The sequence below is a fragment of the Acomys minous genome (assembly GCF_964271855.1).
Source record: "Acomys minous genome assembly, chromosome: 7".
Taxonomy (NCBI): Eukaryota; Metazoa; Chordata; class Mammalia; order Rodentia; family Muridae; genus Acomys; species Acomys minous.
The window spans coordinates 103,341,474-103,413,562 of record NC_140488.1 but is presented as its reverse complement, the minus strand read 5'-3'; the positions used below and the strand labels follow the sequence as shown (position 1 = coordinate 103,413,562).

Sequence of the window (72,089 nt, the reverse complement as noted above, 5' to 3'; positions counted from 1 at the left end):
CTTCCAGAGGTCCTGAGTTCAATTCCCAGCAACCACATGGTAGCTCACAACCATCTATGATATAATCTGATGCCCCCTTCTGTGCAGGTGAACATGCAAGCAGAGCACTATATACACAATAAATAAATATATCTTCAAAATACTTATTAATAAGATTTTGTGAGGTATAATTTGCATGCTATAAATTAACCTGCTCAAGAGTGTAATTAAGTGAATTTTATTAAGTTTACAGAATAGTCCAGTTGTTCATTTTAGGACATTTATTTTATCCTTCTTATCCCAAGCTAAAGCTGTCTATCATTAATAATATATTTATTTGTCTCTATGAATTTGCTTTTTCTGTACATTTTATATTAATGGAATCACAAATAAGGTCCTTTTATTTCTTCTTTTTATTTATTCTCTCATAGTTACATCCTGACCACAGTTTCCCCATCTTTCCTCTCCTCCCATTAATTTTCTGCCCCTACCTCCTCTCTCCTCCAGACCCAGTACTCCTCTTTCCTCCCAAGCCTCCCAGGGATATCAACCACACATGGCATATCAAGTTGCAATAAGACTAGGCACCTCCCCTCATATTAAGGCTGGACAAGGCAACCCAGTAGGAGACAAGGGTCCCAAAAGAAGGCAAAAGAGTCAGAGGGCCTAGGTCAGACCCGTACAGGTGCCCTGATTGTTGGTTCAGTCTCTGTGAGCCCCTATGAGCCCTGATTAGTTGATTCTGTGGGCCATTTTCTTGTGGTGTCCCCCTCTGGTTCCTCCGATCCTTCTTTCTCCTGCCTCTTCTGCAGGATTCCCTGAGCTCTACCTAATATTTAGCTGTATCTGCTCCCAACAGTTACTGGATGAAGCTTCTCTGGTGATTATAATAGGCTCCAGTCTACAAATATAATAGAGTGTCAATAGGAATCATTTTAAGTTTTTTTGTTTCGGTTTGGTTTGGTTTTTTGTTTGTTTGTTTGTTTGTTTTGGGTTTGTTTTTTTTTTCTGGTCGTGTTTGATTTTATCCCAGGTCTCTGGGCTATCCAGCCTCTGGTTCCTGACCATCCAGGCAGTGTCAAGTATGGGCTTTCTTCCTTATGGCATGGGTCTCAAGCTGGCCACTCCCACAAGTCCTGTACCATCTTTACCCCAGCACATCTTGCAGGCAGGACAAATTGCAGTTCAAAGGTTTTGTGGCTTCGTTGGTGTCTCAATCCCTGCACTGGAAGCCTTGCCCAATTACAAAAAGTGGCCAGTTCAGGATCCTTATCCCTCATTACTAGGAGACCCCACTAGGGTCACCCCCGTAGATTCCTAGGAATTTTCATTGTACTAGGTTTCTACCTCACTCCTAAAACCACCACCCCCAATTTCAGCCATCCCTCCCAGTACAGTCTCCCTCCCCTCCCATGGAGTCACATATATGGTCTTTTATGTCTGACTTAGAATATTGCTTTGATATTCATTTATAATATAGCAAAGAACTGATATTAGTTGGTTCGTTTTATTATTGAATAGTATTACTTTTTCTGGATATAGCACGTTTTGATTATTCACTATTTCATCATTCACTATTTGGATTGCTTCCACTTTGAGCTATTCTAAATAATGATGCTTTGAGCATTCATGTTCAAATGTTTTGTTTTGCATAAGTATATCTGTGGTATGTGTGCATTTGTATGTTTGTGCACACTTGCACATGGAAACTTGAGAATGGCATCAGGTAGTTTCTTCAGTGACCCCACATTTTATACTTATCCAAGGCACTCGTTTTTAGCTGGTCTTTCTAGCCAGCTTCTCTGGAAATTCCCTATTTGTGCTTCCTACATCTGGGAGTTACAGGTTGGCCACCACAGGCCCACCTGGTGTTTCTGTGTGTTCTGAGAATCTGAATTTCTACTGAATCATTTCCCCAGCCCCATGTTAAATTTTTATATGAATGTATATTTTGGTTTCAAAAAATGGCTAAAATTTATTCCAAAGTGTGTGTGTTTCGTTTTACACTTTGGCCAGCAATCATAAAGTAGTATCTTCTCTGTATTTTGTATGATTCACTTGAGACCTGGTTTGTTCAAACTAGCATGCACTTCATTATTTACTAGTTATGTGTGGTTTTAGCATTGTTTCTCTTTTTAAAATTTTTTTTGAGATAGAGTCTCTTGTAATTCAAGCTGGCCACAAAATTGCACTATAGGTGAAACTGCCCTTAAACTCCTGATTCTTCTGCATTCCAAGTACTAGGAGTACAGAAGTGTACCACCATGCAGGGCTCGCTATCTGTTTCTTTTTAAATGCTGTGTACATGTGCGTGTGTGCAGGTATCTGTGGAAGCCAGAAGAGGACATCTGATCCCCTTGGAGCTAGAGTTACAAGCTGTTGTGAGTCACCTGGTATGCGTGCTGGGATTCACACTTAGATCCTCTGCAAGAGCGGTAGTAGCTCTTAACTGCTGGGCCATATGTCCAGCCCTGTATGATGTTGTTTTTAAATAAAGATTATGGGGGTGTTTATTTTTGGCTCTTGTAGATGGAACACAGAGCCTCATGCATACTAGAGAAAGTGCTGTAACATTGAGCTATATCCCTAACCCCCAAATATTTTATAATTAAGGGATACAGTATAGTGTTATATAATACAGCTATATTGTGAAATGATTACCAACCTCAAAATAATTGACGTATCTATAGAGTTAGAAAGTTTCAAGTGTACAGGGCAATATTGTTGACCTCTAGAACTTACTCCTCCTAAATATCTGCAACTTTGTACTTCCTAACCAGTATCTCTCCCACCTCACCTTATCCTTCATAATCACCATTGTACCCTTTACTTAAACTAATTTCTGGTTTTTAAAAAAATCATATATAGCCAGGCAGTGGTGGCACACACCTTTAATCCCAGCACTCACGAGGCCAGCCTGGTCTACAAAGCAAGTCCAGGACAGCCAAGGCTACACAGAGAGACCCTCTCTCCAAAAACAAAAAACATAAAAAAAGGTCAGGTTGTGCATTTTCCTTTTCTGTATGCCATGATTCACTTGGCATAATATGCTGCTGCAGATGTATCCATATTATCAAAACTAATCAGATTTTTTTTAACATAGAGTCTTTTTTTGTAGCCCAGGCTAACCTCAAATTCACCATCCTCCTGCCTTAGCCTCTGGTGTACAGGGATGATAATGTGCCCCACTGTATCTGACTCGGTATGGTTTAGGTTTGGATTTGCCTGGTGACTAATGGTATGGAATATATTTCTGTGTGATTGTAGTCATTTGCGTATTACCTTTGGAGAAATGTATATTTGGATCTTTTGCTTGCTTTCAAATTATCTTAATTACTGGCATCTAAGAGTTCTTTAAATATTCTGGGTATAAATCTTTACTAGATAAATGGTTTGCAAATGTTTTTCAGTCTTTTGGCATAATTTCCTTCCTATTTTTTTCTTTTTCTTTTTTTTGGGGGCGGGGGCTGGAGACAGGGTTTCTCTGTGGAGCCTTGACTATCCTGGACTCACTTTATAGATCAGGCTGGCTTCGAACTCACAGTGATCCACCTGGCTTCGAACTCACAGCGATCCGCCTGCCTCTGCCTCCCAAGTGGTGGGATTAAAGGCGTGCACCTCCACGCCTGGCTACCTTCCTATTTTCTTTACTTCCTTTGATATTGAGACAGAGTCTTGCTTTGTATCCTAGGCTGGCCATGAACTCATCCTCCTTCTCTCAGTCTGCTGAGTACTGAAATTATAAACTTGTGCTACTATGTCTACCCTGACTTTCATTTTCTTTTTCTTTTTTTAAGTTATTTATTATTATGTATACAGTGCTCTGCCTGCATGCACACTTGCAGATCAAAAGAGAGCATCAGATCACTTTATAGATGGGTGTGAGCCACCATGTGGTTGCTGGGAATTGAACTCAAGACTTCTGGAAGAGCAGTCAGTTCAGTGCCCTTAACTGCTGAGCCATCTCTCCAGCCCCTGACTTTCATTTTCTTAATTTTTTTAAGATGAAAAATTTTAAAGTTTGCTCAATCCTAGGTCACAAAGACATTTTCCTGTGCTTCCTTCTAGTAATTTTATAGGTTTAGCTTTTATATCTTCATCTCTGACAGATTTTGTATTACTGTTGTATGTAAAGTGAGGGTAATGGTCCATCTTATTTATTTATATATATATAATAGATAATCAGTTAGCTCAGCATCTTTTTTTGTTAAAAGGACTATCCTTTTCTCCTACCAAATTGCCTTGGTGCCTTTGTCAAAAATGAATTGACCATAATTTAATTATGTATTCTAAATTCTTAATTTTGTTCCATTCATCTACCTCCTACATCCATTCTTTTTTTTTCCAAGACAGAATTTCCCTGTGTAGCCTTGGCTGTCCTGGACTCACTTTGTAAACCAAGCTGGTCTCGAACTCATAGAGATTCACCTACCTCTGCCTGCCTGAGTGCTGAAATTTCTGGCATGTACCACCAGGCCCTGCTGTACATCCATTTTTTATTTAAATATAACTTTTAAAAAAATTTTTTAGAGACAGTGTCTTTTTTGTTTGTTTGTTTTGAGACAAGGTTTCTCTGTGTATCCTTGGCTGTCCTGGAATCTGCTCTGTAGACAAGACTGTCCTCAAATGCAGATCTGCTTGTCTCTGCCTCCTGAGTGCTGGGATTAAAGGTGTGTGTCACTACAGCCCAGCGGACAGTGTCTTACCGTATAACTCTGGCTGCGCTGTATCTTGCTACATAGATCAGGCAGGCCTCAAACTCACAGAGATCTGTTTATCTATCATATACTACATCTATTATTATGCTAATCTCGTAGTTCATCAATTACTTTATCATAAGTTTTGAAAGTGAGTGAGTGTCTTATTTAGAAGTGTTATCTACTTTAGGTCCTTCCTTTACCTATAAAGTTTTTAAAAATCATTTATTCTTTGATAGTACCACACATATACAATGCATTTGGTGGTTTTTGTTTGGGGCTTGTTTGTTGTTTTTTGTTGTTGGGTGGGTCGGTGGGTAGTTGGTTGGTTGGTTGGTTTTTTGAGACAGGGTTTCTCTGTGTGTAACCTTGGCTGTCTTAGACTGTCTTTATAGACCAAGCTGGCTATAAACTCACAGAGATCCATCTGTCTCTGCCTTCCAGAGTGCTGGGATTAAAGGTGTGAACAGTCCATTTGCTGGTTTAAAGAAAAGTTGATCCTTTATTTTTGTAGTAACTTTTGAGAAGTTAATCTTAATATGATCACTTATTATTGTATACACCTTCAATCCTACCACTCAGGAGGCAGAGGCAAGCAGATCTGCATTTGAGAACTTCTTGTCTACAGAGTGGGTTCCAGGACAGCCAGGGATACACAGAGAAACAAAAACAAAACAAAAGCACACTGTCTCTAAATAAGACCTGCACAATGACCACAGCAGTTTTCATCCTAACATGAATAGAGGCAATTGTACATGGTTTCAATCCTAGATGAAGAGCTGCAGGCAAGAGAGAATCTTCTCCAGGAACAAGGCCTTTAATAGGTTATCCGATCTCATGTGATCAACCCTCAACACATAAACATACAAGCAGCACTAAATGGACTCAGTAGGCTGTATTTATGTGTATATATGTGTATGTGTTATTATTATAACATATAAGCAACAATAAAAGGTTATGAATTTGAGACAGGAATAGGCAGATGTGAGGGGAGAGGGTTAGTGGAAACTATGTAAATATAGTACTGTGTACATGTCAGTTTTTACAAAAATGATGGATTTTGATGAAGATTACACTGCATAGTCACTTAAGGGAGAATTGCCTTTTGGGGAGAGTAATGAGTAGGCATTGAGACCAAAGATTTGCATATGTTAAGCATGTGTTCTACCATTGGTTCATATTCTTAGCCCTACCATGACTCATTTTGTGGTCTTGTTCTCATTCTTCTAGTACCAAGAGGGTAAAGAGCTTATCCAAGTCTCGAAGAGCCAAAATTGCAAAGAAGATAGACAGTGCAAGGCTGGTAGCAGAGCAGGTCATGGGAGAGGAATTTGACTTGGATACAGATGATGAGCTACAGATTGATGAGAGATTGGGAAAGGAGAAGGCGAGCCTGTTAATACGATCAAGTATGTTTCTGTTTTATGTCTTCGCTGCCCTGCCATTTTACATTTGTTTTAGGTTTGATGAGCTTGTTGACATTCTGATTTACCAGGCTCTATATAGCTACATTATTATTGTTATTATTATTATTATTATTATTATTATTATTATTATTATTATTATTATTATTACTATTACTACTACTACTACTACTACTACTACTACTACTACTACTACTACTACTACTACTTCTTTGGCTTTTCAAGACAGGGTTTCTCTGTGTAGCCTTGCCTGTCCTGGACTTGCTTTGTAGACCAGGCTAGCCTCAAACTCACAGAGATCCACCTGCCTCTGCCTCCCAGAATGCTGGGATTACAGGCATGCACCACCATGCTTGGCTATATCTACATTATTAAGTTTATTTTTTCAGTTAATTGCTCACCTCTTAAAATTATTTGGTGGTGGTCATTACTTCAGATAAAATTGCATTTCGTTGTGGTTCTTCAAGACAGAGTTTCTCAGTGTACCCCTGACTGCACTGGAACTCTGTAGACCAGGCTGCTTTGAACTCACAGAGATCTGCCTGCTCTGCCTCCCAAGTACTGGGATTAAAGGTGTGCACCACCACTACCTGTTAAAAATGTGTTCTTATTTTGTTTCCTTTGAGTGTTTGGCTCAGATGCATCATGATCTTAGCCTCACACTAATATATTGCATTGTATTTTAGAATTTCCCCGGAAGTTGCCCCGGGCAAAGCCTTGCTCTGACCCTAACAGAATTCGTGAACCTGGAGAAGTTGAGTTTGACATTGAGGTAGGAGCATACCCTGGATCTGGGGTAAAGACAAAGATATTGTGCATTTAATTTATAAAATATTTACAATATAAAAGACTGCATGCTAGGCTTGGGATATTCTTCACTGAGGAACACTTGCTTATCACAAACAAAGCCCTGGATTCAGTTTCTGTCCTACAAAGAATCAAATTGCATGCTAAGTTGTGACTAGCCTATAAGTGGAAAATATAATTTAGTTAAAATATCTTTAAATCCTTTAATAAAGAACAAAACAGCCGGACGTGGTGGCGCATGCCTTTAATCCCAGCACTTGGGAGGCAGAGGCAGGTGGATCTCTGAGTTCAAGGCTAGCCTGGTCTACAGAGTGAGTCCAGGACAGCCAAGACTACACAGAGAAACCCTGTCTTGAAAAACCAAAACAAAACAAAAAAGGCAGTATCACCTAGCACAAAAAAGTATCTCATTTGAAGTTTATCATGTATCCTGTCACAAAATCTTTTACTTCATTGTTCCCTAGATTTCTCGTCTGTCAAATAGGAGTCATAGTGCTTTACAAAGATGCTATAAAGATTAAGATGAAAGGATAAATATGCTGCGTAATAAATGATCTTCATTTAGCATGTTAGGACTCACACTGTCAACCCTGTATTGGAAACTTATCAGACCTGCCCTGTACAATTGAGGCAGTATGCTTTTTCTTTAACAGGAGGACTATACAACAGATGAGGACATGGTGGAAGGGGTTGAAAGCAAGCTTGGGAATGGGAGTGGAGCTGGTGGAATTCTTGATCTACTTAAGGCCAGCAGGCAGGTGGGGGGACCTGACTATGCTGCTCTCACGTGAGTAATTTCCATTTTCTAGGCTACCAAAAGTCTACCACTCAAAGAACTAGGCCAACTAAGTATTTATTGAGCATTTTTATTTGTTTTGGGATTTTGAGACAGGGTCTCATTTTTTTAGCCCAGGCTGGTCTGGAACTCCTACTACTTTTCCCTTGCCTCCAAATGAGTGTTGGTATTACAGGCATGTACCACCATGCCTAACTTACTGAACCAAGTAAACAGACAATTAACAAGGATATTTATGCTGAAAGAATAATGTGAATGTAAAAACTGTCCTTAGAATCTTCAGATCTGACATGACAAGATATGTAGACTCAAGGAAGAATCAAATTTAACTACATTGCCCAGGGAGGGTCATAGAAAGAGAACTGTTAATAAAAAGGAAATAATGAGCCAGGCAGTGGTGGTGCACCCCTTTAATCCCAGCACTTGGGAGGTAGAGGCAGGCGGATCTCTGTGAGTTCGAGGGCTAGCCTGGTCTACAAAGCAAGTCCAGGACAGTGATTGCTACACAAAGAAACCCTGTCTCGGAAAAAAAAAAAGGAAATAATGCATAGATGGGAAAAAAGAGGATTCTGTCTCTTCTCATTGCTTGTTTTTAGAGATTTGAGGCAAAACTAGTTTTTCATGAAAACAATTCTTATTATAGTCACTCTTAGCTATGGATGGTTCTCTCCTTTGTAACACCTTGATTGCCATAACTGAGTGTTCTGACAACTGGTTTCTTCTGACTAGAGTAACTTCCCCAGGGTTTCTCTGACATTTACAGTGAGGCCCCAGCCTCCCCCAGCACTCAAGAGGCCATCCAGGGCATGTTGTGTATGGCCAACCTGCAGTCCTCATCATCTTCACCAGCTACCTCCAGCCTGCAGGCTTGGTGGACCGGAGGGCAAGACCGAAGCAGTAGTAGCTCCAGCAGTGGACTGGGCACTGTGTCTAGCAGTCCTGCTTCCCAGCGCACCCCAGGGAAACGACCCATCAAGAGACCAGCATACTGGAAAAATGAGAGTGAGGAAGAGGAGAATGCCAGTCTTGATGAGCAAGACAGCTTGGGAGCATGCTTCAAGGATGCTGAATATAGTAAGAATGTGCTAGAATATGACATTAGCCCAATGTCAGTCATAACTTTAAGAGAAGACGGTCTGTAGTGAACATAGGCCTCACCCTTAAGCTAGATACTTATTTTTCTCCTGAACCATGTTTTCTTGTTCTGTAAAATGGGGGATATCTGTTGTAAGAATTAGAGATTATGCTTACACCTAGTACTAGGCCCTTATGGCTTACTTACAGGAAGTTCTCCAATGCAGTATAGTTCTCCTACACTTAGCTACTGTTTGGTTTTGGTACTATTCATCTTTTACTTCAGCCAGACTCTCTTCCTCTCTTGTTTATTTGACTGTCACCATCCGTATTGTTAATGGTCTGGGTTAACCAGTTCATTTCTTACAAAGATATAGACCATCAGCTCTCCAGAGCTGAGCATTCCACATCCATAGTTTTATCCATAGATCAAAAGTATGTGGGGAAAAACTTATATCTGTATTGACTATGTACAGATTCTTCTATGCACTTTCCTCTAACTTGTATATTATAGCTATTTACATCCAAAGTATGCATGATGAAAGACATGGTGTGTATGCAAATATGATAACATTTTATTTAAGCACACATGGGTTTTGGTTGGTGGAGAACATTCTGCAATCAGTTCCCATCAAGTATTGATGGAAAACTGAAAACGACCTTCATTGAACTTTGCATATTTAAGAAACAAGTCCTAAAAAATTAGTCCTTAAAAGCGTGATTTTTTTTGAAATAATATAATGAGTAAAGCACTGGTTTATATAATATAGGTAACAATAATGTTGGTTTTTCTTTTACTGTTTTCAAAGTTATATAATTTTCATTGACTGAGACTAAAAATCTAGAGAAAACCAAAATTCCTTAGACCTGAGACTCTTCTTTCTGATCCCAGTTTCTTGTTGTGTTCATACAGTTCACATGTAGACATAGGTAGACAGTATAGTTTTGTTTAATGTGTGTGTCTCTGCAATTTGCTTGGGCATTTTTCAACATCAGTACATGGAGATCTGCGTCAGTGCATAGAGGTTTTCTGGCTGCAAAGTATTCTGTAGCATCATAATGTTTAATCATGTCCCTATTTGACATTAAGTTGTTCTTAAGGTTTTCAATGTCATTGAAAATCCTTGCAATAATCTTTTATGTCTGTTTGTCAGTAAATGTCCCTCTAGAATAGAAAAACTTATTGGGTTGAAGATTGTATACAAGATACATATTGATAGTGTCAAACTATGTTTTAAAAGGACCAGTTTGTTAATAGTATACAAGAAACACATTCTCCCTTACATTCTTACCAGCGGTGGATATTATGGACCATTTAAATTCCATAGTTAAAGGTGGCGTTTGTTTGCTTCTTTGTTTCTCCCCCTACCCCACCCCTGCTCCCAAGAGACTAGGTTTCTCTGTGTAGCCCTGGCTGTCTTGGAACTCTCTTTGTAGGCCAGGCTGGCCTTGAACTCACAGCAATCCGCCTGCCTCTGCCTCTGCCTTTGCCTCCTGAGTGCTGGGATTACAAAAGTGTGCCACCATGTCCGGCGCTTCTTTGTTTTATATATTTGTTGACCCTTCTTTGTTCGTTTTCTATGAGCTACCTGTTATTTCTTTCAACTATTTTCCTTTTCGAAACTGTTTCTTACTGATTTTTAGAGGTTCTTTTCGCATTATTTTCTTATTGTTTTGTTTTGTTTGTGGTACTGAGGATTGAACCCAGTGCTTTCTTTTGTGTACTAGGCAAGTAAGTATTCTACTACTGAACTATATCCCAGTCTTTTTGGAAACAAGGTTTCTCTGTGTAGCCCTGGCTGTCCTGGAACTCACTCTGCAGATTGGCCTGGCCTTGAACTCACAGAGATCCGTCTGCCTCTGCCTCCCTGAGTGCTGGGATTAAAGGCGTATGCTACCACCACCTACCTTCCTTGTAAGATTTCTTATTCTGTTTATTAGGTTAATTTTCATATATTCTGGAGATGCTAATTTTTCTTCCCTTTCTTTTGTTAGAGAGGAGCATTTTTTTTCTCATGTCTGTGCAGGCCTCATAGAATTAAGATCTAGTGGAAAGAAGACAGAGAGTAGATGTAAGAAGTGGAGAGTCTTTTTCTAGTCCTTGCTACTGTAATTCCAGACTCCTGGCTGTCTCCTTGTCTCATTTTCTTTCTTGTTTGCTCTTTTCTGTGCATCATAGTATCATAGTCGAGTGGCTACCCTTCAGGAAGATTACAGTATTACTCTTTTTTACTTTTTCACTAAATAGCCCAAGGTAGCCTCAGGCTTGTGATTGTCTTGACACAGAGCCTGCATCTAAACTGCAAGCAAGAGGCAAAGAGTGCACTGGGCATGGCACAAATCTGTTAAAACCTCAAAGCCTACCCTCAGTGACCTAACAAGGCCACACTTCTTAATCCTTCCCAACAGTTCCAGCAATTGATTCCAACATATGTATATGCAGGACATTCTCATTCAAACCGTCACAGAAGTCTGATAAGATTTCTTCCTGTTCTGCAGGCTACTTCTTTACTCAATTGATGGTGTCCTTTACTGTATAAAAACTGTTCAGTCCCATTCATGAGGTCCTATTTATTAATTGTTGCTCTTAATGCTTATATTATCATGTCCTGCTCAGAAAGTCTTTTACTGTACCAGTGAATTCAAACATACTCCCCACATCTACTCTATCAGAGTCAGGTTTATCAGGGCTTATGGTAGGTAAGGTCCTAAATCCATTTGGAGTTAACTTATGCAGGGTGAAAGATGAAGATCAAGTTCTATTCTTCTACATGTAACTATCTAGTTTGACCAGCTGCCTTTTCTCTAATGAGTGTTATTGGTTTCTTTGTCACAACTCAGGTGTGTTTATTTGTGAATCTGCAATTTAATCTGTTGATCAGTGAGTAGTTTTTATGTCAGTACCATGCTGTTTTCAGTATAGCCCTGTAGTGTGATTTGAAATCTGGCATGGTGATATCTCTAGAAATTTGTTGTAGTAAGGATTTTTTGGCTATCCAGGAACTTCTGTGTTTCCCTTATGAAATTTAAGATTGTTTTTGAATTTTTGTGAAGAATTATATTGGAAATTTGATGAGGATGGGATTGTATTGAACCTGTAGCTTGATTTTTTGGGAGAATGGCTGTTTTCACAATATTAATTCTGCCTATCTATGAACATGGGAAGTTTTTCATCTTCTGGGGTCTTTTTTAGTTTTTATTTTCAGTGTCTTAAAGTTTTCATTGTACAAAATTTTCACTTCTTTAGTTAGAGTTATTCCAAGATAATTTTGAAGCAATTATGAAGGATACTCTTTCTCTGAATTCTTTTTCAGTATGTTTGTTATTTGTATATAGGAAGACTACCAATTTTTATACATTAATTTTGTATCTTGCTACTTTGCTGAATGTGTTTATCAGCTGTAGGAGGTTTCTGGTGACATCTTTAGGGTCTTTGATGTATAGAACTATATCATCTGAAAATACAGATACCTTGACTTCTTCCTTTCTTATTTTGTGTTCCCTTTATCTCCTTCACTAATCTCATTGCTCTAGCTAAGACTTCAAGTAGTAACTCTGTTGATCAGGAGACAGGAGAGTGGACAACCTTGTTTTTTCCTGATTTTAGTGGAAGTACTTTGAGTTTCTTACCATTTAGGTTGATGTTGGCTATGGTCTTCTTGTATATTGCTTTTATGATTGATGATCCTCTGGATCCTTACATTTTTCCATGACTTTTGTCATGGAGGGATGTTGGATTTTGTCACAGGCTCTTTCTGCACCTAATGAGATGATTCTGTGGTTTATGTCCTTTGGTTTATTTATGTTGTAGATTATGTTTATTGAATTTTGTATCTTCAATCATTTCTTTATCTCTGGAGTAAAGCCAACTTGCACATGTAGGATAGTCTTTTTGATGTGTTCTTGAATTCTATTTGCAATTGTTTGGGGTATTAAGGCTCAATTGCATTCCATTCAAATTTATAACCAACTTTTCTACTTCTGCAAAATTGTTTTGAAAGGGATTGCATTGAATATGTAGGTCACTTTGGGGACTATTATTGTCTTAACAATATTAAGACATCCAATCTTAGATGTCTTAGTACTAAGATTGCATGTATTTCCATTTTTTAATGCCTTTGTGGTTTCTCAACTCTTATACTTCCTTTGTTAGATTTATTCCTTCTTATGTTTTGATACTACTATAAAAGCAATTTTCTTAATTTCTTTTATGGGTTATTTATTGCTAATGTATAAAAAACACCTAATTCTTGTATGTTGATCATACATTTTCAACTTTGTAGAATTCTATATTAGCTGTAATGCTCCCCCCAACCCAACTATGGTAGATTCTTTAGAATTTTGTATACATAGGGATGATCTCCTTTTCCAATTGGTTTTCCCTTTTTAAATTTTACACAGATTTTTATTTAGTTCTGTTTATAAGCAGGAATTTATAAATTTCTAATAGTGTTTATATAATTTCATTAGATAAGGATGTCAGTTTAAAAGAAATTTATACAGAATCCTAAAAAGTAGTAGATGTTAGTACTCTGTAAAATGACGCTAACTTGACTATTAGCAGCTCTCTGTGCCTTTAACTCAGAAGCTGTTCTATTTTGGTCTCCATATCCTATGATTTTTAAAACAAGGGCTTTATTACTGCATTCCTATTAAAGCCTTAGCTCAAAGATTTTCTTTCTTTCTTTCTTTGCTTCTTTCTTTGTTTCTTTCTCTTTCTTGTGGTGTATTCTGGCCTGGAAATTTGTGATCTGCCACAGACATGTACCCAAAGTCAAGGTGTTTATTGTATCATTTCAGTGTTTTGGTTTTATTAATTTGATACTACTGCATCCTGTGGATCATCCTTTTCTGCCACTGCCAGTAGCACTTTAATAACAATAATACTATAAGGAAAATTATTACTGACACTGTTGATCTTTCAAGATATCCAAGCAAATAGCCCTTATGACATAACTAATTATTAGAGTGCAATAATTTGTCTGTAAGTAAGAAACACAGAGCAGACCAGAAGTGGGGTCAGGCCATAAACCTTCAATACCCTCCTCCGTCAACCCACTTCTCTAGTAAGAATCCTTCAACTAAAGGTTCCACAACCTTCCAGAACATTGCCACTAGCTAGGGAACTAAGTATTCAGACATGTGAACTTAAATAGAACATTTCACTTTCTTCTCTTTTTTTCTTTTTTCTTTTTGTTTGTTTGTTTGTTCAAGACAAGGTTTCTCTGTGTAGCCTTGGCTGTTCTGGACTTACTTTGTAGACCAGGCTGGCCTTGAACTCACAGTGATCTGCCTGCATCTGCGTCCCGAGTCCTGGGATTAAAGGCGTGCGCCACCACGGCCGGGCTGGACATTTCGCTTTCAAATCACAACATTCTGCCCCTGCCCCCCAGTTTTTCATGGTCACCTCATAATGTAAAGCATATTCATTACAACCTCAGAAGTCCCCATAGTCTTTAATAATTCTAACACTATTCAAAAGTTCTAAGACTCAAGTCAGAGTTTCTGTAAAATAAAAAGGAAGCTACATACTTTCAATATCTAGGGATATACAGTAAACATTTCCATTCCAAAAGGGAGAAATGGGAGCATAGCAAGAATGATCAGACCAATGCAAGGTGGAGCCCTAGCAGAGCGAGCACCAAATGCTATATGTGAGGTATCTGGGACTTGTAATGGAATCACCTGAGTTCCAAGGGTCTAAGTAGCCCCACCCCTCCAACATTGCTCCCTGCTACACTCCTTGCCTGAAGCTTTTCTTGGCAGTTAGACCTTATGGTTCTGGCTTCTCCAGGTCCCTAGGGTCTCTAATGTAATTTGGATTTCTTCACCTTTATAGCTTCACATGGTGGCCTATCATGTCTCCAACCCTGCCACAGGTTGCCTGGATTCAGCAACTCTGTGGAATCATGGTAAAAAAACTTGATCACTTCCTCAATCCTGAGGTTTTCATGCCTGCAAACCCAGTACCATGTGATGATCCTGCCATGTTCGTCTGCCAGCTCAAGATATATATTGTCCATCTAAGATCAAAGACATAATGGCCTATGTATGCTTTGGTGACTGAATCTGGGAAAACACCTTTTTATGAAGTTTCTTTTAAACCAGGAATCCCTTCGGATATATTGTCAGTTCTATCCCTGTCTTAAAATGAATTTGCATGTTCACGAGTTGGAGACTTGATGGATGAGGTTCACTGTTAGGATATTTCCTATCATTCCAGTACTCTTTAATAGTGTTAATCTCTTTAACAATTATACCTACTTATATACCTTCTGTGGCTACATTTTTTGTTTGGTTGGTTTTTTGTTTTTCGAAACGGGATTTCTCTATGTAGCTTTGGCTGTTCTCGAACTCACAGAGATCCACCTGCCTCTGCCTCCCCAGTGCTGGGATTAAAGGCATGTGCCACCACCGCTTGGCCAAACCTGTGGCTACATTTTTAAACTCAGACAGGCTACTTTCTTCATCACACCACACACTTTTCATATCTTATGCACTACCTGGATGAGAAGAGTAAGGAGTAACCAAGACACATCCTAACCTGAATATTCTACTGTGTTGAGATTTCTTCAAAAAAAAAAAATCCTGCTCTATTGAATTTTTCAGGACACTGTCAGAATATAACCATATCTGTTGCTAGAGTGTGAATAGCCTCTAGGTTAGGCCCTGATAGAGACTTTGTTCCTTTAAGAAGCTTCAAGAACTGGACCTCCATGGTCCACATTTCTTTTGGCATACTGGTTTTCTGTATCCCATTAGAATGTTTCATTTTGCTTTCCTTACAGTAGTTAAAGGCTTTTCTAGCCTGTATCTCCAAAATCTTTTACATTACTTCTAAGAGTGCTGGCTACTTTTCCAGAGGAGACCTGGGTCCAATTCCCAGCACCCACATGGTGGCTCACAACTGCAACTCCAGTTCCAGGGAGTTTGACATGATCTTCTGGTCTCTGGACTGCTTGAACACATTGGAAAGATGTACAAGTAGGCAAAACACTTATATACAAAATAAGTAAAAAAAAATTTTAAACATCCTATTAATGCATGGGCCTCTTGTTTTCTTTTTAGTATCCTTTTGTTTTTTTGGCTTTTAGATGAGGATAATGCACACTTTATAGAATGATCATATTTTTCTGTGTTTTGGAACAGTTTGAGAATAATTGCTATTAATTTTTTTAAAGTATTTAACTAAAGTCACCTGGGTGGGCCCAGGTTTGTTTAACATAAACTATCATATCATCTGCAAATAGTGATACTTTGACTTCTTCCTTTGCAATTTGAATCCCCTTGACCTCCGTTAGTTGTTCTATTGCTCTAGCTAGAACTTCAAGTACTTATTGAATACATATGGAGAGAGTGGACAGACTTGTCTTGTTTTAGGGGAATTGCTTTGAGTTTCTCTCCACTTAATTTGATGTTGGCTATAAGCTTGCTGTATATTTCCTTTATTGTGTTTAGGTGTGTCGCTTGTAGCCCTGATCTCTCCAAGACTTTTAACATGGTGTTGGATTTTGTCAAAGGCTTTTTCAGAATGTAATGAGATGATATGTGTCTTTTTTCTTTCAGCTTGTTTATATGATGGATTACATTGGCAGATTTTCATATGTTGAACCATCCCTGCATCTCTGGGATGAAGCCTACCTGATCATGGTAGATGATCTTTTTGATATGTTCTTGGATATATTTATTTGAGTATTTTTGCATCAATGTTCATGATGGAAGTTGGTCTGTAATTCTCTTTCTTTGTTGAGTCTTTGTGTGGTTTAGGTATCAGAGTGACTGTGACCTCATAGAATGAGTTTGGCAATGTTCCTTTTGTTTCTATATTGTGGAATAATTTGAGGAGTATTGGTATTAGCTCTTCTTTGAAGGTCTGGTAGAATTCTGCACTAAAACCATCTGGCCCTGGGCATTTTTGCCTGAGAAAATTTTAATGACTGGTTCTATTTCCTTAGGGGTTATAGGTCTACTTAAATTGTTTACCTGATCATGATTTTAACTTTCCTAAGTAGTATCTATCAAGATATTGTCCATTTCTTTTAGATTTTCAAATTTTGTGGAATACAGGCTTTTGAAGTAAGACCTACTGATTCTTTGGATTTCCTCAGTATCTGTTATTATGTTCTCCTTTTCATTTCTAATTTTGTTAAATTGGATCTTCTGTCTTTTAGTTAGTTTGGATAAGGGTTTGTCTATCTTGATTTTTTTTCCAAAGAACTAGCTCTTGGTTTTGTTAATTCTTTGTCTTGTTGTTTTTGTTTCTATTTTATTGATTTTAGCCCTGAGTTTGGTTATTTCTTGTTGTCTATTCCTTTTTGGTATATTTGCTTCTTTTTGTTCTAGAATTTTGAGGTGTGATGTAAATTTGCTAATAGGAGATGTCTCCAATTTCTTTATGAAGGCATTTAGTGCTATGACTGTTTCTTTTAGCACTGCTTTCATTGTGTCCCATAAGTTTGGGTATGCTGTGCCTTCATCTTCACTGAATTCTAGGAAGTATTTTGATTTCTTTATTTGACCTCACTGATCATTCAGTAGAGATTTGTTTGTTTTTAATTCTGGGTCCAGGGTTTCATCTAGATAATTCTCATTAGAGAACATTTCTAGAGGACTAATAGGTTTGGTGGGGCACATACTGTTTTGGCCTTTCATATTCTGGTTTTTTCAATGTGATCTGGCCTCATGGACTTCTTTCTTTGGTTGTGTATCTAATATGAGCTTTTAGCTTTCCTTAGATTTGACCAGTCCAGAAGCTATGTGTCCAGAACTAAGCCAGGTAAAGCTGATACATGCATGAGTTGCTTGATCAGACCTAAGACAGGCAAAGCCAGTATTGGACCTGTGGTTTTGAGCTAGGCCTATGGTTGTGGAGATAGGGATGGAGGAGGCAGATAGGCTTCCAGAGAGATTTACCAGCTTATATCAGGGTCATAGGTCTGGAACTAGGCCTGGGGATGTAGAGATGCCAAGGGCAGATAGGAATCTTTAATTTTCTTTTTTTTTTTTCTTTTTGGTTTTTGGTTTTTTGAGACAGGGTTTCTCTGTGTTAGCCTTGGCTGTCCTGGACTTGCTTTGTAGACCAGGCTGGCCTCGAACTAACAGCAATCCACCTGCCTCTGCCTACCAAGTGCTAGGATTAAATGCGTGCACCACTATGCCTGGCTCCAGATAGGAGTCTTAATGATTCTTTTTATATAATTAATTAGTTATTCTCTTATATATTACATCCTGACCTCAGTTTCTCCTCCTTTTGTCCTAGTTCTCCACCTCCCCTCTTCCTTCCACCCCATCCATTCCGCCTCTTCTTCCTTCATTTCCCTTCAGAAAAGGGCAGCATATCAAGCTGCAATAAGACTAGGTACCTCCCTTCAATTAAAGCTGGTTAAGGCAACCCAGCAGGAAGACAAGGGACCCAAAAGAGTGAGAGACAGCTGCCTCCCCCATGCCCTGTGCTGTGCCCAATCCTTATTTTGTTCCTCTTCTGTTCTCTCTCTCTCTCTCTCTCTCTCTCTCTCTCTCTCTCTCTCTCTCTCTCTCTCTCTCTCTCTCTCTCTCTCTCTCCTCTCTCCTCTCTCCTCTCTCCTCTCTCCTCTCTCCTCTCTCCTCCTCTCTCTCATCTCCACTCTAATATTTTTTCTTTCTAACTTTGGATTTAGTTTGGTCTTTTCCCCCTAGTTTTCTAATATATGAAGATTTAGGGTCTTTCATTTTTTTAAATGTAGGTATTTGCAATTTTAAATTGCTATCTGTGTACTGTTTTGCTGCATCTTTTAAAGTTTTGTTCCAATTCATATCATAATCTTTAAAAAGTTTTGTATGCCTTTTTAGTTTTTCTTGTATTATACATGTATAGAAGTTAGAGGACAACTTTTGGGAGTCAGTTTTCTCTTTCTGCAATGTGGATCACGGGGCTTGATCTCTTTAGGATTGGTGGTAGGCATTTTTTTACCCATTGAACCATCTTACTGGCCCCATATCAAAGTCTTTGAAATCACACACACATGATTATTTCTTTTATTCTTTTTTAGTAACTTTGTATAACTTCCATGCAGTTAGGAATTTCCTATTTATCTTTCCAATATTGATTTCTTTAGCTTTATTGTAGTTGGAGAAGATGCTTTGTATTATTATGTTTTTTTAGAATTATTAAGATTGAGAACAGCTAAGGGAGGGTAGAGTCATTTGTACAATATACAATGATATAGATGCATAAAATGTCAAGCCCATTATTTTTTAGGCCAACTAAAATATTAAGAAAAAAGAAAACTGGCACGAAAATGTTAGTGAGAGCTGGTCACGGTGGTTTATACCTGGCATCCCAATACTCAGGAGGTAGGAGCATTTGATATTTGAGGCCAGCCTTGGCAACAGAAAGACCTTGTCCCCGAAAAAACAAAAGAAATCATTTGATCGTGTATTCAAGGCTTTGTTTATACACTTTATATTCTTTCTCATTGGCTTTTTGGGGGGGTTGTTTTTTCAAAACTGAGTTGCTCTGTGTGGCCCTGGCTGGCCTGGACTCGCTTTGTAGACCAGGCTGGCCTCGAACTCGCAGCAATCCACCTGCCTCTGCCTCCCAAGTGCTGGGATTAAAGGCGTGTGCCACCGCCGCCCAGCTTTCTCATTGGCTTTTATACCTGTCTTTATGCCAGATGCACACTGAATTAATTACTATTGTTTGGTAATATCTTCTAAAATTAAGAAGTACCTTCAACCATACACACACACACACACACACACATTTGTTGTTGTTGTTTTCGAGACAGAGTTTCTCTTTGACTTGCTTTGTAGACCAGGCTGGCCTTGAACTCACAGTGATCTGCCTATCTCTGCTTCCCCAGTGCTGGAATTAAAGGCGAGCACCACTAAGTCCAGCTGAAATCCTCTTCTCTTGAAAGAAAATAAAAAATCAGGAGACAAAGTTTTCACCTCTTTTCTAAATGAGTAGGGTCTGAAAATAGACTCATTTTTGTAGAGAAGCCCTCTGGAAAGTAGTAAAAGGAGCTCTCCTGTGAAATTGTTACTTTTACAGTTTTCTTTTAGGCTTGGAAGTGGCATCAGAATTTTACTTCATCAATAGGATCTTTCTAGACCATAATCCCATTAAATCCTAAGTGTGTTGCCTATGGATTTTGAGGAATTGCCTATGGATTTTATGATAATCTGTATGCTTGTATTTATTTCTCTAAGATAAGATACTTATATGTGGAATTTTGTTGGTTAGATCATGCAGTTTCAGTGATCTTGGTCTCAGTTCAACTTAGTCTTTTTGTTCCTATTATGTATATTAAATATGTACTATTATTTTCCCCATTATTTGATAAGCAATAAATACCTACCATTCATTGTATGGAGGTGCTTTAGTATAAAATCAAACACACATCCCTGGCTTCATTTGTAAATTAGAGGTAACAGATGTAACAATTGGTTCCCAAGTACAATATAACATCTCCCACTGCAGGCATAAAACACAGGTTGCTATGGAGAGCTGAGAAGGAGGAATCTGAATCAGATCATGAGAGCCAGGAAAGGCTTTTTACAGGGCTAAATCTAGAACTGAATTTTAAAAGGTGAGCCAAGTAACTCACCTGAGTGGTCCTGACCAAATGACTAAGAATTAGGTGAATTTAGAAGGAGTTTCATGACAAGGGTACAACTACAGAAAAAGCACAAAATGTGAGATATTTAGGGACCTTCTGAAATTCAATGTGGATTAAGTAAATGAGTATACTTGAAGAGGAGCTGGAAGAAATGAAATATGTATCATTCTGTCTTTGCCCTTTTGGATGAGATTTCACTTATCCTGCCTTCACCTCTCCCTACAGTCTATCCATCCCTGGAGTCTGATGATGATGACCCTGCTTTGAAATCTCGACCCAAGAAAAAGAAGAATTCAGATGATGCTCCATGGAGTCCTAAAGGTGATTTAGTATTCTGTACCTTAAACTCTGTAGGAGTGATCAGGTGAAAAAACAGATTGAAGTGAAAGATAATACAAGAAGATCTTCCTCAGTCACTGGTTTCCTTAGTCAGCAAACATCTGTTACATTTAATACCATGATAGCTGCCAGAGCTAAAATGATTATGTGACAGTTTATGTAATCTAGCTAGGAAAATCATAGCTTTTGTTTTTATATCATATGGCTCAAAATGAAAGAAACCAGGAAGAGTTCACTAAACCATCTAGGACTTCTAAAAACATTCTCATAACTGTCATCCCAACCCCACTATGGTAATTTTGTTTTCAAGAAGGAAAATGATGCTGACTCTTGGGCTCTTCAGGAGTCCCGAGATTCTCAACTACTGAGAAGTCATCCTTTCCTCAGGGAAGAAAGAGAGGAAAAGTAGGTAACTGAAGTGAACACGGAATTTTGAGAGATAAAATAATTTTTCTTATCTTATTAGTTGGGCTCTTTACGTTGAAGAGCATTTGAGAGCTTTATAAAACTTGCTAAAAATTTTTCTGCCAGGAGCACACCTTTAATCTCAGTTTGGGTTATAAAGGCAAGCATACCTCTGTGAGTTTGAAACCATCCTGATCTCTATATAGTAAGTTTCAAGCCAGCCAAGTCTTCATAGTAATATTTTTTAAGGTAAGGTATTGCAGGCTTCTTTCTGGTCAGCCTGAGTTACATAGTGAAGTTGAAGTTATTCTGGTCTATATAGTGAGACCTTGTCTCAAAAAGAGAGCTTATTGCACTTGGGAGGTAGAGGCAAGCAGATCACTGTGAGTTCAAGGCCAGCCTGGTCTACAAGTCCAGGACAGCCAAGGCTAACATAGAGAAACCCTGTCTCAAAAAACAAAAGCAAACCGGGCGGTGGTGGCATGCACCTTTAATCCCAGCACTTGGGAGGCAAAGGCAGGTGGATCTCCGTGAGTTCGAGGCCAGCCTGGTCTACAGAACAAGTTCCAGGACAGCCAGGGCTGTTACACAGAGAAACCCTGTTGGGAGAGGGGGGGAGGGAGGGAGAGGGAGAGAGCGCGCTCACTTATTAACACCATTTCTCAATTTATCATCCTAATCTCTTATTTCTCATTTCATCAATTTCTGATGCACTCCCCACTGCTTTTCCCTATCTTTCTATTAATTGTTCTTTCTTAGTTGTATTAGCAAAGTTGTTAACTCTACTTTGTCTTGTGATTAATACTTCAGTATTTACTAAGGATCAACTGTAAACTGCAAATTATTACATTGTAACCTTTACAGTAATACATCACAAGCATTTTCCTTTGCACTTCTTTGTAAATACTTCAATAGCTAAGAATATCTTTCCATAAATATACCCAGCTTATCTTTTAGTGTGTGGCATTTATGTTTTGCTTTTCTTAACATTTTGCTTGCTTGCTTGATTGTTTTTTGACAGGGTCTCACTATGTAGCCTTGGCTGTCCTGGACTTGCTTTTGTAGGACCAGGCTAGCCTTGAACTCACAAAAATCAGCCTACCTCTGCCTCCCTTAGTACTGGAATTATAGACGTGCACCACCGTGCCTGGCTCAAACTTACCATTTTTTATCACTCCTTCTACATGTGTAAGCTGGCATGCTGCTGTGTGTCTGCCTGTGTATGTTCATGTGGATGCACATGTTTTGTTTAATGGTTGCTTCTTTTTGTCTGACTATGCAGAACATGCCCTTTCAAAAGTACAGGTATGTTATAGTGCCATTTGAGATGACTGCAGGTAAAGGTACTTGCCACCATGCCTAACAACCTGAGTTTGATCTCCAAAACCCACATGTTGGAAGAAACTGACTCCTACAAATTGTCCTTTGATCTTGACAGTTGTGCCATGGTGTACATGCACAGCGTGAGTGTGGATGTCAGAGGACAACTTCAGTATGAATGAGAGATAGATCAGTAAAATGCTTATTTGTACTAGCATGAGGCCCCAAGCTCAACAACCAGCACCACATTCATTTAGAAAATAAAAAAACCTAACACTGATGATGCATACTTGTAATCCCAGTACTGGAGAGGCACTTGCACGTTCATACTGGGCCAAGCTCTCTTGTTTGCTGTTGCATACCCCCAGACTACTTGGCCCATCATCTTCTAGGGTTACTCTTGTCTCTGCCCCCTATCTTGCTCTAGGAGCTCTGGTATCACAGACAAAAGCTAGTGCATCCAGCCTTATGTGGGTTCTTAGAATTTTAATTCAGGTCTTCACACTTGGAGGACAAGAGTTTTACCCACTGAACCATTTCCCAATCACCCTTGTTTATTTAATGGTTTTTTTTTTAATGATTATTGCTAAAACTGCCACATGTGTGGAGGTCAAAGGACAACTTTGTGGAATTGGCTCTCTCTTCACCTTTATGTGGGTTCTGGGGTTGATCTCAAGTTGTCAAGCTTGCTGCAAGTGCTTTTACCTGCAGAGCCATGTTTCTGGTCATTTTTTAAAAAATAGGACCTCTCACTAGTACCTGGGGCTTACTGATTGAATCCTCCTGACTGCGCCTCCCCAGCACTGGGTTACAACTATGCTTTTTTTGGCGTTTGGTGGTTGGTTGTCATTTCTGTGGTGCCAGGGACTGAGCTCTGTCCCTCAAGCTTGCACAATAAGCACTTCACTGAGCCATCTGCTCAGCCCCAGCTGGGATTTGTTTGGAAAAAGAGTTTTCTTTCTTCACCTGAGGATATTTGTTTCTCCTAAAGTAGGCTGATTGAAAAGGATAAACAGGTAATATTTTTTAATTCAGTATTGTTAAGGAGTTATAAAAAAAGGTATGCCATAATCATATATATATATATATATTAATAATCTTCAATGGGTAGTATGTACAGATTATAAATTCTAGAAAAGAAAAGATCAGTTGGGCCATGCAGTGGTGCCACACACCTGTAATCCCAGCACTCAGGAGGCAGAGGCAGGTGGATCCCTGTGAGTTCGAGGCCAGCCTCGTCTACAAAGCGAGTCTAGGACAGCCAAGGCTACACAGAGAAACCCTGTCTCAGAAAAAAAAAATTTATCAGTGGGATCAGGGCGGTCCCAGACATTCTGCAGAAGATACTTCATAGCATACTTTTGAGAGATAGGCATGTTTTAAATAGGCAAAAGGAAAATAGATGTTCTAGGCAGTCCAGATAGTAAGTATGAGTATGGAGGGAAAGATGATGTAATGTCATTCTCTGGAGGTGCAATAAGGAAGCCATCTGTCTGAAGAAGCAGAAAATAAGGGTATTTGGGTATTTGGTCTGTTTTCTGCAACTATAACAACTTGGTAAATTCTAAATAAACGCTTATTTTTCTCATGGTTCTAAAGGTTAGAAAGTCTCAGAGCATGATTTTGACATGGCTTAAGCCTTCATGCCAATTGTCCCATAAGTAGGAGGCATCATATAGTGAAAGAAAAGAGTTGAAGTAAACCCCTTTTAATACCTAACCCACTCCTATAATAATAACTTTATACCATCCAGGAAAGCCGTGCCATCATGATCTAATTGCCTCTTAAAGGTCTCCTTCTAATACTGTTAAAATGATAATTAAAGCCGGGCGTGGTGGCACACGCCTTTAATCCCAGCACTCGGGAGGCAGAGGCAAGCCGATCGCTGTGAGTTCGAGGCCAGCCTGGTCTACAAAGTGAGTCCAGGACAGCCAAGGCTAACACAGAGAGACCCTGTCTCAAAAAAAAAAAGAAAGAAAGAAAGAAAGAAATTGCCTGAGCCGGGCGTGGTTGCGCACGCCTTTAATCCCAGCACTCGGGAGGCAGAGGCAGGTGGATCGCTGTGAGTTCGAGGCCAGCATGGTCTACAGAGCAAGTCCAGGACAGCCAAGAATACACAGAGAAACCCTGTCTCAAAAAACCAAAAAAAAAATGATAATTAAATTTCCACTTGAGTTTTGGAGAGGATATTTAAACCATAGCAGTAGGTGCAGAAGCAAGGTTAGGAAAGTAGGTAATCCAAGAACAACAAGGACACGAAAGCACATGAACAATTTTAAATGCCAGTTCAAGGAGGTTAATTTGTATTCATGTATGCCTTGGTCATTAAATAGGATTTTGTGAAAAGCTAGAAGCAGGAAGAACAATGCAGTCACCTTTAGGATAGTCAGAAGTTAATGAATATAATTGGCAAATAGATAAGCATCCTGTTTCCCTTGCAGCCCGTGTGACTCCAACTCTACCCAAGCAGGACCGTCCTGTTCGTGAAGGGACCCGAGTTGCCTCCATTGAGACAGGTTTGGCTGCAGCAGCTGCAAAGCTTGCACAGCAGGTAAGTGGTGACACCCAGCCAGTAATCATGTGACTGATGACTTAGAGCCTCAACATTCAGATCTTTCGGCTGGTAGGAGCCTGCTACTATGGGTAACCTTTTATCTTTATTTTGGGCAGTATCCCAGCCCCTCCTATGTCCCTTACAACCCAGCTCCATGGCAAGCTATTTCCATAGGATGAAAAACAGGGTCAGAAAAGTGTCCTTGTTGAGCTCACTTACCCTTCTAAGTATATATAATCACCACAGGTGGAGGGAGGAGAATCAGTTTTCTTTACAGATGTAGTCCCTAGTAGGTCGGTCACCCATGCCCCAGCGGAAGGCCCTATACTCTTGTATAATGGACAGCATTAATTTGACCCAGTGGGTTATTTAAATAACAAAGAGGATATGAAGTTGGGAGGAAAACATAATTGGGGAGAATCTGTAAGGCTTTGGAAGTAGGGGTGAATATGATCAAAATACAGTGCATGCATGTATAAAATTCTCAAATAACAAGTAAAAATGATTGGGAAAAAATCCTCAGAAAAGACTAGATCTGTCATTTGCTTTCAGATTTAGTCTGAGGAAGTGACTCATTTGAGTACACTTAAGTTTTACGTCACCCACCAGTATTGGAATTTGGCCTTTCATAAAGAGAGTTTTTTTTCTTATACCCTTTACCAAATATTATTACCTTGATCTTTACCCCCTGCTTCTCAAGAGACCAATATTCACTGTTTTTCATCCTAAAAGGTCACCTTCACAGAATCAATTTTACCTCATAGCATTAGTTTACAAAGTGCTTTATCGTATAGTATGCTCAGAAACCCTAGGAGCACTTGGAGGGGAAATTTTTAGTTCTTTAACAATATCCGAGTAGCTCCTCATGCCACATCCTATATCTTAAGGCACTATTGAGCATCTGCCTTATGTTAGGTGCACCTATGTACAGTGTCTAATATAATATGGCCAATAGTCTTGTTCAATAGATGACATTTTCATCATTTTACAGGTGACGAATATGAGGCTCACTTTAAATGACTAGTCCAGGATAAGACAGCCAGTAAATGGAGGAGACAAGAATCAAACTCATATCCTATAACTTCAGATTTCATGTTACTATTTTAGTAATTATATCCTCTATAAGTGAAATTTAAGAACTGTTTTCCATATTAATAATGTTCCATAGAGCTATAAAGTTTCTGGGAAATGTCTTAGAGACTACTATTGTAAGACAGCAGAGATCAAGCAGGCCAAGTGGCTCTTCTTTGACTAAAATTGTCAGTGCCACATAAGATGTAACTTCCAGGCAAGTGGTGGTGGCACACACCTTTAATCCCAGCACTTGGGAGGCAGAGGCAGGTGGATCACTATGAGTTCGAGGCCAGCCTGGTCTACAGAGTGAGTCCAGGACAGCCAAGGCTAACATAGAGAAACCCTGTCTTGAAAAACCAAACAAACAAACAAACAAGATGTAACTTCCAAATAAAGGTTTTCTATTGCTTTAAACAAACAGATTAAAGTGTGAAAACTATTTTTAGTGCTTTCTAAGGAGTAAAGTACTATTTGGGTTGAATTACTTCTAAGAAGAGACTTTAAAGTTGGGAGTAGCTGGGACTAGAGAGATGGCTCAGAGGTTAAGGACACTGACTGCTCTTCCAGAGGTCCTGCGTTCAATTCCCAGCAACCACATGGTGGCTCACAACCATCCATAATAGATCTGCTCCATTCTCTTGGGCAGGCACACATGCAGGCATCAAATTGTATACATAATAAATAAATAAATCTCTTTTTTTTAAGTTGGGAAAAGCCGGGCAGTTGGGAGGCAGAGGCAGGTGGGTTGCTGTGAGTTTGAGGCCAGCCTGGTGTACAAAGCAATTCCAGGACAGCCAAGGCTAACACAGAGAGACCCTGTCTCACAAAACCAAGAAAAAAAATGTTGAGTGGTGATGGCGCACGCCTTTAATCCCAGTACCCAGGAGGCAGAGGCAGGTGGATCTCTGTGAATTTGAGGCCAGCCTGGTCTACAGAGTGAGTCCAGGATAGCCAAGGCTACACAGAGAAACCCTGTCTTAAAAAGAAAAACAAGTTGGGAGTGGTATTAGAGGCTAGTTTTTGTTGGAAGGGGACAGAAAAGCACTCCATGAAAATAACACTCCTTGTTATGGCTCATAAAGCCCTCTTTGTTGGTCCATAGTGACTTCTTTCTAATCTCCCGACTCCGCTCAAGTGTACATCATTTATGCTAACTGTACTCCACAACAGTGTTCATGATTTACTCCATGTACCAGATTATCTCATTACATAGAGCCATTCTTTCTGCCATTTCACATCACCTACTATCGCTCTATTTCTTGGCTCTTCATCTGTACTGATATATAGTTTATCTCATAGTACTTATGATCATAAGGGTCTCTTATGACCTTTATTATAGAGTGGGGATGTATTTAATTTAACTTGGGATACTCATTTTAATAACCACACATGATAAATCAGTGTTGGAATAAATGAATGGATGGATGAATGAGATTTTTCTGGATTAGAGACTTCATGTTGAAAGATGAGTATAAGTAAAGTTAAAAAGTGAATTCTCATGGCGCAGTGGTGGTGCATGATCCCAATGCTCAAGGAGGCAGAGCCAGGTGGATCTCTGAGTTCAAGCCCAGCCTGGTCCACAGAGCAAGTTCCAGGACATCCTTCTCATTCCCAAGAATGGAGGTCTAGACTTTTGTTGCCAAGAGAAGTCTAAGGAATATAGTCATGGAGTTGGTATGTGTAGCTGAGTGACACTTCAGAAGGTAAATCGTTCACCTTCTCTCAGCACCATCTTCCAGGTTCAAAGGATTCCACACTTGCATTGTCTAAGTACCTACTACACAGTGGGTAGTAGATCCATATAGCAAAAAGTGGATGAACTACAAGGTACTGGAAGAAGTGACACAAAACTCACATTTCTCTATTCTATCACAAATTGAGATACTGGATTCAATGACTTAAAAGATTGTCAAGCCCGGGCCTGGAGAGATGGCTCAGGAGTTAAGAGCACTGAATGCTATTCCAAAGGACCTGGGTTCAATTCCCAGCACCCACATGGCAGCCCACAACTGTCTGTAACTCCAAGATCTTACACCCTTACACAGATTGACAAGCCAGGCGATGGTGGCGCATGCCTTTAATCCCAGTACTCAGGAGACAGAGGCAGGTGGATCTCTGTGAGTTCAAGGCCAGCCTGATCTACAAAGTGAGTCCAGGACAGTCAAGTACACAGAGAAACCCTGTCTCAGAAAAAAAAAAGCCTGGTCTACAAAGTGTGTCCAAGACAGCCAAGGCTACACAGTGAAACCTTGTCTTGGGAGAAAAAAAAAAAGCCGGGCAGTGGTGGCACACACCTTTAATCCCAGCTCTCAAGGAGGCAGAGGCAGGTGGATCGCTGTGAGTTTGAAGCCAGCCTGATCTACAAGTGAGTACAGGACAGCCAAGGCTACACAGAGAAGCCCTGTATCAAAAAACAAAAAACACAAACGAAAAGAAAAAGAAATAGAGAATAATGATTGAATACTTTGTTGAGTTCCTTTCATATGTTATATATTTTTGTGTCATTTAAGATTTCTAGCAATTCTGAAAAGCAGGTATTACTTTGCCCATTTTACAGACAAGGCAGCTGAGATTCAGAAAGGTTAGTAACTTTAACTAAAGTCATCCAATTTAGGAAATAGAGACCTCGGTTTGAACTTGGGTGTACCTTACTCCAAAGCTAAGACTTAACTCTTGGTTCATTTTGAGTTTTGTAAGATGGTAGACACTAGATCTGACTACTTTTCCACAAGGATATTGGTTTAAGTTACTCATTATCCTTGCACTTCTCTTTTGTTATTTATAAAGTGAATAGTCCCATTCCCCCAACCCCTCAAACTGGGTGTGGTAATCCCAGCACTTGGGAGGCAAAAGCAGGTGGATCTCTAAGTTTGAGGCCAGCCTGGTCTACAGGGTGAGTCCAGGACAGCCAAGGCTACACAGAGAAACCCTGTCTCAATTAAGTGGTAGTGGTTAGTTAAGGGTGGATGATGCCAAAGAAATCACCATAGGGATTGGAAGGGCCTGTATTATTGTGTGTCCATACAAGGTAGATGGAGAGGGGGTGAGGGAGAAGTGGCAGCATGCAGAAACATATTGTCTATTGTCTACTTAACTTTCTGGGAAATGTTTTTCTCTTTTTCACGCTTTAATCTTGCCTCCAACTTTGTTTTTATTTTAGGAGCTGCAAAAGGCCCAAAAGAAAAAATATATCAAGAAGAAGCCTTTATTGAAGGAGGTAGAACAGCCTCGCCCTCAAGATTCCAGTCTCATCACAACAGTGTCTGCACCAACACCTGCTACTACACCCCAGCCTGTCACCTCCTCCTCCTCACCCCAGCCACCTCCTGAGCCTAAACAAGAGGCTCTGTCAGGAAGTCTTGCTGACCATGAGTACACTGCTCGCCCCAATGCCTTTGGCATGGCTCAGGCAAATCGCAGCACCACACCCATGGCCCCTGGAGTCTTCCTCACCCAGCGGCGCCCTTCAGTTGGCTCCCAGAGCAGTCAGGCAGGACAAGGTACATGACCCAAATGGGAATTGAAATGAGAGCTCTTAAAGCTCCTTGATCTAAATCTTAAGTGCTCTAGTAGATGAGAACACCAGCAAGGGCCACTGAAAGCCAAACTTCAGATGTTTGGATTTGAGCTCAATAGGCCATGGAGAGGTAATGACCTGACTTTAAATAGAGGTGATATTAGATTTAGGTTTGAAAGATTCTTCTGAGCCTGGTGGTGGTGGTGCACACCTTTAGTCCCAGCACTCAGGAGGCAGAGGCAGGTAGATCCCTGTGAGTTCGAGGCCAGCCTGGCCTACAGAGGGAGTCCAGGACAGCCAAGGCTACACAGAGAAATTCTGTCTAGAAAAACAAACCAAAGAAAGAAAGAAAGATTCTCTGGTGGTCGTAGTGGAGGGTAGACTAGAAGTAGGTAGCCTGTGCATCCATAGATTTAGGAAGGACTGAAGAAACACAAATATATGATGTCTAGTCAGAGTAATGGAGAGATGATAAGTGGAAATAATAGTTGTGGTAATATAGGATATGAGGAGTGATTTGATGTGGGGAGACAGATGCAAGAGAGAGAATTCAAGCCCTCAGAGCCCACTCCCTGGAGTATGGATGTAGTTGAGGGATACTGGGCTTTGTGTGATGGTTAGGATTGACTAGAATGGAGGTTTCTAATTAAAGAAGACCCTGAGGATGGCACTCTTAGGGACACTAAACTATAGTCACTAACTGTGGTGATCATGAAAGCATATTGATCTCATTACAGAATTTTCTTTTTTTGTTTTGTTTTTTATTTTTGTTTGGTTTTTTTTTTTTTCAGACAGAGTCTCTCTGTGTAGCCTTGGCTGTCCTGGACTCACTTTGTAGACCAGGCTGGCCTCTAACTCACAGGCATCTGCCTGCCTCTGCCTCCCGAGTGCTGGGATTAAAGGCGTGCGCCACCACCGCCTGGCCCACTACAGAATTTTCTAAGGAAGGTGATTGAACCAAAGAATTCAGTAGGCGGGGGGTTAGTGCCAGAAAACTAGAACTATAGTGACTAACACCACTACAGCAATCAGGGAAAGGATTAGCTAAGCATGCAGCTTTGAAAAGAAGTGGTTAAGGAGGGTTCCTTGCCCAATATTACATAAAGATATGAAGAGCCTTTGTTGAGAGAAAAACAAAGGAAGGGGGGGCGCAAGAGCAGTTGATGCTAAAGTTGCTCCTAAAGCCTCCACTTATGTTGACCCTCCCTTTCAGGAAAGCGTCCTAAAAAGGGCCTGGCCACAGCAAAGCAGAGACTCGGGCGCATCCTGAAAATCCACAGAAATGGCAAGTTACTTCTGTGAGCTGAGCCCTCTTGTGTCCTACTCCTTCATCCCTTCACCCCCATTGCCTTCTTCGTTGTCGACTTGGGGCACTCCTGGATCCTATGAGCCCCAAACAAGGTGCATTGTCCTGCTTTCTTGGGATTGACCAAAGGCACGGACTATCCCCAACTCCCTTTCCCACTTCCACTATGAATATCCTGCCTTCCTTTTCCATGCCCATGAGTAGCAGGTAAATGGAAGAGGTTTTCAACTGACAAGAACCTTTTCCTGTTTCTCCCACATAACACCTTGTCTTTACTCTTTTCCACCCTGCCTCCATATGGAAGGAATGATGAGCAGCATAAAGGGAGTCTGGGCCCTTCAGCTTCCTCAGCCATGAAGGGAGAGGCCCAGTGCTCAACATTTTCTGCAACTCCTGCCCTGTCTCTAAGCCTGCCCACCTCCACCCATTCCTACGCCTTCCTCCCAATCCAGTGGACATACCCTACCTTCAGTTTCCTTTTACCTCTTTTCATGAGGCATATGAAGGCCCTATTATGGGCCATCTCCAGAGCTGGCCTACAAGAGTTGACTTTGTCTGTCTTTGGGGGGGAAGGGAGATCCTTGCTTCTCTTTGAGGTGGGGGAAGAGGACAGATACCCAAGCCTTTGACCATGACTGTTGCCTAGCCCACCAGATGAAACGACTTTTATCTGACTGCACATGAAGCCCCTATGATGATCTTCAGGAATTTGCCTGTATTTTTGAGGCCCTGCAGAACATTATCCCCAAAGCTCTAACTGGGTTCCAGCAGGTACAAACCCACAGCCTAGAAATCCGAAGTACCGGCCACATTGCTAACTCTGGCTCTATAGCCTGCCACTACCACCTACACCACAAAGCACAGCCTGGACCTTCTGATGAGGGTGTGGTGACACAGCCTAACCGTGCAGGGTCATTTATCAGGAACCTCAATGCTTCTTCACCCATCTGAGAAGACTTCAGGACTCAAGCCTTCACCCCTGGGCCATTACGCTTCCAGACCACAGGCCAACATTCAAGCATAGTGCAGATAGGCTATTCACGTCTGAACTTAGAAAAAGTGCCCATCTGTGACATAGCAGATCCTCTGATCCACTTTTCTCTCCTTCCCTTTGTGATTGTCCCTATTTTCCAGACAGTGTCCCCACCTCCTTCTTGTTTTGCCTTACTGGCAACCTGGACTTGACGGAGACTGCCCCCTCCAAACAACCCATTTTGGCACTGCCCAAGTGGGAGTGTCCTCTACCTTCCACTCATCCTCACCCCAGCTTGCCTAGTGCTTCTGGGGACCGTAACAGCTATGATGCAGACCACAGGGAATTTGTGAGGCCTCTGTGTTATCTTTATGTTTGTGGCTTATCTTCTTTTCTTTTTTTTTTTTTTCTGTAGATCCACCCCTTCCGTCCTTCTTGGAATCAAGGGGTACTTTAGCATTTTTTGCTTTTTCTACCTTGGGGACCCCAGGGGCCAAGCAGTCCTCCTTTAGTCACACCAAAGGCAAAAGGCCTGGCTACCTCCCCTTTAGCACGTGAGGTCCCTACTCCCCTCCTTTCTACTCAGCTTTGCTTCTCTTGGAGAGTTCAAGGCAGTAGTGGGGAAGTAAGAGGGAAGCAGGAGAAGCCTCTGACCCTATGTGGGCAACTTCCCGACTAAAGGCTGACTGCTGTCACCAAAAACAGGTCCCTAGCCCTTTGACCCCTCGATCTTTCAAAGGCAGCTAATTGCTAGCACCCTCTCCCCACCCATTCCAGGCCTCTTCTCCCTCTGTTTCTTCGTTAAAAGGTTCTGTGGAGCTGAAACCCAGCCTCTGATGGGGTTTGTTTAGTTTAGTTGGGTTCTCAGAGTCTCCTGTTTTGTGTCGTTTCCAATGAAAAGCAAGTTTACCCTCAGAGTTATGCTTTTCCAAAGAAGCTAGTATGTTTTTGTTGTTTTGTTTTGTGTTGTGTTGTTTTGTTTTTATGTTTCAGGTTCTAAGTGAAGTGAGGTGGAGAGGAGTTGGGAATAACCAAGGTTTAGAACATGGTGAGATAGTTACCTCTGATCTGCAATCCCCAGCAGAGAGTTGGGGTGGGATAGGAGGGCAGAGAGGATTTCTATTCACCTTTAATATATTTTTACAAAAAAGCAAACAATTTAAAAACAAACCCACCGCTTCTGTACATGTCTAAATATATTTTTAGAAGTGGGTAGGATTGTGATTTCTGATGCAGGGCCTTTTTATAAATAGGTTAGAGTAGCATCATCCAGATTTCTCTGTTGTTTGTTCCCCCTTGTTTTTTCTTATGTTGTGTTACTAATGTAATTTATATATTTTTTAGATCTCCCTTTCCTGTAGAGATAAAAGTGATTTATCTTGGCAATTTTGTTGTTTGGCATTATTATTATTGGTGGTGGTGGTGGTTGTGGGGGCAGCAGCACAGTTTAAACACATGAAATATATAATTCAAAGTAAAATAAGCAGAAAATAAAAGGTACAACAATTCAATGGTCCTGAGAAGTTCAATGAGAAAGCTTCCAATAGTTTTCATGAGCCACTTTTTATTAGCATATACTAATAATACATGATAATATGTTTCATTATGACTTTCTCATACATGTATAAAATATACTTTGATCATGGGCTGGAGAGATGGCTCAGAGGTAAGAGCACTGGCTGCTCTTTCAAAGGTCCTGAGTTCAATTGCCAGCAACCACATGGTGGCTCACAACCATCTCTAATGAGATCTGGTGCTTCTTCTGGCGCGCAGGTGTACATGCAGGCAGAACACTGTATATATAATAAATAAATACATCTATATTTTTAAAAAAGAGAAATATATATATATGTGTACATACATACTTTGATCATATTTACTCCACCCATAACTCTTTACTACCCCTTCCCCATTCCTAATCTCCTTCTTTCCAATCAAGTTCTTCTATCATCAGGTCTTTTCTTTCTTTGCCACTGAGTTTAACTAGGGATGCCTACAGAAGCATGGGAGGGATGTTATTTACTGGAACATGAGTACCTTACCAGTGGTCCTTACCGTTGAAGAAGGTCTCTCTTCCTCTCCTGGCAACTGCCAGCTGCATTCATATCCTTAGTTGGGGATGCGGCCTTATGGTCTCTTCCCCTCTTCACGGGAGAATGCTGACAGCCCTAGTCCTCTGCAGGTCTTCTGCTTGATAATAAGCTCCTTAGAGTTTAAGTACCATGGCTATGGCTTATCTGTTAGAAACCATTCCACGCAGGACAGTGGTGGTGCATGCCTTTAATTCCGGCACTTGGGAGGCAGAGACCAGCCTGGACTACAGAGCGAGTTCCAGGACAGCCAGAGCTGTTACACAGAGGAACCTTGTCTAGAAAAACAAAAAACAGAAACCATTCCACAACAATCCACTCCTTCCTCCAGGTCATATTCCTTCCTCTTCTTCTTCCATAGTATTCCTTTCACCTTATAGGTATCTTTTATATACTCTTAGGCATATAGATGCCCCAAGTAGGCCTCAATAGTCTTCTCAGCATGTTAACCAGTTATGAGTCCATAGTAGCCCCTGCTGTACTGCTCTGTGGTCTGTTTTGCACTGGTTACAGGTGTGCTCTCTTTCTGTGGCTGGGAATGTTTTCTCTGATATCTCCTCAGCACTTGTGCTATGCATAATCTTGATTGATTACTGTGCTTAAGTGCAGTGGAAGAATTATAATCATGAAAGCTAATAGGTTCTACTCTTAGTGTTTATGTATATTGATTTATTCCATACTTATTGTTTTAATTTGCCTTCTGTTGCTGTGGTAGAAACCATTAACAAGGAACTTGGGGAGGAAAGGCTTTATTTGGCTTCATGTCTGATCATAGTCTATCATTAAAGGGAGCCAGGGCAGGAACCTGGAGGCAGGAGCTGATGCAGAGGCCATGGAAGGTGCTGCTTACTGGCTTGCTCCCTATGGCTTGCTCAGCCTGCTTTCTTATAGAACCCAGGACCACCTGCCCAGGGATGGCACTGCCCATGTCAGTTACTTTTTTTTAAAGAGTTCTTTAATTATTATGTATATAACACCTTGCCTGCATGTATACTTACATGCCAGAGGAGGGCATCAGATCACATCACACTATAGGTGGTTGCGAGCCACCATCTGATCCTGGAAATTGAACTCAGAATCTCTAGAAGAGCAGCCAGTGCTCTTAACTACTGAGCCATCTCTCCAGCCCCCCATGTCAGTTTTGTTTTGTTTTGTTTTTTGTTGTTGGGGTTTTGGGGGTTTTTTTGTTTTTTGTTTTTTTGAAACAAGGTCTCTCTGTGTAGCCTTGGCTGTCCTGGACTCACTCTGTAGACAAGGCTGGCCTCAAACTCACAGAGATCCACCTGCCTCTGCCTTCCAAGTGCTGGGATTAAAGGTGTACACCACAATGCCCGGCCCCATGTCAGTTATTAATTAAGAAAATGCCCTACAAACTGACCTACTGGCCAATCTGATGGAGGAATTTTCTCAGTTGAAGTTCCCTCGTCCCAGATGACCCTGCCTTGAGTCAAGTTGATTAAAAAAAAAACTCCCAGCATAAAAGACCCCATGTCATGTTGGCACACAGTAAACCATAACCATTCCTTGTAGACTTAATTTTTTAACCAATATATTTTATTACAACTTATTAACCAACCGAGCGTACTTCACTTATAACCCAACTAACCAAAACCATAGAAAAAGAAGATTAAGGAACATAAAACAAAACCATAAGGATATCAGTTCCAAGGAACGATTTTCCTGGCATAATCAGCAGGAGCCAGAGCCCCGAAGCCTTCCCTCAAGTGGAGCGATGAACAGTCAAAAACTACCTAAAGTTTCTAAAAGCCCTGCTTTTTTTTTTTTTTTTTTTTTTTTTTTTTGTCGTCCAGGCTGGCCTTGAACTCACAGCGATCCACCTGCCTCTGCCTCCTGAGTGCTGGGATTAAAGGCATGCGCCACCACGCCTGGCTCTGGGCTCATTTATATATCTCCTCCCAGAATCTGTTCACAGGATCTTTTTAGCTGGCAACAATCAAGCTCCTGCACAAGGTAGTTGGTATTTTAATGGATTAACTTCACCTGTTCTCTCATAAGACCGTTCTGATCCCACACTTGGCATCCTAAGAAACAGGTTTATCTCTACTTCAATTTCTCTTTTGTAGCCGGGCATGGTGGCGCACGCCTTTAATCCCAGCACTTGGGAGGCAGAGGCAGGTGGATCGCTGTGAGTTCAAGGCCAGCCTGGTCTGCAGAGCGAGTCCAGGACAGCCAAGGCTACACAGAGAAACCCTGTCTCAAAAAACCAAAAAAAAAAATTCTCTTTTGTTTGTTCCCAAGATCTCATGTTTATCACAATATAAAACTAAGCAGCTGGGCAGTTGGTGATGGTGGTGCAAGCCTTTAATCCAAGCACTTGGGAGACAGAGGCAGGTGGATCACTGTGAGTTCGAGGCCAGCCTGGTCTACAAAGTGAGTTCAGAACAGCCAAGGCTACACAGAGAAATCCTGTCTTGAAAAAAAAACCTACTTATGATTAACTGGAATCTCTTTACAGAGACTAAGGACTTATTCTTCAGTTAGGATAGTTAGGAAGTAAAAATATAAATACTAGGACATGGTCAAAGAAAGATGCTCTCTGTAAGGCAGGAGACACTGTCAACAGAACAAAGTGACAGCCTACAGACTGGGAAAAGATCTTCACCAACCCTATATCTGACAAAGGTCTAATATCCAAAATATATAAAGAACTCAAGAAATTAAACACCACCAAACCAAATAACCCAATTGAGAAATGGGGCTCAGAACTAAACAGAGAATTCTCAACAGAGGAATATCGAATGGCTGAAAAACACTTAAAGAAATGCTCAGCCTCCTTAGTCATCAGGGAAATGCAAATCAAAACAGAATGGCTAAGATCAAAAACTCAAGTGCCACCACATGCTGGTAAGGATGTGGAGAGAGGAACACTCCTTCATTGCTGGTAGGAATGCAAACTAATACAGCCACTTTGGAAATCTATCTGGTGCTATCTCAGAAAACTTGGAATAAGGCTCAAGACCCAGCTATTCCACTCCTTGGAATACACCCAGAAGGTGCTCCAGCACACAACAAGAGGGTTTGTCAACCATGTTCATAGCAGCCTTATTCATAATAGCCAGAACATGGAAACAGCCTAAATGTCTGTCAGTAGAAGAATGGATAAAGAAACTGTGGTACATTTACACTATGGAATATTACTCAGCTATTAAAAACAAGGAATTCCAGAAATTTACAGGCAAATAGATAGAACTAGAAATGATCATCCTGAGTGAGTTAACCCAGAAGCAGAAAGTCAAATGGTATATACTCACTTATATCTGGACACTAGCCCAAGGGTCATGTCCCATGAAAGTCTTCACTAACCAGGAAAGTGGGACAGAGGGGAGGACATCCTATTGGGACTCTAGGTGAGAGAAGCATGGGAGAATGGGGAAATAGAAGGATCCAGAGGGTCCTAGAAACCTACAAGAAGAACATTATGATGCACGGATCTGGGCCCAGGGGTCCTGCTCAAACTATGGCACCAGCCAAGGACAATACATGCAGTAAACTTCGAACACTTACCCAGATCTAGCCAAGGGACAGGACATTCTCCACAGTTGAGTAGAGAGTGGGGACTGACTCTCACACGAACTCTGGTGCCCCATATTTGACCCTGGATTGGGAGGCCTGGTGGCACTCAGAAGAAGGATAGCAGGCTACCAAGAAGAGACTTGATACCCTATGAGCATATACAGGGGAAGGAGGTCTCCCTCAGTCACAGTCATAGGGGAGGGGAGTAAGAGAGAAAGGGGGAGGGAAGGAGGAATGGGAGAATACAAGGGATGGGATAACAATTGACATGTAATATGAATAAATTAATAAAATATATTTTTTAAAAGATGCTCTAGGGCCGGGCGTGGTGGCGCATGCCTTTAATCCCAGCACTCGGGAGGCAGAGGCAGGCGGATCGCTGTAAGTTCGAGGCCAGCCTGGTCTATGAGGCGAGTCCAGGACAGCCAAGGCTACACAGAGAGACCCTGTCTCGAAAAAAAAAAAAAAAAAAAAGATGCTCTAGGATAAAGGAGACAAACTAAGCAAAACAGATACTATACAATCTAGCTACCATTAGAAACTGGGAAAGAAACTGGCTTAGTTATTAAAAGTTGAATCACTGCCCTACAACGCATAAGCCACCTCCCCACTCCAAAGAAGAAACAAAAGCACTAGAGAAAGAAGGAAGCAAAGTAAAATATAAATTCAAATTCAAGTATATCTGCATGTTTTAGACACACTGTCAGGCTTTTTTGCTACCTTTCCCCTCCTACCTGGTATCAGAATTCCAAACTAATGAGGTTGAGGACTTTCTCCCTCTTCCCACTGTAATAATATTTTACAAAATCACCGAGTTTCATCTTGCAGTCAGCCTGGCGGGCCACATCAATCACATCAATCTCTTTGTCAGAACCTAAAGTGAAGAAATGAGTTCTGTACCAAGTTCTGTATCTTGTTCTCCTACCAGCGTCTAGTATGGCCTCATACTCAGGAATGCTGTCTTGAGAGACTGTATGTTCAGGGCAGAGAGCAGGAATTTATCACACCAGCTCCAGATCTGGATGGGGGCCTGTTAGGGCTGTGGAGGAGCTACCTGAAAGAAACTCTCACATCGTCTCTACTGCCATAGATCTGCTTCTTCTTCTCTTCCACTCTCCCCCCCCCCAAACTTATGCTCCAGCAATATAAAAACAGATGTTAGAGACCATGGTCCCTGAAATTTGCCAGGTTAAAGGGGCTCAACCTAATTTTGTGTGGTCTATTAAGAAAGAAGAGAAAGAGCCAGGCATGATGGCGCACGCCTTTAATCCCAGCACTCGGGAGGCAGAGGCAGGTGGATTGCTGTGAGTTCAAGGCCAGCCTGGTCTACAGAGTGAGTCCAGAGCAGCCAAGGCTACACAGAGAAACACTGTCTCAAAAAATCAAAAGAAAAGAAAGAAGAGAAAGAATAACATAAATATTGTCATTAAACACACACAAAAATAAAAAGGAAAAAAAGACTAGTATTTTGTCTCTTGCCTTGCCAAAGAATGGCTCTGGGCAAGGCACTTTTCACATCATATCCACAATATGGCTAGAAAGCAAATATAAAAATGTAGATTAGAAAAGTGACTCTGGAGCTGGAGAGATGGCTCAGAGGTTAAGAGCACTGGCTGTTCTTCCAAAGGTCCTGAGTTCAATTCGCAGCAACCACATGATTGCTCACAATCATCTATATTGTGATATGAAGCCGTCTTCTGTCATGCTGGATCACATGCAAGCAGACTACTATATAAATAATAAATAAATCTTTAAAAAGAAAAGTGACTTTGGTCTTTTTATTTATTTTATTTTATTTTTTGATTCAGGGCCCATCTGTGTTAACCTTAGCTATCCTGGAACTCACTATGTAGACCAGGCTGGCCTGAAATTAACAGAGATCTGACTGCCTCTGCTTTCTGGGTGCTAGGATTAAAGGCAGTATATGCCACTATGCCAAGCACGACTCCAGTCCTGATGGAGTGCGCGCACGCGCGCGCATGTGTGTGTGTGTGTGTGTGTGTGTGTGTGTGTGTGTGTGTGTGTGTGTTGTTTTTTGAGACATGGTTACTCTGTGTAGCCTTGGCTGTCCTGGACTTGCTTATAATAAACGGGCTGGCCTCAAATTCAGAGATCCATCTGCCTCTACCTCCCTGAGTGCTGGGATTACAGGCATGTGCCACCTATATTCCTTTTATTTATCTATTTATTTATCATATATACACAGTGTTTTGCCTGCATGTACACCAGATCGCATTATAGATGGTTGTGAGCCACCATGTGGTTGTGGGGAATTGAACTCAGGACCTTTGGAAGAGCAGCCAGTGCTCTTAACCGATGAGCCATCTTTCCAGCCCCTAAACCTATATTCTTTTTTTTAAAGATTTTTTTATTATTTATACAGTATTCTGCCCATACGTGTGCCTGCCCACCACAAGAAGGCACCAGATCTCAGTACAGGTGGTTGTAAGCCACCATGTGGTTGCTGGGAATTGAACTTGGGACCTTCGGAAGAGCAGATGGTGCTCTTAAACCTCTGAGCCATCTCTCCAGCCCTGAACCTATATTCTTAACAACCTGTTCTACTACCTCTTCTAGCCATTTGTTAAGTGTTTTGTGGTATTAGGCTCCGAGTTAGAGTTTACATAGTATTACCACATTTAGTCTTCCTAGCCATGTGATAATTAGCCCTCACTTTCAATTAGGAAGACAGAAGTCAGCCAATAGTCTTCCACATCAGAATCTGCCTGATTCCAAAACTCATGTGCTTTCTCCTTCACTGTATTAGAAATCTTTTTGGGTCTCAATCTAATAATAGATGTATTGGATACCTGTTGTGTGTCCAAGATGTAGTCCAGAGAGTTGACTCCTGAGGTGATGCTGAAAACCTTGTTTCTGCAGGGCAGTGGTGGCGCATACCTTTAATCTCAGCACTCTCTTGAGGCAGAGACAAGCAGCTCTCTATGAGTTCCAGGACAGCCAGGGCTACAGAGTGAATTCCAAGACAATCAGGGCTGCACAGAGAAACCCTGTCTCTTTTTTTTTTTTCAGTCAAAATGGTTTAAATATGTATGCAATCCATAAGAACAGTAACAAAAAAAAATAAGCCAGTCACTAGAAGATCTCATTCTGTGAAGACATCACTTTCAAGCTCTAGTGAAAGGAGCCTGTAGAACTTGCCACTGTGGTTTCTACTTAGAGCCTCAAGAACTTTAGGAAAACGGTCCCGAAACAACAGAATGACATTTGCAGAGGGTAATACTGAAATGACAGAACTGACGTTGATCACTGTAGTCACATTCCTGTGTATTAAACTGTTACATCTTTTTTTTTTTTTTGGTCTTTTGAGACAGGGTTTCTCTGTGTAGCCTTGGCTGTCCTGGACTCGCTCTGTAGACCAGGCTGGCCTCGAACTCACAGCGATCCTCCTGCCTCTGCCTCCAGAGTGCTGGGATTAAAGGCGTGCGCCACCACGCCCGGCTTACATCTTATTTATATAGCTCATTGGTCCAATAGATAAAAATAGAGAACAGTGTCTTTTTTGTTTTGTTTTGTTTTTCAAGACAGGGTTTTCTGTGTAGCCTTGGCTGTCCTAGACTCACTTTATAGACCAGGCTGGCCTTGAACTCAGAATGATCCGACTGCCTCTGCCTCCTGAGTGCTAGGATTAAAGGCATGTGCCACCATCGCCTGGCTGAGAACAGCATCTTGAAATGTCTCTCATTCCATGTTCAAAGATAAATGGCATCACCATCCTTCCCATTATTTTCTGGAGGCAAGTCCTTGCTTACAGAGCCTGATGGCAGTCACATGCTGGTGGTTTCCAAAGCTCCTATATGAAGAGGATGCTAAAGGCCGTCACTACGCAGCATATGGCGACATAAGGACATGCGGTCACCAATTTGGGCATACTTCCAAAATATTCCCAATAGTCCAGTTTTATTTCTGTCCAGGAGGCTGGGTGCCAAGGATCGGATATAAGCACATGTGCATATAAGCCCCAAGATTACAGTCAACAGACTCTGAAAATTGAAAATGGCAGACAGAGTGAGGCTGCTACAGGTTCAGCCACATCCAAGAAAACCTGTCTTTTTGTTTTGTTTGTTTTTTGAGACAAGGTTTCTCCATGTAGCCTTGGCTGTCCTGGACTCACTTTGTACACCAGGCTGGCCTCAAAACTCACAGCGATCCACCTGCCTCTGCCTCCTGAGTGGTGGGATCAAAAGCGTGTGCCACCACCGCCCGGCAAGAGACCCTGTTTTTTTTTTTTTTTTTTTGAGACAGGGTTTCTCTGTGTAGCCTTGACCGTCCTGGACTCACTTTGTACACCAGGATGGCCTTGAACTCACAGAGATCCACCTGCCTCTGCCTCCAGAGTGCTGGGATTAAAGGTGTGTGCCACCACTGCCTGGCAAGAGACCCTGTCTTGAATAGAGAGAGAGAGAAAAGATAGAACACCGTGCTTCCAAATCACCAACAGCATAGGTAAGTTCTATGACCTGGGGCAGGCTTCTTTACTGTGCATGCATCAACTAACTGTTAAAGTTTTGAGCCTAGTATGATGGTGCACACTTTTAATCCCAATACTTGGAAGGCAGAGGTAGGTAGACCTTTGTGCAATCAAGGCCAGCCTAGTTTACATAGCTACTTCCACTCCAAACAGGGCTACATGGAGAAGCCCTGTCTCAAACAACAGCAAGAACAACAACAAAAAAAAACATTAATAAAAATTTGAACCCAATTTAAGATTTTTCCTCTTCAAGGTCTATTGGTCTGGAGAGACATTCTGTAGGTTTGGCACCTACTGACTAAATGACTACTTCTGGTACTCACAATCAGCTTCTTAAAACCAACAGAGTTTAGATAGAGAAAATTCATGTCTGGCACACAGGGAACGATGTCTTCTAATAGAACAACAACAACAACAAAAAAAGAGTGGAAGGATTTTCCAATCTTTGAAGGAATAGTGGGCTAGTTTATTTTTACTACTGACTCCCACTGTCTCTGAAAGAGTAATACACTGTTACCAGCTTCAAGTCAGAGACTAGAAATGAGTTTTGATCACTTACTCCCCAGTACAAGCAGGAGATATCATCATATCTGAGGCTTCTGTCTAAAAATGGAAGGTAACAATTTCCCTAATTTCAGTCTCTTCTCTTTGCAAAACTGAGTTGACATGTAACTCTCTCTCTCAATGACTAAGTAATTTGGTAGACTATCTTAGGGAGAAGTTTAAACAATTTAATCTAACTGTAGCTGTAACTTTCCTATGGTAGCAAGAATATGCAGAATCTCTATGAATGTGTAGTTTAGACTGTACATAATCATAATTAGCTTTAGGATATAATATTTAATTTAGAACTTCAGATAATAGAAGATAAGTAATTTTAATAAATCCTTGATTGTCCCATTAATGAGAACCTTTGAAAGATGGAATGGCCCTATAACTATTAAGGAAATATAATTCAAATTCCTATCTCTAAGGCTTTAAGTTCAGATGGTTTACTATATGATTGTAACAAATCTTGTAAAAATTAACATTTCTATACTAGTTCTTTCAGAAAATAGAAGAATAGGTGGGTTTTTTTTTTTCAGTACATCCTGTTCAGCTAATATTGCAGTTACCATAATCAGATAGTATGAGGAAACCAATGTGGGCATATATAGAAATATTTTTCACAAAATATTAGCAAATAGACAATATATTAAAAATACATCATGAGCCGGGTGGTGGTTGCGCACACCTTTAATCCCAGCACTCTGGAGGTAGAGGCAGGCGGATCGCTGTGAGTTCAAGGCCAGCCTGGTTTACAAAGTTAGTCCAGGACAGGCAAGGCTACACAGAGAAACCTTGTCTTGAAAAACCAATAAATAAATAAATAAATAAATATAAAACTACATCATGAAGCCGGGTGTGATGGCGCATGCCTTTAATCCCAGCCCCCCCCCAAAAAAATCATGAATAAGTAGAGTGCATTCAAAAGGTGCATGGTTGGTTTGGGTTTTGTTTGTTTGTTTGTTTTTCAAAAGTATTCTAATCCACCACATAAGTAAGAAAAAAAAGAAGGTCACATTAGTTTTGTTTTATAAATCAATGCAGAAAATAACATTCAGCAAAATTCAGCACACATTGCTAATAGAGAGCTAAACTAGGAGAATATCTACCTTCACTTGGGCCTCTAAGAAAAAATACTACAGACCAAGCAGCTTAAGCAGTTTTCAAGGTTCCAGAAGCCAGGAAAATAGAAGAATTCCAGCATGGTTGGTTCTGCTGAGGACCATTGTTTGGTTTTGTTGATGTTGTTTTAAATCATGCTCAATCATTGCAATGGAGCCATATAAATAGAAAACAAATATTTTAATCATATAAACTATTAGTTTGTCATTTTTACCATCTCTTAATTCTATACAAGAATGAAAAAAGTATCAAACTTCTGTATTCATGCATATTAAAATACAAAGTATGAGGGCCGGGCATGGTGGTGCACGTCTTTAATCCCAGCACTTGGGAGGCAGAGGCAGGTGGATCTCTGTGAGGTTGAGGCCAGCCTGGTCTAGATGGCCAAGATAACACAGAGAAACCCTGTCTCAAAAGAACAACAGCAACAACAACAACAACAAAAAACAAAAAAGTAGTATGAGGGACTGGAGAGATGGCTCAGTGATTAAAAGTACTTGTTCACCTGGCATGGTGGTTCATGCCTTTAATCCCAGCACTTAGGAGGCAGGAGCCTCTGTGAGTTCGAGCCAGCCCAGTATACAAAGCAAATCCAGGACAGCCAAGGCTACACAGAGAAACCCTGTCTCGAAACAAACAAACAAAAACAAAAACTTATTCTGAGAACCCAGATTCAATTCCCAGCACCCTCATGGCATCTCACAACTATCCATAACTCCAGTTTCAGGGGATCTAATACCCTCTTCTGACCTTCATGGGCACCAGGCATGCATGTGGTATACAGATGTACATTCAAGCAAAGTACTTACATAAAAATAAAGTAATATGAACTATATAACACAAAAAACTCACATTTCCATGGGCAACTATAATGAATCCTGTGCTATAACTGTACACTGGAACGTGAAGAGTAATAAAATTGATGCCATACACCATAAAGAAACTATACAGTTGCTCAAGAATCAACTGCAATGCCAACTAGTCCTAATCATGGGGGCCTTCCCTAAAGTGTGGTTGGTAATACTCAATTCTTTCATGCAGTATACAAGATCGCATACAAAATAACTAGTCTCTTAGCTAGAACTAAATACTTTGATGTGAGTTCGAGACCAGCCTGGTCTACAAAGTGAGTCCAGGACAGCCAAGGCTACACAGAGAAACCCTTTCTGGAAAAAAAAAACAAAACCAAACAAGAATCAGAGAAAACACAAAGTATATATCCATGTAAAAATGGAGAGACACATACTGGAGTTATGTGGGCACAAGCTAAGAAACACCTGCTGCCTCGGTGATCAAGATTGATATTAGTTAAAGGGAAAAGGAAGGAAAGAGACAAAGGTAGAAAAGGATTAAAGGGGGTGCTGGAGTAGTTGTACTATCTATAGGCAGAAAGTGAACCCTGAAACATGATGACTTGAGATTGATTCCCAGAACCCACATGGTGGGAGATGTAAACTCTGACCCCCGCAAGTTGTTCTCTGACTTCCACTTTTTGGAAGATTCAAACATATCTAATGTTTGTAACAAGTTGTTTTTGTTGTTTGTTTTTTCTTCTTTGAGACAGGGTTTTTCTGTGTAGCCTTGGCTGTCCTGGACTTCCTTTGTAGACCAGGCTGGCCTCGAACTCACAGAGATCCTCCTGCCTCTGCCTCCAAAGTGCTGGGATTAAAGAGTTGGGCGGTGGACTATGTACATGTATGAAGTTGTCAAGGAATTAAAGTTATTTAAAAGTGGGGAAGAAGCCAGCACTCAAGAAGAAGAGGCAAGGGGCATCTCTATGAGTTTGAGGCCAGCCTGGTCTAAAGAGTGAGTCAAGGACAGCCAGAGATCTGTTACTCAGAGAAACCCTGTCTCAAAAAAAGACAAAAAACAACAACAAAAACAAAAGACCCAAACAAAGCCAGGCGGTGGTGGCACATGCCTTTAGTCCCAGCACTCAGGAGGCAGAGGCAGTTGGATCACTGTGAGTTCGAGGCCAGCCTGGTCTACAAAGAGAGTCTAGGACAGCCAAGGCTACACAGAGAAACCCTGTATCAAAAAATTAAAAAAAAAACGGGGAAGGAAAAATGGGTGTGGGGGGGTGCGCGTGCATGTGTGTAGAAGAAAATATGTGAAGCTGCCCTTGTGTCATCACCAATCATGCACTTGTTAACACACTTCAGATGGTTTGGGCATCCAGCAGTGCCAAAGTGCTAAGGTCACAGATGACATTAATATTTTACCTCATGGATCCTTATCAGCATACAGTCCCTTTGGTCTTGCACACACAGCCTTAAAATCCTTCACGACCTATTTCAGGATTTTGGCAGAAACATTAGCATCATCACCTGCGAAAATTCTTCCCATATTTCTCCTAACCTCTTCTTTTTTTAATTTCTAATATTTTTACCTAAGCAATCTCCCAGGCACCTATAAAACTAAGAACAACTCATGACCTGATGAGAAAGTAACACAGAAAAGTAGACTGGAGAGACAGATCAGCCATTAAAGGTTAGTTGGGCTCTAGCTGGCCATGCTGGCCATGGTGGTACATGCCTTTTTTTCCCCCCTTGGTTTTTCGAGGCAAGGTTTATCTGTGTAGCCTTGGCTATCTGGACTCGCTTTGTAGACCAGGCTGGTCTGGTACTCAGAGAGATCCTCCTGCCTCTGCCTCCCGAGTGCTGGATTAAAGGCTTGCGCCGCCACATCCAGGGATGATTACGTTTAATTTTCTAATTTTAAATCTTTTAAGATGTATTATTTATTATGTATACAATTTTCTGCCTGCATGTGTGCCTGCCCAAGAGAAGAAGGGACCAGATCTCATTGTAGATGGTTGTGAGCCACCATGTGGCTGCTGGGAATTGAACTCAGGACCTCTGAAAGAGCAGTCAGTGCTCTTAACCTCTGAGCCACCTCTCCAGTCCCTAACTTTAAGTTCTTTTTCCCCCTCTTTTCCACCTATTTTCCCTTTCTCAATTCTTTCCTCTTTTCGTCTAACACTACTAATTTCTATCCTTACAATCTTTACTCAGTTGGCCGCTTTTTTTCTTCTAATCTTCCTAATAGTTTACTGCACACTATGACATTCCTATCGCTTGCTGTGAGCGGCAGACTGGCCTCTGAGCACAGCAACCACTGTTTTGCAAAAGGTCACAGCAGCTGGCTTTATTGACCTTCTCACCTGAGTATCCCGCTGCTCCCTAGCACCTCTGGAGTGCAAGTTTGCCGTAATTGGCTGCACGTGCCCTGGGGCAGGGGTTAGTGTGCCTGTAGGCTGGAGAAGCCCCAGGTGCTCCTTTGTTGTGTGAAGAGGCCATTATCCTTGCTGGGAAAAGGCTTTCCGGATGCAGCCCTTTTGTGGGACAGAGCACCTACACCACGGTAAGTAACTGCTTGTCTATGCCCTGTGAGGCATTTATTGGCTCCCCACAGTGAGCTTTGGTGGACTCCTAACCTCAGTTTCTTGTTGGGACCTTGTTGGGGGTGGGGGTAGATGGCGATTTTTGTCTCCTGTGATAAAGGAATTTTATCAACATGCTTCATTCCCAACTGTTTTTTTTTTTCTTTTAGGTTTTTTGAGACAGGGTTTCTCTGTGTAACAGTCCTGGCTGTCCTGGACTCACTTTGTAGACCAGGCTGGCCTCGAACTCACAGTGATCCGCCTGCCTCTGCCTCCCGAGTGCTGGGATTACAGATGTGCACCACCATGCCAAGCTCCCAAATAGTTTTTTTTAATAATTTATTTTTATTTATTTATTGCACATTGGTGTTTTGCCTGCATATATGTCTGTTTGAGGGTGTAATATCACCGGGAACTAGAGTCACAGACCCTTGTGAACTGCCATGTGGGTGTTGGGACTTGAACCCATGCTCTTAACCTCTGAGCCATCTCTCCAGCACCTCCCCCCAAGTAGTTATTGAAGTTAAAGAAATAAGTTTTAGCTGGGTGGTGGTAGTGCATGCCTTTAATCTCAGCACTCGAGAGGCAGAAGCAGACGGATGTGAGTTCAAGGCTAGCCTGGTCTACAGAGGGAGTTCCAGGACAGTCAGAGTTCTGTTACACAGAGAAACCCTGTCTTGAGAAACCAAAAAAATAAACAATAAAAAAACAACAACAAAAGAAATATCTTTTAACCAGTTATTTCAGTATTGTGATAGTGTGCTTACCAAAAAGTTGTGACTGTCTCTTCAGTTACTATTCTTCATGACTTACAGAATAATGTAGAAGACTTCATCCAGTGCCCTAGGTATTTTTGAATGACAGTTTAGCTACTAAACCGTGCATCTCACACTGACTACAACCCAGTCCTACTTGAACATGGCAAATTCTTTTTTTGGGGGGGGGGTTGGTTTTTCGAGACAGGGTTTCTCTGTGTTAGCCTTGCCTGTCCTGGACTCACTCTGTAGACCAGGTTGGCCTCGAATTCATAGCGATCCTCCTGCCTCTGCCTCCCGAGAGCTGGGATTAAAGGCGTGCGCCACCACCGCTGGGCCGGCAAATTCTTTAACTGGAATAATACAAATGATAAAAAAAAAAAATCCAACCAATAGCACAGTCCCAGATACACAAATCCCTAGACAGAAAAACAGCAAACGTGAAAAATCAAGGCAATATGACCCCTCTGACAACTATCAATTCCATACTAATGAATTCAATGAAAGTGAGCTACCTGAAATCCCAAAGCATTTTAAAGAATAATTAAAGGAAATTTTAATATAAAATTTATTGATCATGAGGATAGAAGACAGATAATAATGTCAGGCTATCAATGTAAGTAATACACTCAATAAAACAGTAGCGTAAAATTTCATTAATCTAGGGCCAGGTGTGGTGGCACATGCCTGTAATCCTAGCACTTGGGGAGGCAGAGGCAAGTGGATCTCTATGAGTTGAGGCCAGCCTGGTCTACAGAGTGAGTTCCAGGATAGCCAAGGCTACACAGAAAAACCCTGTCTCAAAAAACCAAACAAACAAACAAACCCAAAAACTACCAAACAAACAAACAAAAATCTATGAAAAGATGGTTATTAACATCCAGGTAGACCAGCAAGATAGCTCACTAATGAAAGATGCTTGCCACCAAGCCTGAGACCCTGAGTTAGATGACTGGAGAAAAATGAATAACAAACAGCCCAGTTAATCTCTCAAGTAAGAAAATTCCAGGTCAATTCCTTTAAGGAACTAACTAACCTTAATGCTTCTTAAACTATTCCATAAAATCAAAAGAAAAGGAATGCTACCAAACTTTCAACAAAGTCATTTTTACTCCCATACCAAAATCACATGAAAACTCTAGAGGGTAAAAAGTCCTCCCACATTCATGAACTGGCAAAATTAATACTGTGAAAACAGCTGTGCTACAAAAAGCAATCTACAGATTCAATGCAATCCCAATCAAAAAATAGGAAAAAAATGCTAAAATTCACATGGTATCACAAAACACTTCAGATAGCTAAAGTAGCCCTGATCATAAAGCACAATGGTGGAGAATCACCAGTTTATATTACAGAACCACAGGAGCAAAGTACAATGGGAATCCCACAAAACAGACACATAGATCAGTGGAATAGAATAGAGGAGCCAAATATAAGTGTGCATGGCCACAGCCATATGATTTTTGACAAAGATAGGAAGAATGCACACTGGAAAAAAAAGACAGTTTCCAACAAATGGCGCTGGGATAATTGGATATCCACAAATAGAAGCATAAAACTAGGTCCCTAGCTTTTACCCAGTACAAAAATCAATTCAAAGTGGGTCAGATAGATTCATGTAAAGCAGGAACTCTGAGACTAGCAGAAGAAAAACTAGGGAATACACTACATGATATATGCAAAGGTAGGGAATTCCTGCAAAGGATCCCAATTGCTCATATGGGAAGAATACCAAGAAACTGAAAAATGGGATTTGATGAACTTAAAATGTTTCTGTACAGCAAAGGAAGTAATTGAGTAAAGAGAGCCTACAGAATGGGAGAGAAAACTTTGCTAAATATGTATCTGACAGTGGATTAGTACATACATTATACAAAGAACTAAAAAAACCCTAAGTAACAAAACAAATAAACAACTCAGTCAATAAATGGACTGGTGAAATGAACAGGTCATTTTCTTTATTTTTTTTTTCTTGAGACAGGGTTTCTCTGTGTAGCCTTGGCTATCCTAGACTCACTTCGTAGACCAGGCTGGCCTCGAACTCACAGCGATCCACCTGCCTCTGCCTCCCGAGTGCTAGGATTATAGGCGTGCACCATCATGCCCAGTGAACAGGTCATTTTCTTTTTTTAATATATTTTATTAATTTATTCATATTACATCTCAATTGTTATCCCATCCCTTGTATCCTCCCATTCCTCCCTCCCTCTCATTTTCCCCTTACTCCCCTCCCCTATGGCTGTGACTGAGGGGGATCTCCTCCCCCTGTATATGCTCATAGGGTATCAAATCTCTTCTTGGTAGCCTGGTGTCCTTCCTCTGAGTGCCACCAGGCCTCCCAATCCAGTGGACGTGGTGGTCAAATATGGGACACCAGAGTTCGTGTGAAAATCAGTCCCCACTCTCCACTCAGCGGTGGAGAATGTCCTGTCCATTGGCTAGATCTGGGTAGGGATTTGAAGTTTACTGCACGTATTGTCCTTGGCTGATTCTATAGTTTGAACAGGACCCCTGGGCCCAGATCCGTGTATCATAATGTTCTTCTTGTAGGTTTCTAGGACTCTCTGGATCCTTCTAGCGCCCCATTCTCCCATGCTCCTCTCACCTAGAGTCCCAAACAGGATGTCCTCCCCTCTGTCCCACTTTCCTGGTGAGTGAAAATGATCAGATTGAGTGAGTTCACCCAGAAGCAGGAAGAGTCAAATGGTATATACTCACTTATAACTGGACACTAGCCCAAGGGTCGTGTCCCACGAAAGTCTTCACTGAACAGGTCATTTTCAAGAGATATACTCCTGGGCCTGGCGAGATGACTCAGCAGTAAAGAACATTTGTTGCTCTTCCAGAGGACGCACAACCATCTGTAAGTTCTAAGTGGGAGGGAGGGGGTAGGGGGTGGGGGGGTGGGGGGTGTCATACACTATTTTCTGGCTTTTGCAGGCACCAGGCATGCAAGTGATGCACATAACATATCTTTTTTGTTTTGAGACAGGGTTTCTCTGTGTAACAGCCCTGACTGTCCTGGACTCGCTTTGTGCAAATGTGCGTCCAGTGCTCCATCTGCCTCTGCCTCCTCATCTGGGATTACAGGCATGTGCCACCACCACCCGGCATAGCATATCTTTTTAAAAGATGTAGTAAAACTCGAGAGGCAGAGGCAGGGGGATCACTATGAGTTCGAGACCATCTTGATTTACAAAGCGAGTCCAGAACAGCCAAGGCTACACAGAGAGACCCTGTCTCAGGAAAAAAAGATGTAGTACAAATGAACAATAAACATCAATGATATAGCAATTGTCTTCAAACTGATTTACTGAATCATCGAAATTGCTATGAAAATCCTAAAGGGGTGCCAAGGCTCCGACAACAGCACAGAAGAGGGGACAGAAAGAACGTAAGAGGTGAGATCCAGGAGATGTGCATTGAAAAGATGTTCTCTGGACATGACATGGCCATGAAACTCAGAAACTCACTGCAGCTGTGGTTGGATAGTTGCACAAAACTGGCACAACCTTGGCCCACCTCATCTGAAATGGGAGGGCCCGTGAGGACATAGCCCTTCCCAGACAGACTATGGACAACTATGGTTGTTGAAGAATGGAGTTTAATGTTCTTCAGTGGGACAGCCACAGATGGGTTGTTATTGGTTTGATTTGGTTTGGATTGGGTTTTTGTTGTCACAGAGATCTGCCTCCTAAGGTTCTGGGATTTAAGGCATGCACCACAATATCAGGCTCAGATGAGTTGTTCTTGCTGCACTAACTAACTTCCTACCTACACTGAGGTAAGTAACTCTTTTTGTATTTAGTGGGCTACAAACAACAAAGAAAAAGAAGACCAGAAATTACAAGGGAACTTGGTGAGAAGAGCTCCACTGAGGAATGGAGGAGAATGACGGGGACAAAGATGACTAAATTATATAAATGATGAAAGTGTGGGCATAAACTAACAAGCTGAGGTTGTTAGTTCTTTGGGCAGCCAGCTGTGGTGGTGCACGCCTTTAATCCCAGCACTCAGGAGGCCGAGGCAGGTGAATCTCTGAGTTCAAAGCCAGCCTGGTCTACAAAGAGTTCCAGGATAGCCAGGGCATATATGTCCTTTGGGTATATAAAGAATAACCTACACAATCATGAAAAAGAACAAAATCTGGCCAGGGGGGCTGGAGAGATGGCTCAGAGGTTAAGAGCACTGTCTGTTCTTCCAAAGGTTCTGAATTCAATTCCCAGCAACCACATGGTGGCTCACAGCCATTAGCAATGAGATCTAGTGTCCTCTTCTGGCATGCAGACACACATGCGGGCAGAATACTGTATCAATAATAAATAAATCTTAATAAAAAAAAACATCTGGCCAGGTGCAGTGGTGCATGCCTTTGATCCTGAGTGCTGGGATTAAAGGCGTAGGCCACCACTGCTGTGATTCATTTGTCCATTTTTAATTGGACTGGGGATTTTTGTTTGGTTGGGCTTTGTTTTCGTTATCTTGTGAGACAGACTCTTACTATACATCATATGCTGCATTGTGTTCATTGATTTGCATACTTGAACTATTCTTTCATCCCCAAGATTAAACCAGCTCGATCATATGAGTGATACTTTTGATGTCCTACTAAACTTAATTTGTTAGTACTCGGTTGAGAATTTTGGCATCCATGTTTATCAAGGATATTGGTCTATAACTTCCTTTGGAGGGGTCTGGAGGTGCTCCTTGGTGGATAGTGCTTGACTAGCATGCACAGAGTCCTGGGATTAATTCCCAATGCTTTATAAAACCAAGCATGGTGGCACACACCTGTAATCCCAGCATTTGGGAGGTAGAGACGGGATCAGAAGAAGTTCAATGTGTGGGTGACAGAAGGAATTTAACAAACAATTCCTTGTTTGTTGAGTCTGTGAAGTTTTGGCTGCGACATAATGTTGGCCTCATAGAATGTGCTCAGTGGGTTCCACTTCACTTCATTAGCTTAAGATACTTTGAAAGAACAGGCTTCAGTTCTTCTTTTTCTTTATTTTGTTAAATTTTGTTTGTTTGTTTTTGTTTTTTCGAAAGGGTTTCTCTGTGTAGCGTTGGCTGTCTTGGACTTGCTTTGTAGACCAGGCTGGCCTCGAACTCACAATGATTCGTCTGCCTCTGCCTCTGCTGGGATTAAAGGTGTGCACCACCACCGACTGCGTGGCTTCTTCTTTTTCTAAAATTGAGCAGTGAAGCCATTTCAGGACTTTTTGTCGGAGCTTGGTCTGTTGTATTTTGATGCTAATTACTGCTTGCTGTCTCTGCCCCACCTGTACCTTGCCTAGCTTAACCTATTTGACCAATAAAAGGCCATCGACCTGGGTAGGGCAATGAGATAGGTGTGGCTAAGGTTCCTGGGCGCTGGGAGAGAGGAAAGAGAATCTTAGGAGAAGAGACCTGAAAGAGGAGAGAAGGCTGTGCATGGGTTAGATGGAGGAGAAGCACATGGGCAGCGTGGATTTTGCCCACATGGTGATAATTAGCAAGTATTTGGGATTATGGATAGGAGGTAGCTTGATAGAAATTATTAGAAGCAGATGTCATGGGATTAGGGCAGGTATCCCACACCTGCCCCACAATGGGAAGTAGTTTAGGGGATTAATATCTGCCCTGCCCCACGTTAACTAAGGTTATTTTATAACAGGTGTCTGTGTCTTGATCGGTTGCTAGCGTGTTAGAAAATACTGCCATAATAATAATTATAGGCCTGATAATAAACATTATTAGGCCATATTGGTAAAATAACTGCAACACACTTCATTTATGTTTTCCTGTGTGGGAAGGGTGTGTGTGTGTGCGTGTATTTGTGTGTGTGTGTGTGTGTGTGTGTGTGTGTGCTTGTGTGATGTGTGCATTCATAGAAGCCAGAGGAGGACATCAGGTGTCCTGCTCCAGTATTCTCAGCCTTATTCCTTTGAGATTTTTGCCACCTGGGACAACCAGGGCTACACAGAGAAACCCTGTCTCAAAAAACCAAAAACCAAAACAAAACAAAACACACCCACTCCCACAACAACAACAACAAACCTGAAGACCCATCTCTACTGACTTGCTTCCTCTAGCAAGTGTCTATACTTTAAAGGGTTTATAACATTGCAACTCCACCACTTGGGGATCTCCACAAGCACAACTATATAAACTTATCGGTGAGAGTTCACATTCAATCCTCAACTAAAATATAGCCGGAAATGTTAACGAATGAAATGGCATGTCTAGCATTTCCTTTAAAGCAAGGATGGGAAAAGACATGTGTTGTATAGATGGCAGAACCTAGGCTGTAAGTTGATAACTATTGGAATTAGTTAATGAGATGGCATTTTATTAATGCCTATATTTTTGTTTATGCTTGAAAATATGTTTGCTATAACCTTTAAAAACAACTATGATCACTAGGCTCCAGTGTTGTTACCAAATCTGTTTTATGACATTCCTTATTTTAAATTGATTTCAGTAGCTCCTTGATGACCACTGTTTAGACACATTAAGGTGGAAAAATTATTTTCTAATTCCTTCATTCAACCTTCATTTATAAGCTAGAATTGTATTGCTGTGAAGGTAGAATAAAAATTTCTCTACTAGCCTTCAAAATAGAAACTTGCCATTGTAACCAATGAAATAGGGCCTTCTTGTAATCATAAATTTACATAATTAGATTTATTTGATAGGTTTCAACTTATTGAAATAATTTTTCTTCCTCCTATTCAAATTGTCCTGCAGACTGCTACTTGGAGCTACTTTAAGTTCATTCTTGTGGTTATTATTTTGAGGTTTTAAAAAAATATTTGGCTCACATATGGCATCTTTCCCCCTCCTTTTATTGAAAATATACTTTTTTCTCACATAAAAATATACTTTTTTCTCCTGATTTTGGTTTCCCTTCCTTCTACTCATTTCACTTCCTCCCCACTTCCTCTCCCATGTGGATCCACTCCCTTTCTGTCTCTCATTAGAAAAAAACAGGCAGCTGGGTGTGGTGTCACATGCCTTTAATCCCAGCACTTGGCAGGCAGAGGCAGGCGGATCACTGTGAGTTCAAGGCCAGCCTAGTCTGCAAATCAAGTCTAGGACAGCCAAGGCTACACAGAAAGACCCTGTCTCGAAAAACAAACAAAACAAAACAAAACAAAACAAAAACAAAAGAAAAAAAAGAAAGAATCAGGCAAAAAAAAAATCCATGCAAGTTGAGGCATCCCAGTAATTACGAAATACTGTACAAAGCCAGAATGATCCAGTCCAGCACTGGCATACAAATGCATCAACCAACGGAAAGGAAAGAAAAGAAAACCTAGAAATAAACTCATGTAATTATGGTCAATTGATTTTTAATAAAGCTACCAAGAACACACAAAAGGAAAAAGCCAGTCTTTTTAGTAAGTGGTGCTGGGAAAACTGGACATCAATATGCAAAACATGAAAGTATAACATGGTTTCAATATAGCCAGCACTATGGCTTAGCCAGTAAATACATTTGCTGTCAAGCCTCATCACCTGGTAACTCAGTTCTCTATATAATGGGCATCCTGGTGTTTGCTTAGTTTTTTTTCCCCATGGTCAAGAACTGACTGTCTGGGAAAAACAACAAGCGAAAATGCAGAGAGAATGAAAACAAAAGTCTTATTGAGGCAAGCTGAAATGGCTTGTTGAGATGGGAGGGGAAACCCAGTTATGAGTTTGATAGGGCAGGAGGCGTGGGGGCGTGGGCACACTTTTGCTTAGCTGTCTTAACAAGCATCCCATTTCTCTTATCCTTTCACCCAGGTATTGTGTTGGAGCAGGCTGGTTCCCACGAGAAAGGAAGTAATCCTATTGGATATTTTAAACAGTGTTGAGACTATGAGGACTTTTGAAACTGGACTAATTGCATCTTGCTTACGATATGGTCATCAGCCTATCTGGGCCAGAGAGTGAAATGTGGTGGTTTGAATAATGGTGGCGCACGCCTTTAATCCCAGTGCTCGGGAGGCAGAGGCAGGTGGATCTCTGTGAGTTCGAGGCCAGCCTGGTGTACAGAGTGAGTCAGGACAGCCAGGACTACAGAGACCACGCCCAGCTCAACATGGGTTCATAAAAGCTCCAATACGAGCCAGGCGTGGTGGCACACACCCTTGATCCCAGCACTCAGGAGACAGAGGCAGGCAGATTGATGTGAGTTCAAGGCCAGCCTGGTCTACATAAGCAAGTCTAGCCAAGGCTACACAGAGAAGCCGGACAGTGGTGGTGCAAACCTCTAATCCCAGCCCTTGGGAGGAGGGCCCGGAACTCAGCGATCTGTTTGCCTGTGCCTCCTGAGTGTAGCAATCAGGGGCAAGATAAGCTGATACAATGTACCAACAGAAACAGCTGAGGCCAAGGTCAGCTGCAGTAAAGGACCTACAACCTCTGTTAGGATTCTGCTTCAGTCTGCCTATGATGCCATTGTTTACCTGCCATGGGGGTGTAAAAGGACAAACCATCCACTTGGCCCACTCTCTAACCTCTCTCTCTTCTTACTCTTCCTGTCTCTGTCTCTGTCTCTCTTTCTGGGATGCCCCTTCCCCCTTTTCTTCCCCCCCCCCATGCTCATTTAATAAACCTCATATAATATCTGGCATCTGGTACCTTTATTACCTTATTATTACCTTATACCTTATGTCTTTTTTTTGTTTGTTTGTTTTGTTTTTCGAGACAGGGTCTCTCTGTGTTAGCCTTGGCTGTCCTGGACTCACTTTGTAGACCAGGCTGGCCTCAAACTCACAGCAATCCGCCTGCCTCTGCCTCCCGAGTGCTGGGATTAAAGGCATGCGCCACCACACCCGGCTTATACCTTATGTCTTACTGTCTTAATTATTAATCATAACAACCTCCCCTTCACCAGAGGCCAGAACCCCAAGAATATTGAGACTGCAGAGACCAATGGCTCCCCCTCTCCTCTCCTGCAAATAGCACCATGTGGATCCTGGGGATCCAGGGGCATCTGAAAATTCCAACTTTGAGCTCAGTACAGCTGTGCCAACAGTTCATCCCATAAATACTCTTATTTTCTATATTTTCCATTCATCCGTATGTGTTTCATGGTTTTGCCTTGATTTGTATATTGTTCAGCTAGGTATTAGGAGTCTCCATCCATTTTCCTATAAGGCATCCTTTAGTGTTTTCTTCAGCCACACCTTATGTACTGCAACTCTCATTCTTACATCTTTGCCATTTTCTCTCATCCTTACCCCATCTTCTTTTTGCCTCTTCATTTTAACTTTCTGTGGTGCTTTGAATAAAAGGGGTCCCCGTAGGCTCATATATTTGAATGTTTAGTCATTGGGAGTGGTGCGACTTGAGGTTTAGGTCTGACCTTGTTAGAGTAGGTGTGGCCTTGTCAAAGGAATTGTGTCACTGGGGGTGGGCTTTGAGGTCTCCTAACCTCAAGCCTGATCCAGTGGCTCTCTCCTTGCCTGCTGCCCACTTATCTGGATATAGAACTCTCAACTACTGCTCCAGGGTCTGCCTGCATGCTGCCATGCTCCCTCCATGAGGATAATAGACTAAACCTATAAAGCTGTAAGCAAGCCCCAGTCAAATGCTTTCTTTTATAACAGTTGCTTTGCTCATGGTGTCTCTTCACAGCAGTAGAACACTGACTAAAACACTTTCCATAGCTTTATTAATTCCTAAAACCTGTGGACCCTAACAGTATCCCAACTAACCCCTCAATTTTTTCTTTGCAAAGTTAGTATAATACTTTTTAAAAAGATTTATTTATTTATTATGTATACAGTGCTCTGCCTGCTTGTACCCCTGCAGACCAGAAGAGGGCATCAGATGACATTATAGATGGTTGTGAGCTACCATGTGGTTGCTGGGAATTGAACTCAGGACCTCTGGAGGAGCAGACAATGCTCTTAACCTCTGAGCCATCTTTCCAGCCCCATTAACATAATACTTAATTCTTTTTGTTTGTTGTTGTTGTTTTTGTTCTCTCTCCCTCTCCCTCTCCCTCTCTCTCTCTCTCTCTCTCTCTCTCTCTCTCTCTCTCTCTGTTTTTTTGAGACAGGGTATCTCTGTGTAGCCTTGCCTGTCCTGGACTCACTTTGTAGACCAGGCTGGCCTCGAACTCACAGCGATCTGCCTGCCTCTGCCTTCCGAGTGCTGGGATTAAAAGTGTGTGCCACCATGCCCAGTTTAATTCTTATTCTTTTTTTTTTTTTTTTTTTTTTTGATTTTTCGAGACAAGGTTTCTCTGTGTAGCCCTGGCTGTCCTAGACTCCCTTTGTAGACCAGGCTGGCCTCGAACTCACAGTGATCTGCCTGCCTCTGTCTCCCAAGTGCTGGGATTAAAGGCGTGCACCACCACGCCCGGCTTAATTCTTATTCTTATCCATTTTACTTCTCCATCTCCAAGTATTATTACCAAAAAACTATCCTTGGTTGTTTATTTTTCAATTTACTGAAATCAAAGAAGCCACTGTCAGCACTTGGTTAGTATGGCACTTGCATAAGGGAGCTGTTGTTCTCAGAGTTAATATCTTACTCAAGGAATATGAAGCTTACACCAGACATTTTGACCTCCTATATTGAATAACTGTTTTAAAAGATATGTATAGTTCTTTAAGGATATGTACAGTTCTTTAAAAACACTATATATGTATGCCATATATATGTATATATGCCACATATATACAAGTACACTCAGAAGTCAAAAGAAGGTGTCAGATCTCCTGTAGTTGGAGTGATGGGTGGATGTAAGTAGCCTGATATGGGGGCTAGGAACCTCTGGACAAGGAGTAAGTGTTCTTAACTGCTGAGCCATCTCCCAGTCCAGAACTATTATTTTGTCTTTTTATTTTGCTCATTGAGAATTTCATATATTTGGACAATTAAATAGTCACCTCATTTGTACCATGCAACATCCTCTATTACTCCCCTCCCAACTTCATTTCTGATTTTTTGGTGATGGAGCATGTTGTGTAGTTTTATGTCAACTTGATATAAGCTAGAGGTATCTGAAAGGAAGAATCTTTGATTGAGAAAATGCCTCCATAAAATTGGGCTGTAGGCAGGCCTGAAGGGCATTTTCTTAGTGGGTGTTGAGGAAGGCCCAGCCCATTGTGGGTGGTAGCATCCTTGGGCTAGTGGTCCTGAGTTCTACAAGAAAATGGTCTGAGCAAGCCTTGGGGAGCAAGGCAGTAAGCAGCACTCCCCTCCCCCTGCCCAGGGCTTCTGCATCAGCTCCTGCCTCCAGGTTCCTGCCCTGTTTGAGTTCCTGTCCTGACTTCCTTCAGTGATAAGGAAGTGTAAGCTAAATAAACCCTTTCCTCCCCAACTTGCTTTTGGGCCATAGTGTTTTTTCACAGCAATAGTCACCCCTAACTAAGAGAGGAGATAGCCCACTGAGTTCAATTAGTACTACCCTTATGTGCATGGGGGTGGGGCATCCACGGGAGCATGGGAAACACACCAGTGGCCACACCCTCAAAGAATGATTTTCCCTGCTCTGGCACCTATAAGCTGCTAATTGCTGAGAAACTATTTTCTTTTTCTTTTTTCTTTTTTGGTGTTTTGAGACAGGGTCTCTCTGTGTAGCCTTGGCTGTCCTGGACTCACTTTGTAGACCAAGCTGTCTTCGAACTCACAGCATTCCACCAGCCTCTGCCTCCTGAGTGCTGGGATTAAAGGCATGTGCCACCACGCCCGGCTCAGAATGTTTTTTTTTTCCTTCAGTGCTTGTCTTTGTTGAGTTCTTTGCTACCCTGTCTCAAAAAACAAAAACAAAACAAAACAAAAAAAACAAAAAACAAACAAAAACAACATTCTGAAATTCTAGGAATGAAAACATGATAAATCGCCGGGCGTGGTGGCACATGCCTTTAATCCCAGCACTCGGGAGGCAGGCGGATCGCTGTGAGTTCGAGGCCAGCCTGGTCTACAAAGTGAGTCCAGGATGGCCAGGGCTACACAGAGAAACCCTGTCTCAAAAAAAAAAAAAAAGGGGGGGGGCTGCAGAGATGGCTCAGAGGTTAAGAGCACTGACTGCTCTTCCAAAGGTCATGAGTTCAATTCCCAGCAACCACATGGTGGCTCACAACCATTTATAACGAGATCTGGTGCTCTCTTCTGGTGTGCAGGCAGAATGCTGTATACATAAAAAACAAAAAATATTAAAAAAAAAAAGAAAAGATTTACTTGAGCAATATCACCAAATAATGAGCGCTCTGACGTAACATCATTCCTCTCCACTACACCTGGGAGGAGCACAAAAGACATTCCAAGAATAATTCCCTGTTTTGAAGAAACTGAGGTCAAAGATTCTTGTCTTGTTTTCTTGGAATGTGCTCACAGGCATTCAGAAGTCTCCTCACATGACTCCATGAAGGTGAGGGGTTACTTACAGGGGCAGAAATTTGAGAGTCATCACAGAGAGCTGCATTACCAAAGCCCATCCCAGCATGGGTGACAACTCACAAACAGCTGGGAACACTACACAGCCATAAGGCAGCGCAACAGATTGAAGAAAGTCCTTTCCATGTGAGTCAGTTGGTATAAACCTCTTCCAGACAGCTTGGCTGGCTTCCGCTTCATCCAGACACCTCCTCAGGCCGCAAGAGTTTTCTTTGCAGCTTGATTTGTCTGAGAGTGACTCTCAGCAGTCTCTATCATGTACCCTGGGAATGAGGGGCCTAGTGAAACTAGTCAGTTTCAGGAACTTACTGAAGCTATTTGAGATGTTTACCTTCTGGTTTAAGGAACTCTGCAGAATGGAATGTTTAAATCTCCAGGAAAATGCTGCACAACAGGCCAGTGGACACATGAGCTGAAATTGAACCAACCTGAAAGTCCCCTCCCTGAAGACTAACTTTTATGGTATCAAAATGTGCCATGCCAAAAAAAAAAATTGCTGTGCAAGCTTCCAAAGGAGGGAAGCAACTGTTAGTTCTATCTAGCTATGATGCCTATGGATCACAAGGGGTATAGTTTTGCAATAACCCTAAGGATGGAGTAGTGAAACGAATACCTTGGCAGTAACCAAGAGCTCTCTAATTGAACTTAAGATGCATTCAACAAAAGGGAAATCATGTGCGGCACTGGAAACCTAGCCAGATACTCAGGGCTAATTAAGTCATGGATCTTGGAAGAGAACCTACAACCACCACTTACTAAACCAATATAAGCCCCAACTACATTCTATTTCTTCTTATACCCACATGCAACTGTAGTCCGTATCTCTCATCAAGGAAGCATCTCTTTGCAACAGAGACTATTGTAGAAAACCACAACTAATTAAAATGCAGAGTTGTGGAGCTCTGTCCCAGTGGCTACATCTATGAAACAGCTCTGCACTTAAGACTCAGGGAACATAGAAGAAGAGGAGGTGGAAAGACTAAAAGACAGAAATCATGAAGTTCTCTATGAGAGTGTATCTCCTAGGAATGTCAAATCTATACTCATTAAGTCTTTCCAATATGACTGCCTAGAGGTGAGCTAAGCAAGAACAGCAGCAGTAGTCATGCTAAAGTATATGGGGGAAGGCCCATGAGGCCTTGACCCTATACAAAGAACTACAGGCAAATAAGGAATGCTGAGAGTGGGAGAAATACTCTTACTCAAGGAAGAGTACATAAACTGGTTATCCAGCTGGGCGGTGGTGTTGCATGCCTTTAATCCCAACACTTGGAGGCAGAGGCAGGCGGATCTCTGTGAGTTCAAGGCCAGCCTGGTCTACAAAGTGAGTTCAGGACACCCAAGGATACACAGAGAAGCCCTGTCTCGAAAAACCAGAAAAACAACCCAAAAAACTTCACAAAGATTTAATAAAAATATCATATTAACAAAACAATCAAGACAAAAATTTCCCAGAGTTAGGAAAAGCGATGCAATACATATATAAGAGGTATTTAGGATGCCAAACAGACAAAATTAGAAAAGAATTACTCCTCATCATAGTTGAATTAAGATGCTAAAATACACAGAACAAAGAAAGTATTTTGAAAACAATAAAAGAGAAACACTAAGTTACATATAAAGGCAGGTCGATCAGAACAACAACAGATTACTCAGCTGAAAACTTTAAAAACCAGAAGGCGTTGGGATTATGTATTTCAAGTTCTGAAATACAACTGGCAACCCAAACTTCTATACCCAGCAAAGCTCTCTGTCATAATTTAAATGAAAACTAAATTTGTGATCACTAAACTAGATCTACAGGAAATACTCAAATGAATCCTTTCAACTGAAGAGAAAAGCAGATATCCACATGGCCATAGGAAAGGGCCTTTTGTGCTTCAATTTGAATTCTTATATTTCTCTGAAGAATCATACTAGAATTTTGATTAGGATAACATTGAATCATAGATTGCTTTTGGTAGGATCACAAATTTCACATTAATTTTGATCATGCACATAGCATTGCCTGATCATGAGCACTTTCCATTTTCTAATCCATTTCTTTCTCAACTTCTTCAGTATTTGAAGGTTTTCATTGTAGAGATCTTTCAATTCCTTGTAGGTTTGTTCCCAGGTATTTTGTGGGGTGTGTGTGTGTGTGTGTGTGTGTCTGTCTGTCTGTCTGTCTACTGTGAATGTCATTGTTTCCTAAATTTCTTTTTTTAAATACTTATTTATTGTATTTATTGTATATGACTGCTTTCTCTGCAGAAGAGGGCATCAGTCAACATTATAGATGGTTGTGAGCCACCATGTGGTTGCTGGGAATTGAACTCAGGACCTCTGGAAGAGCAGGCAGTACCCTTAACCACTGAGCCATTTCTCCAGCCCCATGGTTCCTAAATTTCTTTTTCAGTATGTTTATAACTGGTATATTGGAAAGCTACTAATTTTTGTACATTACTCTTCTGTCATTCCACTTTGCTGAAAGGGTTTATCAGCACTAGACATTTTCTGGTTGAGTCTTTAGGATCTCCTACACATTAGAACTGTATCATATGCAAATGAAGATACTTTGACTTCTTCCTTTCCTATTTATATCTCTCTCTTTAAAATGTCTTCTCTTTCTTGTGGCTCCAGCTACAATTTTAAGCACTATATCAAATAGAAATACTAGGTTCTTTTGTTTGTTTGTTTTTGAGACAGGCTTTCTATGTGTAGCCTTGATTGGTGGTCCTGGACTCAATTTATAGACCAGGCTGGCCTTGAACTCACAAAGATTTGCCTGCCTCTGCCTCCCAGAGTGCTGGGATTACAGGTGTGCACCCCTGCACCTGGCTGAATACTAGGTTCTTTAGAAGACTTTGGAAGCATTTCTTCTTTTCTCTTTTTCCTGATATTAATAGGGATGCTTTGAGGTTTTTTTCCAGTTATCAAGATATTTACTACAAATTTGATATATATAGCTTTTAATGACATAGGTTCCCTCTCTCTTTAGTGTTCTGAGGCCTTAAATTTTTTTTGTTTCTTTGGTTTTTTTAAAGATTTTATTTATTTATTTTGTATACAATGTTTTGTCTGAACGTACACCTGTAGGCCAGAGGAGGGCACCAGATCACATTATAGATGGTTGTGAGCCACCATGCAATTGCTGGGATTTGAACTCAGGACCTTTGGAAGAGCAGACAGTGCTCTTAACCTCTAAGCCATCTCCAGCCTGGTTTTTGTTTTTTCAAGACAGGGTCTCTCTGTGTAGCCTTGGGTATCCTGGACTCACTTTGTAGACCAGATTGGCCTCAAACTCACAGCAATTCGCCTGCCTCTGCCTCCCAAGTGCTGGGATTAAAAGCGTGCGCCACCACGCCTGGCTTTGGCAATATGTTTTAATCTTTTTTTTTTTTTTTTTTTTTTGGTTTTTCGAGACAGAGTTTCTCTGTGTTGCCTTGGCTGTCTTGGACTTGCTTTGGAGACCAGGCTGGCCTCAAACTCACAGCGATCCACCTGCCTCTGCCTCTCAAGTGCTGGGATTACAGGCATGTGCCACCACACCCGGATCTGTTCTGTTCTTTTTTTTTTTTTAAGATTTATTTATTTATTATATACACAGTATTTTGCCTTCATGTACACCTGCACGCTGGAAGAGGGCACCAGATCTCATTATAGATAGTTGTGAGCCACCATGTGGTTGCTAGGAATTGAACTCAGGACCTTTGGAAGAACAGCCAGTGCTCTTAACCACTAAACCACCTCTCCAGCTCTCTGTTCTGTTCTTGTGAGACTTGGGCATATTCTATCTCAGACTCACTTTGTCAAATCTTTCTCTTATTTCTCACTTTTTCTCTCAAATAGACATCACTTTCAAACATGGCTACTTTCTTCTATAACCTAACCTCTCCTTTATTGTTTGTGACTAAGGGTGTGTGCTAAGGGCCTGTCTTTATTTCACCTAAAGCATAGTGTAATCCAGAGTGTGTCTGTATTCCAGCTGGATTACACATACCTAGAAGGTCCTTGAATGTGATCCCTTGCCAGAGCAGCCATGTTGCTGGATTGAAATTCCTCTACATAATGTCTTCTTGAGTTGAGTTTTCAAGTATATTTTGATGTTAAAACAGGGTTTCATTGGGTGGTGGAGGCACACGCCTTTAATCCCAGCACTCAGGAAGCAGAGGCAGGTGGATCACTGTGAGTTCGAGGCCAGCCTGGTCTACAAAGCAATTCCAGGACAATCAAGGCTACACAGAGAAACCCTGTCTCGAAAAACCAAAATAATAAATAAATAAATAAATAAATATAAAACAGGGTCTCACTATATAGCTATGGCTTACATGGAAATCACGGTGTAGACCAGGCTGGCCTCAAACTCTCAGAAATCTACTTGCCTCTGATTCTGAAGTACTAGGATTAAGGGCATTTGACAACACTATGCCCAATGCATTTTTTTGAGACAGGATCCCACTAACTTGCCTAGGCTGGCTTTGAATTCTTTTTTTGTTTGTTTGTTTGTTTGTTTTATTTGTTTGTTTTTCAAGACAGGGTCTCTCTGTATAGCCTTGGATGTCCTGGACTCACTTTGTAGACCAGGCTGGCCTCGAACTCACAGCAATCCACCTGCCTCTGCCTCCCAAGTGCTGGGATTAAAGGCGTGTGCCACCACTGCCCGGCGGCTTTGAACTCTTGATCTCTGTCTCAGCCTCCTGAATAGCTGGGATTACAAACACTGTGCCCACCTGTATTTCACCTTCTTGACTAAATGCTAGAATCTAGAGTTTGAAGTGCCCACGGTTTAACGTACATTTGTGAACCATGGACAAGACAAAATGCCCAGGTTTGGGAATCTTATAGATTGAGTTTGAATTCCTCCTCTGACATCACTGTATCTGTGAATCTCAATCCTTACCCCTGTAACTTATAAAATGTCTCAGGTAGTATATAGTCTCAGTTGGGACAATAGCTTCTACCTAACAGTTTGGGGAAGATTTTCATAGATATTGCGTATAAGGCATCTGACACCAGGCTTGTCAGACAGCAGGTGTCAAAACATAGGAGCGATCACTTCTTAATGGGGGTGAGCGGGAACTAAGATGAGAAAGATTTGAATCAAGTTTTCAGAGAACCCGGCATGCCAGGTCTTATCCTTGTGACACTGAGGAACCTTGGCAGGCTTGTCAGCAGGGGAGTGAATTGATCCTAAAGAATCTGTGGTATTGTTCCCTTAGTCTGGTCTGGGAAAGGAACAAGAAGCCCTTGGCCCAGCAGCTCTTGGGTTAAAATCTTTGCCTGCATCTGAGTTATTTGCAACCCGTTGTCATGGCAACAAGTTTGGCAAGCAAGCCAGTGCTGCAAGCTCCTGACAGTGGGGCGGGGAGGGCAGTGGGAGAAGACAGAAGATTTGGAAAGGGGTTCATCTGTGACCAGTGTCTCACTTTCCTCTGATTTGCCCAAAGCTTTTCAGCTGCAGATGAGGGTGAGCGTCCTCTACTAGGGAGAATTATTGGATGTTGGGGCTTCTCCTCCCCGATCTCCTGATATTTCAGATGTTGAAATAGGCCGAGAGAGGTCTAGCAGCTGGCTCAAGGCCACAAAAGAAGTCAGGGGCAGAGAGAGTACCAACACCCACCTTTTAAAAGCCCTCCATGTCATGGAACTGAAGCACCTGGAGCCAGCCCTTGAGAGCAATTCATCCACCCGCCCACAACACAACACACACCTGTCTTTGTTGTTGTTGTTGATATGGGGAACTAGGACCCAGAGTAGTTTACAACTGATGGGCCTCACACAGCAATTCTGAGATTGAGACTAGTGATTCTCTCTCTCTCTCTCTCTCTCTCTCTCTCTCTCTCTCTCTCTCTCTCTCTCTCTGGTTTTTTTTGAGACAGAGTTTCTCTGTGTAGCCTTGGAACTCACAGTGAGTTATACCCTAGGTCCGTGGGCTATCTAGTTTCAAGGTTCTTGGTCATCCAACCGGTGAGCCAGTGTTGGATATGGGCTCCATGTTGTGGAGGGGGCCATCAGTGAAATCAGATAGTTACTCCCACAAACTTTGTGTCACCATTGCACTAGCATATCTTGGCAAGACACCATTATAGAGCAATTGTTTGTGGTTGGGATGGTGTTTATATTTCTCTTTTCATTGCCTACAGAGTACCTTCTAATACCAAAGACACTAGCATAAGGGAGAAGACCCAGCTTTACTTCTCTGGGTTCAGTGAATTCTGTAGATGCTGTCTTCAGCAATGGGGCTTTGCCATCAGTTTGTGGAGGACAATTTATAGTCTTGTCAACAGCCTGTTTGTTTGGAAGTTCCCACGGGACCCCTTTGTCCAATAGCTTAATATGATGTAACACAAACTTAGTCCTGGAAACTTTACTTGGTGGCGAGATGCCTAGTTGGATCTCTATATGCCCCATTTTTTGTTTGTTTGTTTGTTTGTTTGAGACAGGGTCTCTCTGTGTAGCCTTGGCTGTCCTGGACTCACTTTGTAGACCAGGCTGGCCTTGAACTCACAGCAATCCGCCTGCCTCTGCCTCCCAAGTGCTGGGATTAAAGGCATGTGCCACCATGCCTGGCTTGCCCCATTATTTTGTGATTTCATTTAGATTACCTTTTTGATTAGGTTATTTTGTTTTCTTTTTTCTTTTTTTGGGGGGATGGGGGGAGAGGATTTGAGACAAGGTTTCTCTGTGTAATAGCCCTGGCTATCCTGGAACTCTCTTTGTAGACCAGGCTGGTCATGAACTCTGCCTGCCTCTGCATCCCGAGTGCTGGGATTAAAGGAGTGCACCACCAAGCCCAGATTCTTTTTTGTTTTTGTTTTGTTTTGTTTTGAGACAGAGTCTCTCTGTATTAGCCTTGACTGTCCTGGACTTGCTTTGTAGACCAGGCTGGTCTCAAACTCGCAGGGATCCTCCTGCCTCTGCTTCCCCAGTGCTGGGACTAAAGGTGTGCACCACCACACCCAGCTGCCCAGCTTCTATCTTTTGTTTGAAAATAGAAAATAGGTTCTTATCTCACACAATACGTCCCAACCAGTTTCCCTTCCCTCTATTCCTCCTAGCTCCCCACAACTTCCTCTCTGCCATCAGATACACTCTGCCCCCCATTTCCTCTTCACAATAGAGCAGGCCTTCAAGAGACAATAGCAAAACAGGACAAAACAAGATACAATAAGACAAGAAGAAAGCCCTCTTGTCGATGTTGGACAAGGCAACCCAATAGGAGGAAAAGAGTCTCAAGAGCAGGCAAAAGGCCGGGCGTGGTGGCGCACCCCTTTAATCCTAGCACTTGGGAGGCAGAGGCAGGTGGATTGCTGTGAGTTCGAGGTCAGCCTGGTCTACAAAGTGAGTCTAGGACAGCCAAGGCTAACACAGAGAAACCCTGTCTCGAAAAACCAAAACAAACAAACAAAAAAAAGAGCAGGCAAAAGAGTTGGAAACACACCCACTTCCACGGTTAGAAGTTCCACAAACACTCCAAGCTACCAGTCATGTATACAGAGGACCTGGTGCATATTCATGCAGGCCCTGTCCTTGCTGGTTCCATCTCTGTGAGCCCATGTGACTCCTGCTTAGTTGATTCAGTGAGCCATGTTTTCCTGCTATCATCCATTCCTTCTGACTCCTACAGTCTTTCCTCACCCTCTTCCTCAGGGTTTCCCAATCTCTGAGGGGAGGAACACTACAGAGCACTCCAATTTGGACTCTCTTTGCATAATGCCTGGCTGTGGGTCTCTTCACCCTCTCCCATCTGCTGCTAGAGGAAAGCCTCTCTAATGACAACAGGATATCAGAGTGGGGAGTGGCACTATTACAAGGTGTGGCCTTGCTGAAGTAGGTGTGGCTTTATCAGAGGAAGTTGTGTCTAGGTATCATCCTGTTGTTTGTGGATCAAGATATAGAACTCTCAGCTCCTTCTCCAGCACCATGTATGACTGCATGCCACCATATTTCCTGCCACGATGATAATGAACTAAACCCCTAAACTGTAAGCTAGCTCCTCTTAAATGTTTTCCTTTATAAGATTTGCTGTGAGGCTGGGCGTGGTGGCACACACCTTTAGTCCCAGCACTCGGAAGGCAGAGGCAGGTGGATGGCTGTGAGTTCCAGGCCACCCTGGTCTATAAAGCGAGACCAGTACAGCCAAGGTGAACACAGAGAAACCCTGTCTCAAAAAAACAAACAAACAAACAAACAAAAAAGATTTGCTGTAGCCAGGCCTGGTGGCACACCCCTGTAATCCTGGCACTCTGGGAGGCAGAGGCAGGTGGATCTCCTTGAGTTCCAGGCCAGTCTGGTCTACAAAGTGAGTTCAGTACAGCCAAGGCTACACGGAGAAATCTTATCTTAAAACAAACAAACAAGAGTTACTATGGTCAGCCGGGCGTGGTGGCGCATGCCTTTATTCCCAGCACTCGGGTGGCAGAGGCAGGTGGATCACTGTGAGTTCGAGGCCAGCCTGGTCTACAAAGTAAGTCCAGAACAGCCAAGGCTACACAGAGAGACCCTGTCTTGAAAAAACCACACACACAAAAAAGAGTTACTATGGTCATGGTGTCTCTTCACAGCAATAGAAACCATAATATACTAAGCATTCAAATATATGAGCCTATGGGGGCCATTCTTATTCAAACCATCACAGGCTATTTTATTAATTTCTTCCACTGCTTGTGTTTTCATAGATTAAGGGATTTACTTATTTCCTCTTTAAGGACCTCCGCCATATTAATAAAAGCTATTTTAATGTGTTTGTCTTGTGCTTCAGCTATGTTGCAATACCCAGGGCCTAGTGTGGTAGTGTTGCTAGTCTCAAGTGCAAACAGTGGTTAAAAAAGAGCTATAAACCAAGTGAGATGGCACACACCTGTAATCCCAGCACTAGGGAGGCAAAGGCAGGTAGATTGCTGTGAGGTTGAGGGTAGCCAGGGTGACACAGAGAAGCCCTGTCTTAAAAAAAAAAAAGAAGAAAGAGGCTATAATTTTGAAAGTGGGGCTTAAACATGGGTGGGATAGTAAAGAGGTGAGAAAGGGGAGAAATATTTTAGTTTTATTTTAATTAAATAAAAAATAACAATAATAGCTGGACATGGTGGTGCACGCCTTTAATCCCAGCACTCAAGAGGCAAAGGCAGGCAGATCTCTGTGAGTTCGAGGCCAGCTTGGTCTAGGCTACACAGAGAGACCCTGTCTTGAAAAACAATAATAATAATAATAATAATAATAATAATAATAATAATAATAATAATAATAATACAATAATATGTATATGCCTATACATAGATAAAATTTTATGATGCTGAAAGTAAAACTCACAAATACAGTAAAATAATTGTCTTTGGGAGTAGAGTGTGAGAATTCTAGAAATAAAATAAACACAAATTAAGAGACATGAATTAACTAATAATGAAAATGTTCCTTATTTGAGGAGCATGAGTAACCTCACTCTGCACAGAAGCATATTAAAGCATATAAAAGTCCTGCTTTCCTCAAAGAATGCATGTCTGTTAATGACTATTTGGGAAAAAGGAATGATGTTAACAAGTTAGTTATGGCACTTAATGTTCATTGCCTTGACTGGATTTAAATTTACCTATGAAACATGCCTCTTAACTTGTCTGTAAGGGCATTTATTTCTTTTCTTTTTCTTTTTTCTGTTTTTTTTTTCCTGAGACAGGGTTTCTCTGTGTAGCCCTGGCTGTCCTGGACTTGCTCTGTGGTCTGTAGACCAGGCTGGCCTCGAACTCACATCCATCTGCCTGCCTCTGCCTCCCAAGTGCTGGATTTAAAGGCGTGTGCCACCACACCCCAACTGTGAGGGCATTTCTAAAGAGGTTTGACTGTATATGTAGGTGTACCAGTACATGGACTGTAGTCTTGGACTGAATGAAAACAAAGGTCCTGGAGACTAAAATTCATTCTTTCTCTCTCTTCCTCCCTTCTCTTCCTTCTTTCTTAACATAGAACAGAGAAGCAGTGCCATATGTTTCTACTACTGTGTCTTCCCTGCCACAATGGACCGAACCCTCTTCAAACTGTAAGACAAAGTGAACCTTTCCTCTCTCAAGTTCCTTTTGTCAGGTATTTGATCTTAACAGGAAAAGTAATTGAAACAGTGGTAGAATGGGAGCTTTCCAGTATTGTTCCCATATAAGAAGACTGATTTGGGGCCTGGAGAGATGGCTCAGCAGTTAAGAGCACTGACTACTCTTCCAGAGGTCCTGAGTTCAATTCCCAGCAACCACATGGTGGCTCACAACCATCTATGTGATCTGATGCATACTGTATACATAATAAACAAATCTTTAAAAAAAGAAGATTGATTTTGATAACTATACATAGATGAGTATACTTCTGTGGAAGTCTGGAAGCCCACAAAGATGCTCTGCTGAGTATCCAACTGGGTCAGAAAATCTAAGCATGGATGCATTAAGATGCTGAGAATGATTATATCACCTTATTAGCCTCACCCCTTCACCTATTGTAGAATAGCTGAGAAGACAGACCTTTTTGATATACAATTCCCCTTTGTGATAAGAGTCAAAACGCCTGGCATCTCCAGTTTTTCAAGATGCTGTTCAAGATGACCATTGCTTTATTTCATCACCCATACTATTAATGTAACAGTGCATCTGAGACGTTGGGACTTGATGAGAGCAAGATAAAGAGGCCATAGACCCTGGTAACCCTACTAACTCCTCGGGTTGCATGAGAAAGTCCAACCTTGAGCTTATGAAATAACTCACCTACAGATATCTCCTAATTGCTCATGGATATCCCAAATGCATCATTAGCCCTCCCAGACCAGATCCCCAAGCACTCCATGGATGACAGATAGGTCTCATACAGCCAGGTCAGTTCTGTAGGCTTGGAGAAGGCACACAAACTTGAGTATTTAAGGTTGCCATGGAGGTGGGGTAGGGAGTAAGAATCACTTGCGAATCAGCCCAAGTGTTCACAAGAAAAGGCATCCAGGCTTAAAAATTACCTTCCAATAGAAATCAATCAGCAAGGGCAAAGCATATCTAAAGTAAATATCAGAAAAATCTTAGGAATTCCTAGATAGGCTGGCTGGTGAAGGTGCTTCCCTCCCCAGACCAAATCAGCAGAGCCTAGAGGATAGGATTGCTTCTTTGGATATGAACATAGCACACGGGACTTGAAGGAACTGTAAATATCAAGGAAACATGAACTCACTGAAAGGCCACAGTTTTAATACACTAACACCAATGAAACTGAAAAATCATCTGTAAACTGGGTGTGGTGGCACACTCCTTTAATCCCAGGCAGAAGCAGGTGGATTTCTGTGTGTTCAAGGCCAGCCTGGTATATAAAGCAAGTCTAGGACAGCCAGGGCTGTTACACAGAGAAACCCTGTCTTAAAACCTTAAAAAACAAAACAAAACAAAAAAATCAAAACTGTAAAGAATTAAACATAATTGTTTCATCAAACATAACCAAGTTCTAGCTGGTGGGTGGTGGGGCATGCTTTTAATCCCAGCACTCCAGAGGCAGAGGCAGACGGCTCTCTGTGAGTTTGAGGTCAGCCTGGTCTACAAAGTGAGTCCAGGACAGCCAAGGCTAACACAGAGAAACCTTATCTAACAACAACAACAACAACAACAACAACAACAACAACAACAATAATAATAATAAACAAAAGAAAATCAAAGCCAGGGGCTGGAGAGATGGCTCAGTGGTTAAGAGCACTGCCTGCTCTTCCAAAGGACCTGGGTTCAATTCCCAGCACCCACATGGCAGCTCACAACTGTCTGTAACTCCAAGATCTAACACCCTCACACCAACACACATAAATTAAAATTAAATAAAAATATTTTTAAAAAATCAAACCCCAAAACATAATCAAGTTCTAAGAGAAACCAGCTAAGTAATGCAATAATAGCAAAAAAAAAAAAATGCCTGTTGAATGCGAGATCGATAAGGTACTAT

At 41.5% G+C, this 72,089-nt stretch overlaps 1 protein-coding gene and 1 pseudogene across 5 annotated transcripts in view; one reads left to right on the top strand and one right to left on the bottom strand.

Annotated features, from left to right (window-relative positions):
• Positions 1-33,251, top strand: part of PHF8 (PHD finger protein 8) — an 89,102-nt gene extending 55,851 nt beyond the window's left edge. For all 4 annotated transcript variants that reach the window (XM_084789296.1, XM_084789293.1, XM_084789294.1 and 1 more), the window contains 8 exons: positions 5,907-6,085; positions 6,787-6,872; positions 7,561-7,694; positions 8,467-8,777; positions 20,603-20,698; positions 24,883-24,992; positions 29,230-29,569; positions 30,800-33,251. In XM_084789296.1, the coding sequence (XP_084645422.1) occupies positions 5,907-6,085; positions 6,787-6,872; positions 7,561-7,694; positions 8,467-8,777; positions 20,603-20,698; positions 24,883-24,992; positions 29,230-29,569; positions 30,800-30,888 (1,345 nt within the window). In that variant the 3' untranslated portion in view covers positions 30,889-33,251. The remainder of the gene's footprint in view (positions 1-5,906; positions 6,086-6,786; positions 6,873-7,560; positions 7,695-8,466; positions 8,778-20,602; positions 20,699-24,882; positions 24,993-29,229; positions 29,570-30,799) is intronic.
• Positions 33,252-41,100: 7,849 nt separating this feature from the next.
• Positions 41,101-64,187, bottom strand: LOC311602035 (protein kish-A-like; annotated as a pseudogene). The gene is made up of 2 exons: positions 64,147-64,187; positions 41,101-41,524 (listed from the first exon to the last, which is right to left on the bottom strand). The product of its transcript is annotated as a protein kish-A-like (transcript).
• Positions 64,188-72,089: the final 7,902 nt, after the last annotated feature.